This window comes from Lolium perenne, chromosome 4 (assembly GCF_019359855.2).
Source record: "Lolium perenne isolate Kyuss_39 chromosome 4, Kyuss_2.0, whole genome shotgun sequence".
NCBI lineage: Eukaryota > Viridiplantae > Streptophyta > Magnoliopsida > Poales > Poaceae > Lolium > Lolium perenne.
The window spans coordinates 365,027,395-365,099,167 of NC_067247.2; the positions used below are offsets into that span (position 1 = coordinate 365,027,395).

At 45.9% G+C, this 71,773-nt stretch overlaps 3 protein-coding genes and 1 long non-coding RNA gene across 11 annotated transcripts; 2 read left to right on the plus strand and 2 right to left on the minus strand.

Annotated features, from left to right (window-relative positions):
- Positions 1–12,364: 12,364 nt before the first annotated feature.
- LOC127296711 (uncharacterized) lies at positions 12,365–19,268 on the plus strand. 8 transcript variants are annotated; one of them, XR_007848664.2, is made up of 8 exons: positions 12,365–13,100; positions 13,182–14,389; positions 15,651–15,798; positions 16,023–16,080; positions 16,560–16,766; positions 16,915–17,031; positions 17,433–17,511; positions 18,576–19,268. It is a non-coding gene; the product is annotated as an uncharacterized lncRNA (long non-coding RNA). The 8 variants fall into 8 exon arrangements; XR_007848663.2 differs by lacking the exon at positions 16,915–17,031 and having other exon boundaries at positions 12,367–13,100; positions 18,576–19,266; XR_007848668.2 differs by lacking the exons at positions 16,915–17,031; positions 18,576–19,268 and having other exon boundaries at positions 12,367–13,100; positions 13,182–13,388; positions 13,486–14,389; positions 17,433–18,557.
- Positions 19,269–30,510: 11,242 nt separating this feature from the next.
- On the plus strand, positions 30,511–31,642 carry LOC127349152 (LOB domain-containing protein CRL1-like). The gene has a single exon (XM_051374935.2). It carries the CDS (start codon positions 30,532–30,534, stop codon positions 31,372–31,374), a length of 843 nt encoding a protein of 280 aa, XP_051230895.1. The 5' UTR covers positions 30,511–30,531; the 3' UTR covers positions 31,375–31,642.
- Positions 31,643–35,075: 3,433 nt separating this feature from the next.
- On the minus strand, positions 35,076–35,928 carry LOC127349151 (LOB domain-containing protein 29-like). The gene has a single exon (XM_051374934.2). It carries the CDS (start codon positions 35,743–35,745, stop codon positions 35,230–35,232), a length of 516 nt encoding a protein of 171 aa, XP_051230894.1. The 5' UTR covers positions 35,746–35,928; the 3' UTR covers positions 35,076–35,229.
- A 20,166-nt stretch (positions 35,929–56,094) lies between these two features.
- LOC139830300 (uncharacterized) lies at positions 56,095–69,025 on the minus strand. Its single transcript, XM_071818309.1, has 6 exons — positions 68,569–69,025; positions 68,006–68,090; positions 67,874–67,927; positions 67,475–67,786; positions 67,170–67,288; positions 56,095–56,172 (listed from the first exon to the last, which is right to left on the minus strand). The coding sequence occupies exons 1-6, from the start codon at positions 69,022–69,024 to the stop codon at positions 56,095–56,097; spliced, it is 1,104 nt and encodes a 367-aa protein (XP_071674410.1). The 5' UTR covers position 69,025.
- Between the last annotated feature and the right edge of the window lie 2,748 nt (positions 69,026–71,773).

The window sequence follows — 71,773 nt, forward strand, 5'->3', positions numbered from 1 at the left end:
CATCGTCGGCGTAGCGTCAATGTCCATGGCACCGTCTTCATGGTTGTTCACCTCATGTAGCAACTATTACAACTACTTTGAAATACTACTCAACATGAAATTTAAAGACAACCATAAGGCTCCTGCCGGTTGCCACAATACAATAATGATCATCTCATACATATTCATCATCACATCATGGCCATATCACATCACCAAACCCTGCAAAAACAAGTTAGACGTCTCTAATTTGGTTTGCATATTTTACGTGGTTTAGGGTTTTCGAGTAAGATCCAATCTACCTACGAACATGAACCACAACGGTGATACTAGTGTTGTCAATAGGAAGAGTAAATTGAATCTTCACTATGGTGGGAGAGACAGACACCCGCAAAGCCACTTATGCAATACAAGTTGCATGTCGAACGTGGAGCAAGTCTCATGAACGCGGTCATGTAAAGTTAGCCCGAGCCGCTTCATCCCACCATGCCACAAAGATGCAAAGTACTCGAACTAAAGACAACAAAGCATCAACGCCCACAAAACAATTGTGTTCTACTCGTGCAACCATCTATGCATAGACACGGCTCTGATACCACTGTAGGGATTCGTAGCATAGAAAACAAAAAATTTCCTACCACGAGAACGTAATCCAAGCCAAGATGCAATCTAGAAGACGGGAGAAACGAGGAGATGAACGAGACTAACCCTTGAAGATTTCCAAAGCCTACAAGAGGAGGCTCTCGTTGCTGCGGTAGACGATCACTTGCCGCTTTCAAAAGCGCGTAGAAGATCTTGATGGTGCCACAATCGGGCAGCACCTCCGTACTCGGTCACACGTTCGGTGTTGATGACGATGTCCTTCTCCCCGTTCTAGCGGGCAGCGGAAGTAGTAGATCCTCCTCGGAATCCCGAAAGCATGACGGCGTGGTGGCGGTGGTGGTGGAGAACTCCGGCAGGGCTTCGCCTATGCGCTGCGGGAGTTGTATGTGGAGGAGGGGAGGCTAGGGTTTGGGGAGAGGGGGCTGTGGGCGCCGGCCTCAAGGGGGCAGGGGTGGTGCGGCCAAGCCATGGGCAGCCCCCTCCTTCTCCTCCTCATTATATAGGTGGAACCCCAAGGGTTTGCCCAAAGTCTTCGAATAAGACCCCAACAGAAAAACTGCCTTATGGACGAAACCTAGAGGGACAGGGACTCTCCCCTTCCCTCTTTTCTTGTCCGGCCAAGGAGGTGGAGTCCACCATGGACTCCACCCTCCCACTTGGTTGGTTGGTTAGGGTTTGTGGAGTCCTTCCGGGACTCCTCCTTCCATAGTGATTTATTCCGGATAATTCTAGAAACCACCTTCCATAAATTCACCGGATCATTTCCAAACTTGGAAAGTGACTTCCTATATATGAATCTTATTCTCCGGACCATTCTGGAACTCCTCGTGATGTCCTGGATCCCATCCGAGACTCCGAACAAAACTTCGAACTCCATTCCATATTCCATATCTACTTAAACGACATCAAACCTTAAGTGTGTCACCCTACGGTTCGCGAACTATGCAGACATGGTTGAGACCTCTCTCCGACCAATAACCAATAGCGGGATCTAGAGATCCATAATGGCTCCCACATATTCAAAGATAACTTAGTGATCGAATGAACCATTTACATACAATACCGATTCCCTTTGTCACGCGATATATTTCTTGTCCGAGGTTTGATCATCGGTATCTCTATACCTCGTTCAACCTCGTCTCCTAACAAGTAATCTTTACTCGTACCGTGGTATGTGGTCTCTTATGAACCATTCATATGCTTGCAAACTATTTAGACGACATTCCACCGAGAGGGCCCAGAGTATATCTATCCGTCATCGGGATGGACAAATCCCACTGTTGATCCATATGCCTCAACTCATACTTTCCGGATACTTAATCCCACCTTTATAACCACCCATTTACGCAGTGGCGTTTGATGTAATCAAAGTACCCTTCCGGCATAAGTGATTTACATGATCTCATGGTCGAAGGACTAGGTAACTATGTATCGAAAGCTTATAACAAATGAACTTAATGACGTGATCTTATGCTACGCTTAATAGGGTGTGTCCATTACATCATTCATCAATGACATAACCTTGTTATTAATAACATCCAATGTTCATGATCATGAAACGATGATCATCTATTAATCAACAAGCTAGTTATACAAGAGGCTTACTAGGGACTCCTTGTTGTTCACATAACACACATGTATCAATGTTTCGGTTAATACAATTATAGCATGGTATGTAAACATTATCATAAACACAAAGATATATTATAACAACCATTTTATTATTGCCTCTTGGGCATATCTCCAACACTTTATTGATGATACCTACATGTTTTATACATACTTTATGTCATATTTATGCATTTTCCGGCACTAACCTATTAACGAGATGCCGAAGAGCCAGTTGCTGTTTTCTGCTGTTTTTGGTTTCAGAAATCCTAGTAAGGAAATATTCTCGGAATTGGACGAAATCAACGCCCAGGGGCTTATTTTTCCACGAAGCTTCCAGAAGACCGAAAGGGAACCGAAGTGGGGCGACGAGGCGCCGCCACACTAGGGCGGCGCGGCCCAAGGGGGGCCCGCGCGGCCCTAGCATGTGGCCCCCTCGTCAGCCCTCCGACTCCGCCCTTCCGCCTACTTCAAGTCTTCGTCGCGAATACACCAGTACTGAGAGCCACGATACGGAAAACCTTCCAGAGACGCCGCCGCCGCCAATCCCATCTCGGGGGATTCAGGAGATCGCCTCCGGCACCCTGCCGGAGAGGGGAATCATCTCCCGGAGGACTCTTCACCGCCATGGTCGCCTCCGGAGTGATGTGTGAGTAGTTCACCCCTGGACTATGGGTCCATAGCAGTAGCTAGATGGTCGTCTTCTCCTAATTGTGCTATCATTGTTGGATCTTGTGAGCTGCCTAACATGATCAAGATCATCTATTTGTAAAGCTACATGTTGCGTTTGTTGGGATCCGATGAATAATGAATGCTATGTTATGTTGATTATCAATCTATCATCTATGTGTTGTTTATGATCTTGCATGCTCTCCGTTATTAGTAGAGGCTCTGGCCAAGTCGTTACTTGTAACTCCAAGAGGGAGTATTTATGCTCGATAGTGGGTTCATGCCTCCATTAAATCTGGGACAGTGACAGAAAGTTCTAAGGTTATGGATGTGCTGTTGCCACTAGGGATAAAACATCAATGCTATGTCTAAGGATGTATTTGTTGATTACATTACGCAGCATACTTAATGCAATTGTCTGTTGTTTGCAACTTAATACTGGAGGGGGTTCGGATGATAACCTGAAGGTGGACTTTTTAGGCATAGATGCATGCTGGATAGCGGTCTATGTACTTTGTCGTAATGCCCAATTGAATTTCACACTACTCATCATAACATGTATGTGCATTGTCATGCTATCTTTATTTTTCAATTGCCCAACTGTAATTTGTTCACCCAACATGCTATTTATCTTATGGGAGAGACACCACTAGTGAACTATGGACCCCAGTCCATTCTTTTACATCGAATACAATCTACTGCAATACTCGTTATACTGTTCTCTGCAAACATCATCATCCACACTATACATCTAATCCTTTGTTACAACAAGCCTGTGAGATTGACAACCTCACTGTTAAGTTGGGCAAAGTATCTTGGTTGTGTTGTGCAGGTTCCACGTTGGCGCCAGAATCCCTGGTGTTGCGCCGCACTACACTCCGCCGCCATCAACCTTAAACGTGCTTCTTGACTCCTACTGGTTTGATAACCTTGGTTTCTTACTGAGGGAAAAACTTGCCGCTGTACGCATCATACCTTCCTCTTGGGGTTCCCAACGGACGTGTGCTTTACCGTCACAAGCAGCAGGCGCCGGGACACGAGGACTGAGCGAGGGTGCCCTGCTCAGTAAGAACACCACGCAGGTGCTGGGAGATATACTCTCCTGCAAAATCATCACGAAACACACGAATCGGCGTGGAATACTGAGTATGAACCATGGCTGCAAAGCGCTGATAAATAGAGAGCACTGTTGGAGATATGCCCGAGAGGCAATAATAAAATTGTTATTATTATTATATCTTAGTGTTCATGATAAATGTTTACACTCCATGCTATAATTGTATTAACCGGAAACATTGATACATGTGTGTTGTGTAAACAACCAGAGTCCCTAGTAAGCCTCTCATTTAACTAGCTTGTTGATTAATAGATGATCATGATTTCCTGATCATGAACATAGGATGTTATTAATAACAAGATCATATCATTAGGTGAATGATGTGATGGACACACCCATAGTAAGCATAGCATGAGATCAAGTCATTAAGTTCAACTTGCTATAAGCTTTCAATACATAGTAACCTAGTCCTTTGACCATGAGATCATGTAAATCACTTATACCGGAAGGGTACTTTGATTACATCAAATGCCACTGCGTAAATGGGTGGTTATAAAGATGTGATTAAGTATTCGGAAAGTATGAGTTGAGGCATATGGATCAAGAGTGGGATTTGTCCATCCCGATGATGGATAGATATACTCTCGGCCCTCTCGGTGGAATGATATCTAATTAGCTTGCAAGCATGTGACTGGTTCACAAGGGATATCATATCACGGTACGAGTAAAGAGTACTTATCGGTAACGAGGTTGAACTAGGTATGGAGATACCGACGATCAAGCTTTCGATAAGTAAAATATCGCGAGACAAAGGGAATTGTTGTTTTATGTAAATGGTTCTTTCGATCATGAAGTCATCGTTGAATATGCGGGAGCTATTATGGATCTCCAGATCCCGCTATTAGTTATTGATCGGAGAGGAGTCTCGATCATGTCTGCATAGTTCTCGAACCGTAGGGTGACACACTTAAGGTTTGATGTCGTTATAAGTAGATATGGAATATGGAATATGGAATGGAGTTTGAATGTTGTTCGGAGTCTCGGATGGGATCCAGGACATCACGAGGAGTTCCGGAATGGTCCGGAGAATAAAGATTCATATATAGGAAGTCACATTCCAAGTTTGGGAATGGTCCGGTGAATTTATGGAAGGTTGTAGAAGTTTCTAGAATCATCCGGAATAAATCACTATGGAAGGAGGAGTCCCGGAGGGACTCCACTAACCCTAGCCAACCCACCAAGTGGGAAGGTGGAGTCCATGGTGGACTCTGATGACCCATAAGTATAGGGGGTGTATCGTAGTATTTTCGATAAGTAAGAGTGTCGAACCCAACGAGGAGCAGAAGGTGTTGACAAGCAGTTTCGATGAAGGATTCACTGTAAATGCTCACAGACAAGTATTCAGGGGGTTTTGATATAGCAGATGAATAAAGTATGAGTAAGTAAAATGCGAGAGTAATAATTGCAGCGAGTGGCCCAATCCTTTTTAGCACAAAGGACAAGCCGGTTTGTTTACTTATAATGACCAAACGTTCTTGAGGACACACGGGAATTTAGTCTAGTGCTTTCGCTTCATATAGATGATTAATCTTCATTGTTTTGATAAGTGTTGTGTGGGTGAACCTATGCTAATGCACCGCCCTTCCTAGGACTAATACATACTTGTGATTATACCCCTTGTAAGCATCCGCAACTACAAGAAAGTAATTAAGATAAATCTAACCACAGCCTTAAACTCTGAGATCCTGCTATCCCTCCTGCATCGATATACCAACGGGGGTTCAGGTTTCTGTCACTCCGGCAACCCCGCAATTAGCAAACGAGTACAAGATGTATTCCCCTAGGCCCATAAAGGTGAAGTATCATGTAGTCGACGTTCACATGACACCACTAGAAGAATAATACCACAACTTAAATATCAAACCATTGAATATTACCCAACATAATTCACTACTAACATTTAGACTTCACCCATGTCCTCAAGAACTAAATGAACTACTCACGAGAAATCATATGGAACATGATCAGAGGTGATATGATGATGAGTAACAATCTGAACATAAACCTTGGTTCAATGGTTTCACTCAATAGCATCAATAACAAGTAGAAATCAATACCGGGAGAGTTTCCCCTATCAAACAATCAAGATCCAACCCTAATTGTTACAGCGGTGACGAGGTGCAGCGGTGGAGACGGCGGTGATGATGATGTAGATGATGGTGATGATGATGGAGTTGATGTCCAGCTCGATGACGGTGACGATGGCATCGATTTCCCCCTCCGGGAGGGAATTTCCCCGGCAGATTTCAGCCTGCCGGGGAGCTCTTTTCTCTCTGGTGTTTTCCGCCCCGCAGAGGCGGATGTGACTCCTCGCGACTCTCCCCTGGAGCTTAGGTTTTCGGGATGAAGAAGTACGCGAAGGAGAGGAGGCCAGAGGGGGCTGTGGGCCCCTGATACGTCTCCGACGTATCGATAATTTTTTATGTTCCATGCCACATTATTGATGATATCTACATGTTTTATACATACTTTATGTCATATTTATGCATTTTCCGGCACTAACCTATTAACGAGATGCCGAAGAGCCAGTTGCTGTTTTCTGCTGTTTTTGGTTTTAGAAATCCTAGTAAGGAAATATTCTCGGAATTGGACGAAATCAACGCCTAGGGGCCTATTTTGCCACGAAGCTTCCAGAAGACCGAAGAGAAGACGAAGTGGGGCCACGAGGTGGCCAGACACCTTTACAATATATAGCTCATGGGACAAATAGCCTAAAAACTATTGTGGTATTGAATATGTACTTATGCACTTTATCTCTTATTAAGTTGCTTGTTGTGCGACAACCATGTTCCTGGGGACGCCATCAACTACTCTTTGTTGAATATCATGTGAGTTGCTATGCATGTTCGTCTTGTCTGAAGTAAGGGAGATTTACCGCTAGAATGGTTAGAGCATTGCATAATGTTAGAGAAGAACATTGGGCCGCTAACTAAAGCCATGATCCATGGTGGAAGTTTCAGTTTTGGACAAATATCCTCAATCTCATATGAGAAAATTAATTGTTGCTACATGCTTATGCATATAAGAGGAGTCCATTATCTGTTGTCTATGTTGTCCCGGTATGGATGTCTAAGTTGAGAATAATCAATAGCGAGAAATCCGATGCGAGCTTTCTCCTTAGACCTTTGTACAAAGGCATAGAGGTACCCCTTTGTGACACTTGGTTAAAACATGTGCATTGCGATGATAATCCAGGTAATCCGAGCTAATTAGGACAAGGTGCGGGCACTATTAGTATACTATGCATGAGGCTTGCAACTTGTAGGATATAATTTACATAACACATATGCTTTATTACTACCGTTGACAAAATTGTTTCTTGTTTTCAAAACCAAAGCTCTAGCACAAATATAGCAATCGATGCTTTCCTCTTTGAAGGACCATTCTTTTACTTTTATGTTGAGTCAGTTCACCTATTTCTCTCCATCTCAAGAAGCAAACACTTGTGTGAACTGTGCATTGATTCCTACATACTTGCATATTGCACTTGTTATATTACTTTACATTGACAATATCCATGAGATATACATGTTATAAGTTGAAAGCAACCGCTGAAACTTCATCTTCCTTTGTGTTGCTTCAATGCCTCTACTTTGAATTATTGCTTTATGAGTTAACTTTTATGCAAGACTTATTGATGCTTGTCTTGAAGTACTATTCATGAAAAGTCTTTGCTATATGATTCATTTGTTTACTCATGTCATTTACATTGTTTGGATCGCTGCATTCATTACATATGCTTACAATAGTATGATCAAGGTTATGATGGCATGTCACTCCAGAAATTATCTTTGTTATCGTTTACCTGCTCGGGACGAGCAGAAACTAAGCTTGGGGATGCTGATACGTCTCCGACTTATCGATAATTTCTTATGTTCCATGCCACATTATTGATGATATCTACATGTTTTATGCATACTTTATGTCATATTTATGCATTTTCCGGCACTAACCTATTAACGAGATGCCGAAGAGCCAGTTGCTGTTTTCTGCTGTTTTTGGTTTCAGAAATCCTAGTAAGGAAATATTCTCGGAATTGGACGAAATCAACGCCCAGGGGCCCATTTTGCCACAAAGCTTCCAGAAGACCGAAGAGAAGATGAAGTGGGGCCACGAGGTGGCCAGACACCAGGGCGGCGCGGCCCAGGTCTTGGCCGCGCGGCCCTGTCGTCTGGGCCCCTCGTGAGGCCCCCTTACCTGCCCTTCCGCCTACAAATAGTCTTCGTCGCGAAACCCCCAGTACAGAGAGCCACGATACGGAAAACCTTCCAGAGACGCCGCCGCCGCCAATCCCATCTCGGGGGATTCAGGAGATCGCCTCCGGCACCCTGCCGGAGAGGGGATTCATCTCCCGGAGGACTCTACACCGCCATGGTCGCCTCCGGAGTGATGAGTGAGTAGTTCACCCCTGGACTATGGGTCCATAGCAGTAGCTAGATGGTTGTCTTCTCCTTATGTGCTTCATTGTCGGATCTTGTGAGCTGCCTAACATGATCAAGATCATCTATCTGTAATGCTATATGTTGTGTTTGTTGGGATCCGATGGATAGAGAATACTATGTTATGTTGATTATCAATCTATGTGTTGTTTATGATCTTGCATGCTCTCCGTTATTAGTAGAGGCTCTGGCCAAGTTTTTACTCTTAACTCCAAGAGGGAGTATTTATGCTCGATAGTGGGTTCATGTCTCCGTGAATCTGGGGGAGTGACAGAAACCTCTAAGGTTATGGATGTGCTGTTGCCACTAGGGATAAAACATTGATGCTATGTCCGAGGATGTAGTTATTGATTACATTACGCACCATACTTAATGCAATTGTCTGTTGTTTGCAACTTAATACTGGAAGGGGTTCGGATGATAACCTGAAGGTGGACTTTTTAGGCATAGATGCATGCTGGATAGCGGTCTATGTACTATGTCGTAATGCCCAATTAAATCTCACAATACTCATCATATCATGTATGTGCATTGTCATGCCCTCTCTATTTGTCAATTGCCCAACTGTAATTTGTTCACCCAACATGCTATTTATCTTATGGGAGAGACACCACTAGTGAACTGTGGACCCCGGTCCATTCTTAACATCGAATACAATCCACTGCAATATTTGTTCTACTGTTCTCTGCAAACAATCATCATCCACACTATACATCTAATCCTTTGTTACAGCAAGCCGGTGAGATTGACAACCTCACTGTTTCGTTGGGGCAAAGTACTTTGGTTGTGTTGTGCAGGTGATACGTCTCCGACGTATCGATAATTTCTTATGTTCCATGCCACATTATTGATGATATCTACATGTTTTATGCATACTTTATGTCATATTTATGCATTTTCTGGAACTAACCTATTGATGAGATGCCGAAGAGCCAGTTGCTGTTTTCTGCTGTTTTTGGTTTCAGAAATCCTAGTAAGGAAATATTCTCGGAATTGGACGAAATCAACACCCAGGGGCCTATTTTCACACGAAGCTTCCAGAAGACCGGAGAGCTAACGAAGTGGGGCCACGAGGCAGCCAGATGATAGGGCGGCGCGGCCCAAGCCCTGGCCGCGCCGACCTGTCATCTGGGCCCCTCGTGTGGCCCCCTGACCTGCCCTTCCGCCTACAAATAGTCTTCGTCGCGAAACCCCCAGTACCGAGAGCCACGATACGGAAAACCTTCCAGAGACGCCGCCGCCGCCAATCCCATCTCGGGGGATTCAGGAGATCGCCTCCGGCACCCTGCCGGAGAGGGGAATCATCTCCCGGAGGACTCTTCACCGCCATGGTCGCCTCCGGAGTGATGAGTGAGTAGTCTACCCCTGGACTATGGATCCATAGCAGTAGCTAGATGGTTGTCTTCTCCTCATTATGCTTCATTGTTGGATCTTGTGAGCTGCCGAACATGATCAAGATCATCTATCTGTAATGCTATATGTTGTGTTTGTTGGGATCCGATGAATAGAGAATACTATGTTATGTTGATTATCAATTTATATCTATATGTTGTTTATGATCTTGCATGCTCTCCGTTATTAGTAGAGGCTCTGGCCAAGTTGATGCTAGTAACTCCAAGAGGGAGTATTTATGCTCGATAGTGGGTTCATGTCTCCGTGAATCTGGGGGAGTGAGAGAAACCTCTAAGATTATGGATGTGCTGTTGCCACTAGGGATAAAACATTGATGCTATCTCCGAGGATGTAGTTATTGATTACATTACGCACCATACTTAATGCAATTGTCTGTTGTTAGCAACTTAATACTGGAAGGGGTTCGGATGATAACCTGAAGATGGACTTTTTAGGCATAGATGCATGCTGGATAGCGGTCTATGTACTTTGTCGTAATGCCCAATTAAATCTCACAATACTCATCATATCATGTATGTGCATGGTCATGCCCTCTCTATTTGTCAATTGCCCAACTGTAATTTGTTCACCCAACATGCTATTTATCTTATGGGAGAGACACCTCTAGTGAACTGTGGACCCCGGTCCATTCTTTACATCTGAAATACACCCATCGCAATTGTTCTACTGTTCTCTGCAAACAATCATCATCCACACTATACATCTAATCCTTTGTTATAGCAAGCCGGTGAGATTGACAACCTCACTGTTTCGTTGGGGCAAAGTACTTTGGTTGTGTTGTGCAGGTTCCTCGTTGGTGCCAGAATCCCTGGTGTTGCGCCACACTACATCTCGCCGCCATCAACCTTCAACGTGCTTCTTGGCTCCTACTGGTTCGATAAACCTTGGTTTTTTACTGAGGGAAAACTTGCCGCTGTACGCATCACACCTTCCTCTTGGGGTTCCCAACGGACGCGTGCTGTACGCGTATCAAGCTCTTTTTCTGGCGCCGTTGCCGGGGAACGAAGAAAAGTTACACCACAAAGATTTCTAACTCCCACGTCAACTGCACGCCAACTCTTTTTCTGGCGCCGTTGCCGGGGAGATCAAGACACGCTGCAAGGGGAGTCTCCACATCGCAATCTCTTTACTTTGTTTTTGTCTTGCTTTATTTTATTTACTACTTTGTTTGCTGCACTAAATCAAAACACAAAAAAATTAGTTGCTAGCTTTACTTTATTTGCTATCTTGTTTGCTATATCAAAAACACAAAAAAATTAGTTACTTGCATTTACTTTATCTAGTTTGTTTTATTTACTACTGCTAAAATGGGTACTCCTAAAAATACTAAGTTGTGTGACTTCACAACCACAAATAATAATGATTTCTTATGCACACCTATTGCTCCACCTGCTACCACAGCAGAATTCTTTGAAATTAAACCTGCTTTACTAAATCTTGTTATGCGAGAGCAATTTTCTGGTGTTAGTTCTGATGATGCTGCTGCCCATCTCAATAATTTTGTTGAACTATGTGAAATGCAAAAGTATAAAGATGTAGATGGTGACATTATAAAATTAAAATTGTTTCCTTTCTCATTAAGAGGAAGAGCTAAAGATTGGTTGCTATCTCTGCCTAAAAATAGTATTGATTCATGGACTAAATGCAAGGATGCTTTTATTGGTAGATATTATCCCCCTGCTAAAATTATATCTTTGAGAAGTAGCATAATGAATTTTAAACAATTTGATAATGAGCATGTTGCACAAGCTTGGGAAAGAATGAAATCTTTGGTTAAAAATTGCCCAACCCATGGACTGACTACTTGGATGAGCATCCAAACCTTTTATGCAGGACTGAATTTTTCTTCGCGGAACCTATTGGATTCAGCTGCTGGAGGTACCTTTATGTCCATCACTCTTGGTGAAGCAACAAAGCTTCTTGATAATATGATGATTAATTACTCTGAATGGCACACGGAAAGAGCTCCACAAGGTAAGAAGGTAAATTCTGTCGAAGAAACCTCTTCCTTGAGTGATAAGATTGATGCTATTATGTCTATGCTTGTGAATGGTAGGGCTAATGTTGATCCTAATAATGTTCCGTTAGCTTCGTTGGCTGCTCAAAAAGAATATGTTGATGTGAATTTCATTAAGAATAACAATTACAGTAACTCTATGCCATATCCTGCTAACGGTAACTCTTATGGTAGATATGTTTCACCTAATGAAGAAAAGATGTTAGAAATTGAAAGATCCACTAAGAGCTTTATGCAATCCCAATATGAGCAAAATAAATTGTTTACTAAAACTATGAATGAACAATCTACCTTGTTGAAGAATTTCTCCTATAAAAGCTCCTAGATGACCCGGCCAACCAGGCCATCTGAGAGGGGCAAACGTTCGTTGGCCGTTGGATGCCAGCGATCCACTCCCGCTTTTCACCTCAGCCATTGGATGATGTCGCTTTTTTGTCACCAGTTTCTTCTCCAAACGGGTCAATGACAGCTGGGGCCAGGTGCGTGTGGGACCGACGAGCAGAGGCAGCGGTGCTGTATGCTCTGTGTCGCCTGGTCGCCTGTCGATCAGAGGTGAGAGAATCTAGATCGAACAGGGCAAACCAATCTGGCCTCGCTCCTCGCTTCCCAATTCCCGTCCCTCGCCTCGCTCTCCTCCTTCCCAATCCCCGCCTCCTCTCCTCCCCCGAATCAGCCGCCTCCTCTTCACCTGCCGCCTCTCCCCTCCGCGTTCGTGGGTCGGAGGAGGTGCGGCCGGAGCGCGCACGGAGGTTGGCGGTGGCGACGCCCACTCCTCTCCTCGTCCCCGTCCTCTCCTCTTCCTCCGCCCTCGAGGTCGTCTTCCGGCGGAGCGACGGCAAGGAGCACAAGGGCGGCGGCGGCTGTTGGATGCTCGTTTCCTCCCAGGCACCCACGACCTCGCGGGGACGTGGAGGACGGAGGAGGAGCACATGGCCGTGGGTGGGACGGCGGCAGGATTTCATCTTCCCTTCACTGTTGATGTGGAGGAGTAGGAGAGGTCGACGTCGGTGGCGGCGGGTGGAGGTGAGGCGGCCAGAGACGGGCCGGCGCGGGGCGGATCCGCGGAGGCGACGGGCGCGGACGGAGACAGGCCGGCACGGTAGCCTCCTCCAAAGCTCGCGGTAGCAGCTGGTCGACGACAACGGCCGCATAGGTTCGTCACCTCCTCCCCTTGTCTATCCCGCACGGCTGCCGGAAGAAAAACAAGACAACGGCATCGCTGCCACATGGGATCTCCTTGTATGACGCTGCCGTGGTGGGTTTTGTTAGGTCTGTGCTCAGCGCTTGTTCATTTTCTCTAAAAAGACTTGAGACACATCTTGTTGAATTTGTATAGCTTTCAGCTGGGAAGGACACCAACATGGTTATAGACTTATAGCTGTTTTGGACTTGGGATATGAATCGTTGGGTGTTAAAAGCACTTCATAGCAGCTTGGTCATACCATGGATTCTTTGGAAGCTCTTTTCAGAAGCAGAGAGAGTGTACTACATTGGAGGATTAAAAGATCTGCACAATATTTGCTTTCTCAATGTTAACCTGCAGGTATCTCCTACTCTTCAATGAATCTGTATTATGGTGTTCTTTATGTGTAGTATCATCATCGGGTTTGAGTTCATACTAAATCAGAGAATATTTCCAGGCACCGCCAGCTGCAGCCATTTTGTGTCATCTTTAAATGATTTGCTTGGAAGTGATTGCTTGCTAGAATAGTCTGAAAATGCCTCTTATCTTTGCTTAGACCATGTGGCTCGGTTCAGATTTTTATTTTCTGTGCAATAATCACTTTCTTTTTCCATTTTGGAGTCCTTATAATGTGCGGAGGAAATTATTCAGCAGCAATGCAGTTGGGTAACATAGAAAGACTATTAGGTATGCTCGTGTTAATATTCTAATCGCTGTCAGCGAAGTGTTCCCTTCAAATCTATGAGGTCCCAAAACTGATGTGTTGTGTTGGTATATTTCCCCCTTCTCATCCCATGTACCTGTTCAGATTATTGAATTGCATACACGGGAGCAGTTCAAAAGTTTGCACTGTTGATTCACAGTGTTGGTGCTGATGCATCTTTTCTAGGATGTATCGGTTCTAATGCATGTATGAAAAATTCATTCCCCTTTCTCGCGTTGTGCATGTCAATTCGGTACTGGTAGAACTTCTTATCTTGCTCTTTATTATTATTCTTATTCTTGATATATAGTTACTGAAGTTCAGTTTTATGAATTTATGAATGTATACGAGAAATTAGGTTTCCTATCTTTTTCTACTTTACTCGCTTCGATGACTGGTTTACCTGCTAGAGCAGCATCCCATTGTTCAGTAGAAGGTAAAGTAAGGAAGACATTGGTCAGGTTCTTAATTCGTTCATACATACTCTCTGATTTGAACTAGCACATAACAATGTTGCTTATTGTCTACAGCTAATGCCATGTCTCTCTAGAATGCAATATACTAATAACTTTTATCCCAAAATTTCCAGCGCCAGTTGGCCGCGCTGCAAGGTACGCTGAAGATATCTGAAGGATTGATTGGCACTGTCAGTGTCTAGGTACGTAGCCTATGATTCTTTACTTCTCGATGCTTATGTCAGGGAATATATTGCCATGAATATCTTTAGCTTGCACTTTCCCTTTTTGGATAACCAGCACCAAGGCCTTATTCATGGTAGGGTACGTAAATGCCTATGGTGAAACAAACATAAGCCGAGGTTCATATGCTATTATATTGATTAAAACATACAGACGGAGATTGAAACAAGCATGTAAAAAGAGTTTCATAATGAAGGAAGATAGGAGTGACCCATTTCATTCGACATAATGAAGGTGGAGCTGGCGTCGGAGTAGGCATAGCTATACACCACCTCCCGGGTTGAGTGTGGCTGACAGAGCCACAAAGGAATGTTGAATCCACTGATCCTTTTTTGTAGGAGTTGATTTAAGTGCCTTACTTTGTCTCAGCATATCCACTGATCCTTTGGGCCTTTTAGCGCATACTCTTTAATTTATGATCTTACTCGAGGAGGTCAATGCACATATCTTTAGTTTATAACATTATTTGAATCAACACTAGAAGGAATCATCATAGCCATTCATCCTTCGGGCCTTTTAGCGCATACTCTTCAATTTATGATCTTACTTGAGGAGGTCAGTGCACATATTCTTTAGTTTATAACATTATTTGAAACCACCACTAGAAGGTGATGTCGTTGCAGATAGGTACCTGAAGTAAGCACTTCTACATTTGGTCATTTATTTTTCTGTATATCTGATTTCTCTTGTTGGTTGTAGTGATGTCAAAGCAAGTATGAAGTTGTACATGTAGTTGTCTGCTTCCAAACTGTACCTAGCAAGTTATGTATAGTTCCTTATTCCCTGTATGCTGCTAAAAACGAAATAAAAAATAGCATTACTGTCTAGCAAAAATTCTTTGCTGCATATATGATGATTTTGAAGTGCTGACAGTGTATTTGAGGTGCCACTTTCTCAATTAGATTTAGCATTAAAACAATAAAACTCCGCCTTCATATATGAAGCTTTTTCCTGTCTGCATCGTAAAGAACCTAATTTTACATGGTATTAACAATGTATTTGGCTCATATGCGCAAAGTACAGACATAGATTAAGTTCATGTAACTGTTATTACATTTGATATTAAATAATAATAATTAGTATGTTACATATACATTTAAAGTACTAGCATTCAGAGTCAGAGTTAATGTATAATATGAGCCTGAATTAGATATGCTCATCCTTCCCAATCTAGGTAAGCCATTATCTTTTGTCAGCTGAAACTTTGATATCCTTTTGCAGGCAAAGCATGCAATAGCTCGTTTATCCCTGTTTACCTTGGCACCGGATTGATGGACCTCTATATACGCATGGAAATAAATAAGTATGTATTCTACGGATAATATTTGTGTTGTATGCATCTCAAATTGGCCTGGGATGGCAATGCGAGGTGAATGATTTTTGTTCTTTTTGCCAAGAGTTTTAGGTTGATCATTCTGATTATCATTAGCTGGTCATTTACTCATTTATGCTTAAAACTGCTTTGTTGTGGAACTGTAGTACTTTACCTAAGTGGTAAACCATGGAGTGCTATTTTTACAATTACAGTTTACAATGTGTAACATGACCGGGTGCCTATGTACAAAGTTGTATGATTAAATTTTCCTCTTGCAGGTTGAACTCTCTCATTATCTACCTCGCCTTTCTAAACTTGTTTTGCTGCTAGCTTGAGGTAAATCTTCTCCCGCTTCTGTTGTATATGCCTTTTTATTCAAACTATTTGTCACTCCGCGGGGTTCTGATTCGTGTGTAACAATTGCTTCAATCTCGGTGAAGATTATTTTGTGTTGTAGATTGGTTTTATTATGCTTAGCTGCAGGTGAGTGCTGAATTCAGTTTTCTGTAAATAGCTTTTAGCAATCTGACATGGCTTTGAAGTTTATGGTAAACAAACAACATTCGTGGAAACCTGATGATAGGAGCACACATATTTCTATGACAACTAATCAATACAGTATAGCAGAGTAGTCTATTGAAAAAAAGGGTGCAGGCATAAGAAGAACTTTGTCTAACGGGTCTCTTTTTGCTAGCCAATATTGCTTCTTCTGGAATTTAGTCTTTATCTTTATAATGTATAATATGAGCCTGAATATTCTCTAATATGAGTGTGTCCTCTGTGTTGCTAATATGAGATTGTCCTCTATTGCACAGAGTATAACAGTGGATAATCACCATTAGCACAATGGGACAAGAACTCATGATGAAGCCGACATAATTCGCTAGGATAATCACCATTTGAAAAAAAAGGGTGTAGGCATAAGAAGAATCAGATTAGCAACAGTACATTAGTTAGGCATGGAGGTTCTGCTCGACAAGCTCTTTGTGCCCAAGCTCGAAAGTGTTTTCTATTGCAACCAGGTGATGTTTTGTAACCTGCCAATATCCGCTCCTAAATTGTCGCTTCTTGTTAGGTATTTAGAAGTGTTAGTTATTGTTGTCCTCAGTTAGCACGTACAAAATTATGGATGTTTACTGAAGTTTGGTGATATTTTGATGCTTTGGATAGGAAACAGTGCTTCATTTATGGGTTAATGTTTTACATTCCATTAAAAGATACCGTGAGGTTTCCTTATTCAAGCTTTTTATGAAAGCTTTGCTTTTGAAGATATTGAACTTGGCTCAGGTTTACTTTCAAATTTCTAAAAGGTGTTGTGGTTTTTAGCAAGGATTTTTTTCTCTCTTATTATAAATAGACGGATTTTCCTTTTAAAAGAATGCATAGCTTTTCTATCATTCTATTTGTTTCTGAATCTGAATCATTTAAATAATATCGATAATCACACTGAATTTTCCTGGCAATCGAAGTTATCTTTCATGTTCCAACTTTAGGATGCATGCATGTGTAATTTTATTGTACTGCTATTTCTCTTGCTGCCACTTGTGTGTGATTTCTCTGATGTTGCATTGTGTGCTGCTGATAGATTCAGTAGAGAGTAATTATAGAAGTATTATCAAGTGTCGTTATCTCATGGGCTTTGTTGTGTTTTGCCAAGTCTCTCCTATTCATGTGTTGTTTTCTCCCAGGTCCGTGTTCTTTGCCATAGCTGCCTCACTTAAAACAGCAATTGTCACTCAACAGCAAGTCTCCACAACCGTAGAAAGGGTTATTTCTTTATCCATTTTCTCTTTTACTTGTTACAGACATCTTTATTCTAAGTCAATCCTTGCACTGGTCTGGGTAGTATCATCGTTAATATCATATTAATCTGTAATCCACGTAGTATTGCCAGGTTGCTCAGAGTCTACTAGAACACATCTCAATTGGAACCACTGAGATTGATTTATGTAAGGAGTATGTTTTCTGCAAGATGTTGGCTTAGTACACAAAGCTGCGTGATGCTGAGCACAACCAGATTCCATAGAATATACTTTCTTTTTTAAAGAGATATGCAAGTGGGTACCGCTTCTTTGCAAAATATACACGAAGGCAGTCCAATGCTTGTTTACAAGTGTGTACTGCTTCTTTGCAAAATATACATGAAGGCAGTCCAATGCTTGTTTAAGTGGTGGTTTAATCTGCAGCTGCATATTTGATTTTGAGGTCTGGTCACCACTTTCTTTTATCGAAGTAGCATAGCATTTGTACTACCGAGAGACATACACAGAGTGAATGAGCAATGGCCGTGCAAAAGAAATAATTTTCAGTTATCATAGAAGCTGAAGATAGAGATATACAATAGTATTACATCTAGCAATTATACTCTTATCAATGTCTCACACTAATCGTAGAAGAAATGGTTATCAAGTTACACTCCAGTTAATCCAACATCCATGGTAGCCATATGCAGCCTTGGGATTAGGTGGTCTACAGGCACCCTCTGTGTTTTACCCTTGACCATGTCCCTGTTTTGCTCAAAGAAAGCGGAAGCTATTTTCCCAGTCCACCTTGTCCTCTCCACCTTCTTGAGGATAACAAAAACACCATGTAGTATTTGGCATAAACAAAGTGACATTTTTATAGCATTGGGGGAGTACATAAAAAGTGTTCCTCCATTCTAAAGAATCTACAACTTGCCAACTGTGAAACTGATCCCAAATAAAGGCATGGCAGTTGCCTTTGATGATTAATGATGCATTTGGAGCAATGATATGCTCTCATCCGCTCCTTTAAAAAGGTCGTTAATAACCGTACTAATTACTCACTTGCTTCTGTTTTCCTCTTTGTAGGCCGCACCACAAAAGATTCACTTTGAGGGTGGAGAAGGGTGAACTGTTGATCCATACATTGGCCCCAAAGTTATTTACTGGCTGCAATTTTATTTTGTAGTTATATTTGCAAATTTGTGTGGCGGGCAACATATGAGAGGCTGCTGACAACAAGAATCAAGTTGGTCCATGTTTTATTTAAATGCATTTGACACTGTTGTCATACTAAGAACAAAATCATTTTTCATGACATTGTTGTCATGCAAACGTCCTCGGTGGTGGTAAATAAGCTGTGGAGCAGTTTGATTGATCTGGGTATTTCTATGCTCATTGTATTATTGGAACTGAATTGTGTGGGGGCATTGTTGATGCATTTTGAAAGCGCGTAGATGTTCTCTTAAACTGGGTACATGTCATCATAAATCTGTAGCACAGCATCAGTGCTTTTGATAAGGCATTAACTTCTCCTGCCTTTTCCATAGGAATGTAGTAATTTGTGCCTGAGGGACATATTTCTGGTGTTGCTTGAGGTGAGTAGAATTTTTCTAGAATGAATTATGGTATCCTATATAGCAGGTAAACTCATATGGCCTAAATTCTGGCAAGATTTCGCAACCTCCGCTGGCTTAGTTCGAGGGCTTCAACTATTTCAATAAAGCTTCAACCTGATCTGATCACTTGACCATTTTGTGCAATATTGTTGCGGACAACGTACATATGAAGTATAGCACTTAGATTTTGTAATATACACTTACAATAAATTTAGTATGATGGTTACAATAGTAGCTCGCTTTTACCTTTGTGCCAGGGTGCAACGGGTTCCGAATTGTTGTACAACTAACCAAAATTCAATTGAGAATCGCTTGCTGCAGCAGGGGCAGTTTGAGTAGCCAAAGGAGGGTGGAGGGCCTCTCGAGGACATTTTCTCCAATGCATGCCGTCGGGTGGGAGCTTGGCCTGGATGGCCAGCCAACCCAGCTGCCTCCCTTCACCATAACGGCAACAACGGGAGGGGCAGAGCTCCACTGCGAGCCTCCGATACTAAAGCAACTAAATTACGTGCTAATTGTTAATACTAAAACAAGCTAAAACTTATGGTTTAGATTTTGATTTGACTCTCGCATTTGTGCGATAGCGCAACGGGTCATCTAGTATAGGAAATCAACTTGAAAATTTGAATATGGAGATCTCTGGGTTGCAAACTAAACTTGCAAATGCTGAAAACCGAATCTCATACATGTCTGCATCACAATCTTCTTTAATTAATAAAATGGCTGCTAAACCTGAGGATATTGATAATAAAATTGTTAGCAAATGCCATCCAAGTTAGAATTAATGAGAATATAAGATTGATGGCCGAATTGCGTGCTAGGTGGGAAAGAGAAGAAAATGAAAAAGAAGATAATATAGGTAAAATTTGGACTATTACCACCACTAGTAATGCTAATGCTACACATGTTGCTGCACCTCCTACTATTAATGGTAAAATAATTGGTGTTGGCAATGTTTCCACTTCAAATGCAAAGCGCGAAAAACTGCCTGAAACTGCTAAAAGCTATTAAATCGCTTGTGATATAACTGCTGAAATTTTTTCCAACATTGGGGATGATGATCCCATTGCTTTAGATTATAATGGCTTAAATTTTGATGATTGCCACATCTCTGAAGTTATAAAGTTCTTACAAAAACTTGCTAAGAGTCCTAATGCTAGCGCTATAAATTTGGCTTTCACGAAACATATTACAAATGCTCTCATAAAAGCTAGAGAAGAGAAATTAGAACGCGAAGCTTCTATTCCTAGGAAGCTAGAGGATGGTTGGGAGCCCATCATTAAGATGAAGGTCAATGACTTTGATTGTAATGCTTTATGTGATCTTGGTGCAAGTATTTCTGTTATGCCTAAGAAAATTTATAATATGCTTGACTTGCCACCATTGAAAAATTGTTATTTGGATGTTAATCTTGCTGATCATTCTACAAAGAAACCTTTGGGGAAAGTTGATAATGTTCGCATTACCGTTAACAATAACCTTGTCCCCGTTGATTTTGTTGTCTTGGATATTGAATGCAATGCATCTTGTCCCATCATATTGGAAAGACCTTTTCTTCGAACTGTTGGTGCTATCATTGATATGAAGGAAGGTAATATTAAATATCAATTTCCTCTCAAGAAAGGTATGGAACACTTCCCTAGAAAGAGAATGAAGTTACCTTTTGATTCTATTATTAGAACAAATTATGATGTTGACACTTCGTCTCTTGATAATACTTGATACACACTTTCTGCGCCTAGCTGAAAGGCGTTAAAGAAAAGCGCTTATGGGAGACAACCCATGTTTTTACTACAGTACTTTGTTTTATATTTGAGTCTTGGAAGTTGTTTACTACTGTAGCAACCTCTCCTTATCTTAGTTTTGTGCATTGTTGTGCCAAGTAAAGCCGTTGATAGTAAGGTTCATACTAGATTTGGATTACTGCGCAGAAACAGATTTCTTTGCTGTCACGAATCTGGGCAAAATTCTATGTAGGTAACTCATAAAATTATGCCAATTTATGTGAGTGATCCTCAGATATGTACGCAACTTTCATTCAATTTGAGAATTTTCATTTGAGCAAGTCTGGTGCCTCAATAAAATTCGTCTTTACGAACTGTTCTGTTTTGACAGATTCTGCCTTTTATTTCGCATTGCCTGTTTTGCTATGCTTGATGGATTTTTCGATTCCATTGACTTTCAGTAGCTTTGTGCAATGTCCAGAAGTGTTAAGAATGATTATGTCACCTCTGAACATGTATATTTTGATTGTGCACTAACTCTCTAATGAGTTGTTTTGAGTTTGGTGTGGAGGAAGTTTTCAAGGATCAAGAGAGGAGGATGATACAACATGATCAAGGAGAGTGAAAGCTCTAAGCTTGGGGATGCCCCGGTGGTTCACCCCTGCATATATCAAGAAGACTCAAGCGTCTAAGCTTGGGGATGCCCAAGGCATCCCCTTCTTCATCGACAACATTATCAGGTTCCTCTAGTGAAACTATATTTTTATTCCGTCACATCTTATGTGCTTTGCTTGGAGCGTCGGTTTGTTTTTGTTTTTGTTTTGTTTGAATAAAATGGATCCTAGCATTCTTTGTGTGGGAGAGAGACACGCTCCGCTGTTGCATATGGACAAGTATGTCCTTAGGCTTTACTCATAGTATTCATGGCGAAGTTTCTTCTTCGTTAAATTGTTATATGGTTGGAATTGGAAAATGATACATGTAGTAATTGCTAAAATGTCTTAGATAATGTGATACTTGGCAATTGTTGTGCTCATGTTTAAGCTCTTGCATCATATACTTTGCACCTATTAATGAAGAAATACATAGAGCATGCTAAAATTTGGTTTGCATATTTGGTCTCTCTAAGGTCTAGAAAATTTCTAGTATTGAGTTTGAACAACAAGGAAGACGGTGTAGAGTCTTATAATGTTTACAATATGTCTTTTATGTGAGTTTTGCTGCACCGCTTCATCCTTGTGTTTGTTTCAAATAACCTTTCTAGCCTAAGCCTTGTATCGAGAGGGAATATTTCTCATGCATCCAAATCCTTGAGCCAACCACTATGCCATTTGTGTCCACCATACCTACCTACTACATGGTATTTCTCCGCCATTCCAAAGTAAATTGCTTGAGTGCTACCTTTTAAATTTCTATCCTCTACCTTTACAATATATAGCTCATGGGACAAATAGCCTAAAAACTATTGTGGTATCGAATATGTACTTATGCACTTTATCTCTTATTAAGTTGCTTGTTGTGCGATAACCATGTTCCTGGGGACGCCATCAACTACTCTTTGTTGAATATCATGTGAGTTGCTATGCATGTTCGTCTTATCTGAAGTAAGGGAGATTTACCACTAAAATGGTTAGAGCATTGCATAATGTTAGAGAAGAACATTGGGCCGCTAACTAAAGCCATGATCCATGGTGGAAGTTTCAGTTTTGGACAAATATCCTCAATCTCATATGAGAAAATTAATTGTTGCTACATGCTTATGCATTAAAGAGGAGTCCATTATCTGTTGTCTATGTTGTCCCGGTATGGATGTCTAAATTGAGAATAATCAATAGCGAGAAATCCGATGCGAGCTTTCTCCTTAGACCTTTGTACAGGCGGCAAAGAGGTACCCCTTTGTGACACTTGGTTAAAACATGTGCATTGCGATGATAATCCAGGTAATCCGAGCTAATTAGGACAAGGTGCGGGCACTATTAGTATACTATGCATGAGGCTTGCAACTTATAGGATATAATTTACATAACACATATGCTTTATTACTACCGTTGAAAAAATTGTTTCTTGTTTTCAAAATCAAAGCTCTAGCACAAATATAGCAATCGATGCTTTCCTCTTTGAAGGACCTTTCTTTTACTTTTATTGTTGAGTCAGTTCACCTATTTCTCTCCACCTCAAGAAGCAAACACTTGTGTGAACTGTGCATTGATTCCTACATACTTGCATATTGCACTTGTTATATTACTTTGCATTGACAATGTCCATGAGATATACATGTTATAAGTTGAAAGCAACTGCTGAAACTTCATCTTCCTTTGTGTTGCTTCAATACCTCTACTATGAATTATTGCTTTATGAGTTAACTCTTATGCAAGACTTATTGATGCTTGTCTTGAAGTACTATTCATGAAAAGTCTTTGCTATATGATTCATTTGTTTACTCATGTCATTTACATTGTTTTGATCGCTGCATTCATTACATATGCTTACAATAGTATGATCAAGGTTATGATGGCATGTCACTCCAGAAATTATCTTTGTTATCGTTTACCTGCTCGGGACGAGCAGAAACTAAGCTTGGGGATGCTGATACGTCTCCGACGTATCGATAATTTCTTATGTTCCATGCCACATTATTGATGATATCTACATGTTTTATGCATACTTTATGTCATATTTATGCATTTTCTGGAACTAACCTATTGACGAGATGCCGAAGAGCCAGTTGCTGTTTTCTGCTGTTTTTGGTTTCAGAAATCCTAGTAAGGAAATATTCTCGGAATTGGACGAAATCAACGCCAGGGGCCTATTTTCACACGAAGCTTCCAGAAGACCGAAGAGCTAACGAAGTGGGGCCACGAGGCAGCCAGATGATAGGGCGGCGCGACCCAACCCTGGCCGCGCCGACCTGTCATCTGGGCCCCTCGTGTGGCCCCCTGACCTGCCCTTCCGCCTACAAATAGCCTTCGTCGCGAAACCCCCAGTACCGAGAGCCACGATACGGAAAACCTTCCAGAGACACCGCCGCCGCCAATCCCATCTCGGGGGATTCAGGAGATCGCCTCCGGCACCCTGCCGGAGAGGGGAATCATCTCCCGGAGGACTCTTCACCGCCATGGTCGCCTCCGGAGTGATGAGTGAGTAGTGTACCCCTGGACTATGGGTCCATAGCAGTAGCTAGATGGTTGTCTTCTCCTCATTATGCTTCATTGTCGGATCTTGTGAGCTGCCGAACATGATCAAGATCATCTATCTGTAATGCTATATGTTGTGTTTGTTGGGATCCGATGAATAGAGAATACTATGTTATGTTGATTATCAATTTATATCTATGTGTTGTTTATGATCTTGCATGCTCTCCGTTATTAGTAGAGGCTCTGGCCAAGTTGATGCTAGTAACTCCAAGAGGGAGTATTTATGCTCGATAGTGGGTTCATGTCTCCGTGAATCTGGGGGAGTGAGAGAAACCTCTAAGATTATGGATGTGCTGTTGCCACTAGGGATAAAACATTGATGCTATGTCCGAGGATGTAGTTATTGATTACATTACGCACCATACTTAATGCAATTGTCTGTTGTTAGCAACTTAATACTGGAAGGGGTTCGGATGATAACCTGAAGGTGGACTTTTTAGGCATAGATGCATGCTGGATAGCGGTCTATGTACTTTGTCGTAATGCCCAATTAAATCTCACAATACTCATCATATCATGTATGTGCATGGTCATGCCCTCTCTATTTGTCAATTGCCCAACTGTAATTTGTTCACCCAACATGCTATTTATCTTATGGGAGAGACACCTCTAGTGAACTGTGGACCCCGGTCCATTCTTTACATCTGAAATACAATCTACTGCAATTGTTCTACTGTTCTATGCAAACAATCATCATCCACACTATACATCTAATTCTTTGTTACAGCAAGCCGGTGAGATTGACAACCTCACTGTTTCGTTGGGGCAAAGTACTTTGGTTGTGTTGTGCAGGTTCCGCGTTGGCGCCGGAATCCCTGGTGTTGCGCCGCACTACATCTCGCCGCCATCAACCTTCAACGTGCTTCTTGGCTCCTACTGGTTCGATAAACCTTGGTTTCATACTGAGGGAAAACTTGCCGCTGTACGCATCACACCTTCCTCTTGGGGTTCCCAACGGACGCGTGCTGTACGCGTATCAGCAGGTTCCACGTTGGCTCCGGAATCCCTGGTGTTGCGCCGCACTACATCTCGCCGCCATCAACCTTCAACGTGCTTCTTGGCTCCTACTGGTTCGATAAACCTTGGTTTCATACTCAGGGAAAACTTGCCGCTGTACGCATCACACCTTCCTCTTGGGGTTCCCAACGGTCGCGTGTTGTACGCGTATCAGCCCCCTCCCCACAAGGCGGCGCGGCCAGGCCTGGGCCCGCGCCGGCCTATGGAGGGGGCACATGGCGGCCCTCCTCGGCTCCTCCTTTTGGCTCTCTTCGTCTTCTGGAAAAATAGGATTTTCAGTGTAATTTCCGTCAATTGTTGATCTTCCGAAATATTGCATTCTGACGGTGCTTTTTCCAGCAGAATCCTGACTCCGGTGCGCGATTCTCCAATAACCATGAAACATGCAAAATAGATGAAATAACATAAGTATCACCTCTAAATATGAAATATATCAATGAATAATAGTAAATTATGATATAAAATAGTGATGCAAAATGGACGTATCAGACTCCACCTAGTTGGCCGGCCATGAAGCAAGGAAAGGGAGCAATCCCACTTGACCTAGGTTTCACCAATATGGAAGTTTTTGAGTTGGACTCTTATTCGGATTTTGGGCAAACCTAGGGGGTTCCACCTATATAATAAGGGAGAGAGGGAGGGGGCTGGCTACACTTAGCCAAGAGCACCCCCTCTCCCAAACCCTAGCTACTCCCTGCTCCTTCTTCTCCCGCAGCGCTTACGGCGAAGCCCTGCCGGAGATCTCCACCACCACCGTCACCATGCCGTCGTGCTGGCGGGATTCTGAGGAGGATCTACTACATCCTCTGCCCGCTGGAAAGGGGAGAAGGACGTCATCGTCAACACCGAACGTGTGACCGAGTGCGGAGGTGCTGCTCGATTGTGGCACCGTCAAGATCTTCTACGCGCTTTTGAAAGCGGCAACTGATCGACTACATCAACCACGAGATCTGATCTCGTAGGCTTTGGAATCTTCGAGGGTTACTCTCACATACGTCTTGTTGCTACCATCTACTAGATTAGATCTTGGCTTGTTATTCATTCTTGCGGTAGGAAATTTTTTGTTTTCTATGCTACGAATCCCTTCAAGCACCTCACTGCGAGAGCGCATAAAAAACAACCAGGTGTACCGTGAAAAATCATCAATAAACAAAATATAGTATCGATGACCCCCTTTTGAAGGAAAGGTCGCTGAGATACAGACGCACTAGTAGGATAGGTAAGATGAATCTGTTTGCCTAACCTACAACCCTGACACGAATGTAAAGACACATCTCCTGAGACAGACCCCAGAAGACCACGACGAACAAATGACGATAAACGGGAGCCACAGAGGTGACCCAGCCGATGATGCCACTGCTGAAAAGATCCAGTGACAGAAGCAACAACCGCAGGAGAACTGGCAGATGAAGTGTCAGCAGGAGGAACGCGAAGCCAGTCTAACTCCCAGAGCCCCGGGGACTCAAGCCTGCGAGGGCCAGCTCCAACCAGGGCCTATGTACAGCGGTCCTTAACAGCACAAGAATCATCGTCAAGAATGACGCGACAACCAGAATTAGTAAGCTGACTAGCAGAAAACAGGTTCATCTTAAGACTAGGAACATGAGAAACATCACGAACAGAAAAAGAGGAAGTAGAAAGGGTGCCTCGATTGGAAACAGGAAGAGAGGTACCATAAGCCGTGATAACACGGACATGAGAAACAAGAGAGCGAAGAGCACAAAGAATAGAAGACGCATAAGTCATATGAAAAGAAGCTCCAGAATCCAGATACCACGGGGATGACGTACCTGACTGTGTAGAAGGTGGTGGTCGCGCGGTGCCAGAAGAGCTAGGCATAGAACCAGCAGTACCCAACGAGGAAGAGCCTGTAGCAGCGAGCAGACCACGAAGACCACGGAGAATGTCCTGATCAGACAGCGCAACAACAGAAGATCCTGAAGAACCGGCCTGCCAACGAGTATGGTACAGCTGACGTAAGCTGGGATCCCTCTTCCAGCAGCTATAGACATCGTGGCCAGACCTGCCACAGTAGGTGCATGGAGGTGTTGTCATACCACGAGGCTGCTGAGGCTGACTCTAGCCCTGGGCCGGAGGAGTAGAGAGTATCGGTGATGCTGGAGACCGCAACGAGGCCGGCGGCATAGGAGGACCACGAGCAGGTGGCACAGGAGGGCCATGAGCAGCAAGTACAGAGGGAACCTCAAGAAGACCAGCACCACGAAGACGAGTCTCCTCGGTAAGAAGCTCAGCTAGTACCTCAGAGAGCGGAACACGACCACGAGCTAGCAGCTGTGCACGACGCGGCTCAAACTCCTTACGGAGCCGCGACAAGAACTCAAAGACGCGCTGAAACTCCAGATTCGCGCGCACAGTCAGACAGCAGGGATAGGTGGCACACACAGCTGTACGAAGAGAATCAAGCTGACGCCAAATAGTAACACTCTGAGTGTATAATTCATCAATAGTAGAATCACTCTGCTGAAGGGCATGCTCCTGGAGGACCACATATAGGTAAAGAGCATCCCCAGACGGTTGGTAGCGCTAACGAAGAAAAGCCCACTGAGCGGCAGCAGTGGGAAGACCCATGAACTCAGCAGCATACTGAGGCAGAACACTGGAGGTGAGAACAGCAGCAGCACGAGCATCCTCATCTATCCATTGAGTGTAGTCAGTCAGATCCAGCCGGTATGTCGCAACGGCAGTAGAGTGGTCCTGGACCTTCCAGTCATACTCAGCCAGAGCAGTATCTTCAGCACTCTTGGCTGCATCCTTGTCCGCCTGAGTAGCATCAGGGGCAAGGGCAACGGGCGTCGGTGCAATAGGCACCGTAGGAGCAACAGGGCGCGGTGGACAGGAGACCTGGCCAGAAAGCACACCCCAAAGAAGAAGACCGCGCATGTGAACGCGCATGAAGGCAGCGAAATCGGGATAATTCACGCCATCAAAAATCACCGGGCAGCGAGGAATCGCAACATAGCCCGACGAGGAAGACATATCTCTCTCTTTTTTTACGGGACGAAGAAACATATCAGATCAACGCACGCGACGGAAATCACGCACGCGACGGAAATCACGCACACGACGGGTGGCGGCGGGCCGGAACACGGCAGTCGGGGTGGAGGCAGCCAGGGGTCGGGGCGGAGAACGGCCGGGGCGGCGGGGGCGGAGAGCGGCCGGGCGGCGGCTGCCCGGGCGACGTCGACCGGGAGCGGCCGGGGAGAGCGGCCGGGGATGGCGAGGCCGGCGAAGCACGACCGGGGCGGCGGCGGTGTGGCCGGTCGGGCGACGGCGACCGGACGGCAGCGGCCGAGCAGGGGCGGACGGGACGGCCGGGCGGAGAACGGGCGGACGACGGGCGGCCGGGGACGGAGAGGGCCGAGGCGACGGGGAAAAGGCGGCGGCGGCGGCCGGACACGGCGGCAGGGTGCCGGGGCGGGCGACAGCGGCGGCTGCGAGGAGCTAACCTAGAGCTCTGATACCATATTAGGGTAACATACTTGTTGTATTACCAAGGAGCCAAAGACCACAATATATATAGTACATGTACATGTGCAAATATGCAGAAAGCCCCTAACATATGTGGTAACTACAATATACAAATATATACTCTAACAATCAAGAGGGTAGAGTGAGCGCGGGCGAGAGCCAACCCGTCTAGAGACACGCATGTAGTTCTGCCTCTAATGGTTCAATGCAAGGACTGATCCACTTGCATGCACAGAGGATAATCGAGCCCGTATCATCTCTGAGAATCATCCCAGCTCCACCAACATCATCTTTAAAAGATCCATCAACTGTGAGTTTAACCGAGCCAGCATTGGGTTTCAACCAGGGTTTCGCAGGCAGCTCCTGGTGGACCACCGGGAAAGTATGGAGTGATGCAATAATCCGCAACCACCGGGTTTCAACTAGGGTTTCACATGTGCTCCTGGTGGACCACCGGGGAAGTATGGAGTGATGCAGTGTGTGTACTTAGTCTCACTTTGATATGAATAATATACTTCCTATACTGGCTAATTGAGTATAATGAGTACGGGGAAAGGTGCCCCGAGAGATGATAGCTATGGAGACTAAGGCTGCTAAATGAGTTTATAGTGGAGAAAAATGTAAATCAAGCCATTAGGTTAAATCATGAAAGTCATTTTTCCCCGTCAAAGATAGAGGAGAATTTTGGGAACATGTACACGAGACATGACGGTGGGAATGTTTCAGGGAAAGGGATGTAGGCCTGCCACACCGAGGTTTCAAACTGTGCTGCGCAGAACATTTTCTTTTCGCTTTCTTTCCATAGCTAGTGCCATTTGTTTGTGAGAAGGATGGTGTTCGCCACGTTGGGGATTTCTTGTTGTTGAACTGACCACGTTGGGACTCAAGTACTCTTTGGCATGTGTCTTCATTAGTTGTTACCACTACTAACCTAACTACACGAGTTAGTCATGGGATCACAATAACAATGCAACGATAAGCATACGATAGCACCTAGTGAAAGTATTAACACATAGGTTAGCCTAATCTGAGCAAACCTGCAGTGGTTAGTGGGAGGCCAAAAGAGTTGGGCTAATTAGGATAGTAGGTACACTACAGGTAGTATCACACTTCTGAGCCCTACAAGGTGATGCAGAGGCAACAACAGAGTTGCAGAAGTTCTGTTGCTATGTTCCAATCTTTCCTGCAGGTGCCACTTTAGTTTAGGGGCAGCCGGTACAGATCAAGGTACACAAGTTGGTGCTTCTTTTTCCTGAACATGTTTCTTTAAGCGATAGCCCATTGCTAGATTGTTTTCTCACATGATTGGACATACATGCCTGCTGCAGTGCATAAACATATATGCACATTTTCCTGCTAATTTATCAAAGTGATGTCTGTGAGCAGCATAATTAAGCTTTTAATTTCCCCATCACTTACTATTTTCCTTTCATTTGTGTCTCCCGAGAGAGAAATGAAAAATATGAACACAAACGACAGCTCCACGTCTCAGGTGATGTATGAATGTGTCTACTACTACACCATACAGCCGAATTAAAAACCAGCATATATACATTATCCCCTGATTTATCAACTGAGCTCTGCTGGCTAGTCTCGCAGCAACCCATCCCAACTAATCACAAAAGAAACAATCACACGAGCAGGCAGGGGAAAAGAACTAATTAAACTAAACCATTCCAAAAACACGAGAAAAGTAGTATATAATTGCTCCCAGATGACCTAGCCCCATTGTGCCTTGTCCTTAATTGTTCTAATGGCTAATCCTCTTGGGATTGGCATAGTGGTACACTAGTTGTACTACCTCGCCTCCTGTAGCTAGTTGTACACAGAAAATGAAGATGGGAGGGCAAAGAGTCGAGCGCCATTGGGAGCTCAGAATAATGGAGTCGGTTGCTTATTTGGGAGACAGGTCTGAATTGTTTAGTCTCGCAGGCCCTAATCCCCAAATGCGCTCCTCGCCTCCTCCTCCATTCCTCTCCCTTATAAGCCATGGGGTGCAGCCATGGTCTTCAGCTCAACTCACCACGACAGACCTAGCAAGCAACCCAAGAAAGACCGGTACTTCAGCAAGCACAGAACTCGATCTATCTATCGATCGATCAGCGTTCACGTACGGAGCGAGCCACCGTCATCCGATCGGTTGATGAGCATGACGGGATTCGGGTCGCCGTGCGGGGCGTGCAAGTTCCTGCGCCGCAAGTGCGCGCGCGGCTGCGTGTTCGCTCCCTACTTCTGCCATGAGCAGGGCGCGGCGCACTTCGCCGCCATCCACAAGGTCTTCGGCGCCAGCAACGTCTCCAAGCTCCTCGCCCACCTGCCCATCGCCGACCGCGCCGAGGCCGCCGTCACCGTCTCCTACGAGGCGCAGGCCCGGCTCCGCGACCCGGTCTATGGCTGCGTCGCCCACATCTTCGCGCTCCAGCAGCAGGTCATGACACTCCAGGCGCAGCTCGCCGACCTCAAGGCCCAGGGGGCACCGCAGCAAGGGATGATGCAGCACGAAGACGCCAAGGGATACGTCGGCGGTGCGGAGCAGTACGGGCACGGTGGCTACCCGTGGTGCAACGACAACGGCGCTGGTGCGGGGGGTGCGCAGCCATCGTGGGGCAATGGCAGCGCCGGGCACGAATCTATCACCGCGCTGCTTACCTCCGACTACATGCAGCAGTCGCTGTACCACGCGCTGGAGCAAGCGGACGGGCAGGCGAGGGGCTACGAGGCGATGGATCAGTCGCCGTCGTTCGGGGCGGCGGAGGAGAGCGGGTGGAGGTCGTCCTCGTCCTCCGGGTACCAAGACTCCGAGGACCTGCAGAGCGTTGCTTATGCTTACCTTAATCGCTCGTAAGAACTCCATTAAGAACTACTTCTAGTCTGCTAGTGCAGAATTTAATATATATCACAAGATATATATAGACGTTGATCGATTGCAGATCATGTTTTGGACTTGAGGAGTTTGGGTAATATATGTTCAGTTTTCGAAGCCTCAGCCCATCAATCACACTCCTAGACGGTAATAAACCTAGAAGGATGTGAGTGTGTTCATCTATATGTGATCACTGCTGAAACCTAATTAATTAGGGAGATAAAATGCTTGTTGATATGATCTGGTACTATTTCTGCTTGGAAATATGTTATCTTCTTGATTTGTTGCTGCAGTAGTGGATCTGCACTTATGTTTCGACTTGTCATGTCAGAAATATATTGCCAGTAGAAAAGATCACTTGAACTAGCTAGAAGGTAATGATGGACAGCGGATATGCATAGTGAGATCGAGACAACTGATTCAGGCCGCACATGTGGAAAATCCATGTATACTACTGTTTTCATTGACTCCTGCAACTCATCTTTTACAGAACCTATATCTTATACTGCCTTTCTAAAGATACCTATATGGATCTGATATAGAAGTAGTATGTGTAGAAGTACTAGCTGCCTTTTTACATGCGATGATGCTGCAGTACAGTGCTTAATCATGCATGAATTAATGATAAGCTTAATCCTTCAAAAGTTATGCTTAGGCAGTAGTAATTAGTCCTCAAATAGGATGTGAATTCTATCCAGTTTTCCATTATAATTTCTAAAAACTCTCTCTAAGGTTTTGTTGAATAACATATTTTGATATTTGGGGAAGAAATGGGATACATCCTATAAGATCATATTTTTTGTTTTATATATTTCCTGTCCCTTCAAAGTGGGTGAGGTGATTAAGAACATAACAGTGAGGTCGTTACATTTCTTCTAAATGAATAACGTCAGGACATGTTGGGGCAGAATGGAACAGGAGCGACATAACTAAGGAAGAGGCCGGTTGGCACTCAATTCAAGTGCAACAATATTTTCTGATTGATATAGCGAAGCATGAAACCTAGATAAAGTCCAATTAATTGAGGAACTCTTTAGAAAATCGAGGCAAGATGACCAGTTTGTTTAGAGCAAGTACAATATTTGTGTCTAGTTGGATGAGAGAGAAGAGGAGAGAGAATGTGAGTGGGCAGTGGGGAGTAACTTAGACTAGTAACATGACATATGTTACTAGTCTAATTTAGTACCTGCATAGTGGGTAGTAACTTATATGTGGTGTCATGCATTGTGTCATTTACTATGTTGTAGACTCATCTTATCTTGGGGTGTGTGAGGTTATGGTAACATAACTAGTTACCACCTCACTCTCTTTCTTCATTTATTGTCATGCTATATCACCAAAATGTCTTCGGTTGTGTGATGTTACTAGCTAAGTTACTCCCACTATAAGCAGTCTTATGCAAGAGCTAGCTCTAGCACGTGCTCCTAGGCAAGGTGTGTGAATGAAAGGTGGGTCATCCATTGAAAAAGTAGTACATTCTTATAGCTAACTATTATACTTGTTGGCTACATGTTGACTATAGATGACATGACATCTTGCTTATAGCCAACAACCGGCTATACTATTGGAGTTGCTCTTAGACTGCTCATAATAGGGGTAACATAGGTTGTAACATCACACATCTCAAAGCATTTTGGTGACATGACATGATAATAAAAAGAAAGAAGTGAGATGATAACTAGCTATGTTACCATAACATCACACATCTCAAAGTAATATGAGTCTACCATATAATTAATGACACATTGTATGAAATCACATCTAAGTTACTACCCACTATAATTTAGACTAGTAACATGACATATGTTACTTGACTAAATTACTCTCCACTATGAACAACCTTATATGGAGACTTTGAGTTAATGCTTCTTTTCAGGTTATCCTTCATCATCTAGTAGTTTAATTTAATAAATGCAACAGTACACAATATATAGTAGTAAGTACGTTAATGAAATGGTTCCTCAAAATCCTGCATGCGTGAGGCATGCATGTCATGTTTCTTTCTACGTGTACGTAATTAAGTTATTCATGCATGATCTGCTCGAACTGGCCAAACCGTCCTGATGCGACCCAAAGTACCGGAGGAACAATACCTAATGGAAATATTCTCTTCATTAAAACTGTGGCACATGCGTGGAATTTAAGGTTCGACTAAAAATTAGTTCTGTATTATATAAGACAAAATAAAGCTTTTTGAATTTTTTTTGAATATAAACCAAACTTGAACTACGAGATTGAATGCAACAGTAGACAGTAGTAAGTACGAGATTTTTTTTTTTTGAAGTAAGTACGAGATTAACTGTTAGTCAAATTTGTACCTTAAATTCTTTCCGCGCCTTACATTTTTGACCAAGTGAAGTACCTTCAATCTCAGGCGGTTTACTATTAACTTGGATTATCTCAAATCTTTTTAAGTTGTGCAATCACCATGGATGCTTTGCTTGTGAAATACTAGCTCCGGAAAGATGGTTATGTATGTACGTAGAGTATGCCAATTCTATTGCTAGAACAAACCACATTTTACTACACGAGTAAATCATTTAAGCCATGCCACTACCGTAGGAAGGCAATGATAAAGAGAAATTTTCTTCTGGTGCTTGAAGAAATAAAAAAGAAAAGGTCAATTGAGTTGATAATAAGTTTTCTCCAGCAAAATTGAACTAACGTATTCTACAAAGTGTTTTTTTAATACATGGACTAAGAAGCTACACACAAAATTAAGACACTGGCATGTAAAGTATTCCATCACAAGAAGCTTAAAGTTCAGGCAATGATAGCCCCAATCAGTATATGTTGTCTTTACAGTAAATAAAAAGGATTACCTTTCACATGTGCTTCCCTCTTGTCACTTTTATATGAAACTTTATATGGCATCTCGTTATCTGTACCTCAAACTACCAATAGATTGGTAGAACCAATTCGACAATGATCAGAAAAAACACATCTTTTGCATAGAACTAGGTGTAGCAATAATCATATTGCTAGACGCTTGAAATGCTAGGAAATCACAAAACTCTTGTTGATAGTAGCGTAAGTTGGAACATACATAGACCTAACACCCTTAGTGAGGTAAAGATGCAAGGCGGATCAATTGCTCAGTACAAGCTTAGAGATAACCCTTTATGCGCTGCTTGAAAGCATACAAAAAAAAACGCACACCCCACACCCAGCTTGCAATTTTATCCTTACTTCAGTACAATCGATTAGTCGGAATGGCTGCCAATGGAACCCTTAGGAACTGGGATTATATGATGGTGTGCATTCACTTAAGCTAACAAATTAGAAGGATATTACCTAAGTTTACATCTAGGCTCATTCACATACACGCACACATGGGACATAATGGGCCTATTGTCAATAGGGCTGAGATGTTGATTTTGGTGACTGCATAACTTTGACAACCCATCAGCCCGACAAGACCTAACGAGGTCCTCAATGTATGCCCGGCCCGTAATGGCACGACAAGACCTACGTTGTCATTTAGCAGGTGGCCCAGCCCAAACTCGGTAAAGCCTTCCAGACCGAAATACAGCCCAAGCAGCCGGCTCGCCCAGTGCAATTAGGCCTGCACATTAAGCCGTCCATCCAGATTCCAGAGTCAACCTGACCATTACAAGTTCTCAACACTCTCGCTCAAAAAACAAAGTTCAGAAGTCGTCCCAGCTAAAAAAAAAAAACAGAAGTTCTCAACACTCCAATTTATGAGTTGTTCTTGATCCTCAAACACACGACCAGCCGCACCCTTTACAGCCAAGACAGGCAACAAGTACAAGGAGAAATTCGTAGGCGCCGCGTGAGCTAGCGTACGTCCTCTCTGAACGAATCCTCCGCAGCTGGCTAGTAGCTGCCTTCCTCCTGCTCGCCGAAGCAGTACATCTCCGCCGGCGCGTGCATGGACGACCCGTCGTCAGAGCGGTGCGCGCTGTAGCAACCGGAGCTGCTCTGCGTCGTCGACGTCTCCGCCACCTGCCACGCCGCCTGCTGCTGGTACAGGAGCGGGTGGCCGTGGCCGGCCGCCACCAGATGCGTCCTTGCCTGCGCCACCTGCGCCTGCAGCGCCACCACCTGCTGCTGCAGCGCGAAGATGTGGGCGACGCAGCCGTACACCGGGTCGCGCATCCGCGCCTGCGCCTCGTAGGTCACCGTGGCGGCCGCCTCGCTCCGGTCGCCAGGCGCCACCTGCTGCAGCAGCTTGGCGGCGTTGCTGGCGCCGAACACCTTGTGGATCGCCGCGAACTGCGACGCGCCGTCCTCCGCGCAGAAGTAGGGCGCGAACACGCACTCCGCCGCGCACTTGCGCCGCAGGAACTTGCACGCGCCGCACGGCGACCCCGTCACGCCTGAGGACGCCATATAGACTTCGCTGCCGGCGTCGTTGGGACCGATCACCTATGCACAGACCTGGTGGTGGGTGTGGCTACCTTATGATGATGGATCGACGTCGACGCTTTCAGTTAGCTGCAGACGCAAGCAGGAGGCTAGAGTTTTATAGAGGAGGTGAGTGACGCCAAGCCAAGCCAAAGGGGTTAGCTGCGAGGGGACAAGGCCAGAGAAGAATGCGCATGATGTACAGGAGGGCGAGGGACTCGTGTGTGCGGTTTGGGGACACCGCCTACTTGAATACCATTATAATTTCTCGCGAGAAAAATGAAAGGAGAACGAGCCATACGTACAGAGAGACATCTCTTGCGTATTGGCCTCTCTTGCGTCGTTGATTGGCATAATTGACGGCTCACGCATTTCACGAGGTGCGCGGAGCTATAGCCATGTTCGCCGAGGCTACTTTCTCTCTATGCAGCTGATGAATTTGACATTGACGTTGCCAGTATATAGTATATACTCACTTGCTGTCAGGGCATGAGCTTCACTCTGAGAGGACGTACTCGGACAAAGTTCCGGACAACATGTGCTACTAGCCTATACTAAGTTAAACCGGAGAAGCTAGGTGGCGTGTGATGAGACGATCGAGTTGGGCTAAAGTGGTTCTGGACGTAGAGAAAGGAAACAAGGAGCAGCCATGCATGACACGCCTTTTGTTGCTGGATGCCGCTTCACTTTCAGGTATAGAAGTGGAGAGAGCATGGGCCGCCTTGTGATCATACGTAGACCCTGCCTTTTTCTTCTCTGTTTCGTGTCTGTTTGCACCGTTTTTTAGTGCTTCTCCGCCCGTTCGGTACACCGATGCTTGTCCCGTTGCACTAAATTCCGGGGTCTACTCTTAACCATACACACACGTTACATCTCGCAGTCGGCCACGAGCTCCCACGGACAGGCATGAACTATCTTTATCTACCGCTGCCTACTCTAATAAGGTGCTACTTTGTCCTCAGATCTTCGAGAAAGATAGGTGGATCCTCACTTAGCATCTACTCCCTCTGTCCGTCTTTAATCGACGCAACATAAGCACATAAGTAGGCTACTCCCTCTGCACCCCGCATCAATTTTATACAACCATAGGGAGTATCGGATAACTCGGGGACCAAAACCTTATATGTTGAAATTGTGTTGAATATGTGTATAAGCTATAGTTGGATTTGAACTATGCAGCCGTGCAGGTAGATTATGTATTGGAGTGGAACACCGTAGCATGGGCTTAATATATAAAGGCATCCGGGTAGCTAAAATAGACTACACGAAAGTTAGGTTAGGCACAAGATTGATTTTAGGGACAGTCCGGTGCACGTGGCAAATGCGCTGGAGCGGCGTGACATTTCTAGATCTGACGTGTCTGTTTCTCGTGGCGGGCTTGTCGTCGATGGTACTGGTACTATGACAGTACCTGGGGAGGGGGCGCCCGTAAAGTATGCCCCGCAGATGTAGATGTTTATCGCTGAACTGCGTTACCAAACATCGTCTTCCATCTATTTCCTACAATGATCTAATCGCTAATTACGCTTACACTAGAATCATCTCCCCCTTCCAGTTGTCGGCTCTCTTTCATCACCTCCCTTTCCTTGCCACTACCAGAGGCAGCCGTTGGGTAAGCTTGTAACGCAGCCATTGAAGATCGTGGTGATGCATTCAATGCTCTATGTACCTCATGGAGAGCTTATGGTACCGAGGTGGTGGCCTAGGGTGGAGAGGTGTCACGTACTTGGCGCCGAGCAATATGCACACCTGTGAACCAACATCCTTGATCTTGTAGACGAATTGGGCTGGCGGCCAGCGGTGGTTTCTGCAGCTATCGGCATCACTCTGTCACTTGTTAAGACCCAACTTTGTTGGGCAGCAAGGTTGTTGGTGTCAAGACCATCTTGAAGGCACCACCTTGGGAACAATGGGGTTGTGGGTGTTGGTGAGTGGTGTCTAGTGGGTGATGGAGGTGTTGTGGCTTATGTGTTTGGTCTTGATTCTTACGGTCTCGCTAGTGGCAAATATTTCAATGCTCTTTGCCCGACCTTGGTGTTCCTATGGTTGGGTTCGAGACCACGAGCCTAGGTTGGAGGGAAGGTTTCTCCTCCACCGATAGAAGTTGTGTGGCTCGATCTGTGATCTGGATCTCCTACTGTGCTGTCGGCCCTACCCCTGTGGTTGGCAAGGCTACATCTCACACTTGTACATCTTCTTTGTCAACAACAATTATGTGACTTCCTTCTATTTTGTGGGTGATTTAGGTAGGTTCGCTGCTTCACCAAGGTACAACTTACACAACTTGATTGGCAATTTTTTCACAGTTGGGTTCCGCACCAGCATTTATCCTTGCTCAGGGTCACGGTAAGCAATCCATCGTCCGAAGGTGTGGTGCTTTTCGAGCCGAGGCGAGGATACAGTGGTCCTTCGTTATAGGATGGAAATGGTTGATTCTGTTGCGCATCCATGCTCCCAGTTGCAGGTGAGTGCGTGCTCAGCAGGTCAGTTGGTCACTTCCGGAGTCAGCTAGATTCTTTTGATTGTTAGAGTTGGCTAGTTTGTTTTGACCGTTAGAGTCAACTAGTTTCCTTGTGTGTTTTTTTTTTCACGAAAGAGGGCCTCGATACCTACAAGCCTTATGATACTTTCCGTTCTTGCGTTTTCTTCTACTCCCTCCATTTCAAATTATTTGCCTTAATTTTGTCTAGATACACATATCTAGGTGTTTTTCAATGTGTAGATACATGTGTATCTTGTCAAAGCTGAGTCGATTGATTCGGAAGGAGGGAGTAGCATTTCTTTTGTGATCTTCCACGCTGTTGTATACAACCGTTTGAGATTTTATTAATTTAAAGCTAGACGTTATGGTCTTCTTTCTAAATAAAATTACTTTATATTTCCACAATTACCTAAGATGATGAGCTCCCAGCTGGGAAACGGCTCTAGTCCATTTTTTGTGTTTTCTATTAAAATTGTTTCTACTTTTTTTCTAGAATTTCTATTATTTAAGTTATTTGACTAGATTAGTCTCTAACTACACTTAATCTCTAGTCAAAGTACTTACTTGTGGTTAAACTTCCAACCGGTCACCCATCCTCAACTACTCCAACCCAAACACACTAAACTTTTGAGTTCCTTTCAAACAAGCTTCCAAGTACACTAGCACACCTTATTGATATTAGTATCATATCAATCCTGTTAACATCTTGGTCACGATGTCACACTTCTATTAACCTCTTGGTATCATATCAATCCTATTAACCTCTTGGCACGATGTCACACCTTTTTTATATTAGTATCATATCAAAAAAAATTGCGAAACCTAAAATATGATTTTTTTTTCATATTTCCGTTTGACAGTTTGTCAACACCCGGATTTTTAAGTCCGGATGCCTATTATGTCATACATCGCAATCCTAGGAATATTGTTGTTGCGAGGCATAATAGTTAAGTATCACAGTCATCATTCATTACAAACCATAAGTCTTACAAATTTGGAATCACATGATCCATATTACACGAATAGTTGATCTATTGATCAACGAACAAACACAAGTTCATAGTTCAACATAGCGGAAGCATAAGATACAAGGACTCTCTAGTCCACAGGCCAACGCTTGACGTCGGAAGGCGCTTAGTTGTCGTAGGCGTCCTGCTGGTCGTCTCCTTGTTCATCTTCATACTCTGGCCATTTGAATAGCCAGGGACAAAGCCGTGAGTACGTTGAGTACTCGCAAACTAATACTAAAGTAAGTGCTAGACATTCTAGTATGGTTTGCTAAGCTCTAGTTTATTTGCATAAAGCTAGTTTTAGTTCACAAAGTTTGAGAAAAGCTCATTCAAGTGCTAACTAACTCAAGTGGGAACATTAGTGTCATTCCCACCATTCAAGTGGTGATTTCAATTCAGTTCACCACAAGTCATTTCACCATCATCTTTCAACATCATTTTCAAAGATATGACATCGGAAACTGTATGGCCTTTCCAACCGTCCGTAACCGTGGACGCGGCTATTCGAATAGGTTTACACTCTGCAGAGGTTGCACACTTGTGCCACAACATTTGATTTCATCCGTCGGGATTACCCCGAATCATCGTAACACAGTACGCGGATCATCAACCATAACCTTTCACTTACGAGTTCTAGTATGAGCACCTCTCCCCATGAGCTTGGCCTCCCAGTGAAGACCAACTGTCAACCTGGGAACTGCACAGGGCTTGGCCGTACAATTCACCTCAATTTCACATCATCTCTCAACAACGGAGGCAGCCTCAAGCGTAACCCCTATGACGTGTGTTCAGAGGGAACCCATACTAAGACGCATAAACTTCCAGTTAAGCCCTACCCATAATCAGGTATTGTGGGGGTACTTAATAATTGGAAAGGTATCGCATTCAAACCAACATCATTGTTTATCAAAAATCACCATCTTCTCTTGTTCACATTCACCTTCAAAAATCATTCAATGGAATGCATCATCATTCCAAGGTTTCAAATTCATTTCAAAATTCACATTGTTCCCATCTAGAGTAGTCAAGTTTTAATTCATTAGCACTAGCTCTAATTCATGAGGGGTGCTAACTTGCTTTGCTTGGAAGAGACTAACTCCACTACTCTAGTAACCAACTTGTACTTTGACCAAAGTTAACTATAAAAGTAACTCATTTAGAAAACAAGTAAAGCTTGTAAAGTAAAAACTTGGGATAGGTTCATGTAAGAAAAGATAAGAATCATGGTGCCTTGCCCCAAGGGACTTTGCACTTTGCAAGAATATTAGCTTGCCTTGGTAGTTCTCAAACTGTTCCTCCTCCTCCTCTTGGTAGCAACCTTCTTCTTCGACGTACTCTCCGGTGCTACCGTCTAAATTTGAAATACGAGTATAATTACTTACTAATTCAATGGCTATTCCATACATCACATATAAACACACAAACTATTCTATGCACACAAAATAATCTACTTAGGTGCATGGGTTGTGTTGTTTGAATAGAATTCACTTCTTTGTACTTCATATGTAAATGATAGTTTCCATAGGGTTCTTGAGAAATAATTTCCTCTCATTGAAATCTTCTTAAGATTTAATTTCTCAAACAATCATAGATGAACTCATATTGACCTTAGTCAAATGTTCATCAACATCATTTGGGAAAATGATTTAAATGAGGTAGATCACCTCATACCATTTTAGTAACACTACATATGATTTAAATCTCAAGTAATTCATATAAGAGAGTTTGAGACCAGGGGTTCAAACATCCCATGAATTCATATGAGACAAGTTTTAAATGAAGTAGAAGACTTCACATAATTTACTTTAATAGTTTTGGACAATATCAACTAGTTAAACTAGTCAAATGATCCATTAATTAAACTAGGGCATGATCATGCAAAGTGACCACACCATTTTATTGCAGAAACAATTAGTGTAAGTCAAATGTGAGCTATTAGAGTTGGAATTAACTTAATATCTATTTTGGTTGATTTTTAAGAATTATTTGAATAGGGAAAAGTCCCTGTCTTGTTGTTTTTATCACATTTATTCTACAAAGAATCTGGCAATGAGGCCAGTGGCATTAACTAGATAATTTCTCTAGCTTTCCAACCATATAAAGTTCATCGATTTTGGTTTAGCCAATTTAAAACTATGGAATTTCAAAGTTTGGGCAGTATTGAAAAAGTTTGGAAATGTTTAAAAAGGATTTGAATTAAACAGGCCGGCGGGAAAAGCTAACGGGCCGAAAGATTTAAAAACGGCCCAAGCCAGCCCACCACGCGTCTGTGCCCGCGTGGGCTGCCTGACCAGGGGGTCCCGCATGTCAGCGTGTTTTAAACGCCGAAGCGGTACGAGCGACGTGGCGCGTTGGATTAGAAGACGATCCAACGGCGCACAGTCGTCGTCTTCTCCGACGAGAAGCAGAGGGTCTGGCGGCGAGGGTAGGGGGTCGGAGAGCTTACGGCGGCTCCAGCTAGGGTTGGCAATGTGCTCGAGGTAGATGTGGACGACGGCGGTTCTCCTGGTACCGGTGGCGTCGCCTGAGGTGGCTCCAATCGTCGGCGAGCTTCCGCGGCGGCGTGCGGCAGTGAGGTAGAAATTGGGCGGCTCTGGTGGTCAATGGGGAGCGGCGAGGTGGCTGGGAGATCAAGGAAGGAGAGGGAGGAGTGGTGGTGTGAAGGAATCGACGAGGCGATGCCTCCTTTTATAGGCGAGCGAGTGCCCGAGGCTCTGCGGCGAACTCGACAAGGGCGCGGCATCTCCGGCGGTCTAGCGAGCTAGGCGAGGGCGGGGTGGTGTTCCTGGCGTCACGGTGGTCCTCTGGGTGGCGACAGGTAGGGTAGGCGGTGCCTAACGCGGTCGGGGCGTCGCGGGTTCTGGCGCGTCTACGGCGGCTTTTCTTCTCCGTCTCCGGCGGCGGTGGCCAGGGGTCGTGGTCGCGCGAGTGTCTGCGAGCTGCGTGGCGACACGGCGATACTCAACTCGCAGCTAGGTGGCCCAGGGCGTGTGCGAGGTGGCCAGGCGAGAGGTGGCCAGGGCGTGTCTGCGGCGCGCACACGTGCGACGCGAGCGGCATACTGGCCGCCATGGGCGCGCGCTGGTCTGGCCGGTGCAGTGCTCCTCCTCGACATGGTCGGTTGCTAGGTGGTGTAGGAGGTGAGGTGGCGTCGTTTGGGCACTGTGGCCGTGGCTGAGGAAGAAGGAAGAGAGGGGGAGCTCGACGTGTGGAGCATGGCCGGCATGGCCATGTCCATGCATGGTTAGCTCCCTTGCTAGGGTTTCTATTGGGCCTTGATTTGGTTAGAGGGAACCAGGGGACAAGGTAGGTTAGAGTTGGGGTAGATTAGGTGTGTAGAATCACTATTTGCAATAGTTGCAAATAGTGCCCGATTTTGGAATTTGCAAAAATAACCAAATTTGAAATAATTCAAATGGTGAAAGTTTTTGAAATGTGAGTGTTGATATAAGTTGTAAATGACCAGAGAGGTTTTGAGGTGGTGGTGGAAGAATTAGAAATCAAGAATTGGCCAAAATGGCTAAGTGTAGAATGTTGCATATGTGAAATGGTTGGAACTTTGGATGAGCCTTGCTCATGATCAAAGATGAATTTGGCATGGTGCTCTTCACCAAAATTGTTCACCTTGATGTTGAATTTGAAATGGTGCAAATAGTTAGCAAGAGTTGGTTTGGGAAAATTGAATGGCAAGGGCTCAAAGTGGTGATCAGACTAGAATTGTCAAAAATTGACCATTATCATATGTGAGTTGGATTTGTGTTTGAATTCCATTTGAATTGTGAATCTTTGATTCCAAAAGTTGTAGTAAGTGTTTAATAACAATACTCAACTAATGGTGAAGACCAAATAGGTCTAGGATCAAAATTTATAAAAATGCCATAGGGCATATGTGAGGGTTTTTAGGGTTTTGCATTTTATGGAATGTCTTCCTCTTTGATTTATTTGGTTGGTGATCTTCATAAGATCACACTAGGGTTTTAGAGCATATCAAATACAAATAATAACACTCATCATGGCATATCACTCAAATGCACAAGTCCTATGCATGGTACTATATGCAAATAGAAAAGTTTTTGTTGGTTTGAAAATTTGCTTTCTGAAATTCTCTAACTTTCTTTTTATTGAAATTTGGGGTGTTACAAACCCTTCCCCCTTACAAAAGATCTCGTCCTGAGATCGAAAAGAAAGTTAGGTACTAAAGAGATCTGGGTACTCCTTCTTCATGAAGTCTTCGCGTTCCCATGTGGCTTCATCCTCGGTATGATTGCTCCATTGTATCTTCAGAAACTTGATGCTTCGGGTGCGGGTGGTTCGGTAAGCTTCTTCCAGGATGTGAATCGTCACTTCGCGGTAAGTCAGATCCTTGTTGATATCCACCGATCGGTGATCGATGTTCTTGAACACTTCGGTCTTCTCCGGGACTTCAAGGCACTTCCGGAGAAGTGAGATGTGAAACACGTCGTGCACCGCCGACATTTCTTCAGGCAACTCCAGTTGATAAGATACTTCACCTCGGCGGCTGAGGACTTTGAAAGGTCCGACATAGCGGGGTGCAAGCTTTCCTTTCAGTTGAAACCTTTGCATTCCTTTCAAGGGGGATACCTTGAGATAGACGAAGTCTCCGATCTCAAAGGTCATCTCCCGACGTCTCTTGTCGGCGTAGCTCTTCTGTCTGGATTGCGCCATCTTGAGGTACTCTCGGATCTTGTGGACTTTCTCTTCGGCTTCACGAAGGACATCTGGGCCAAAAACTTGGCTCTCTCCGACTTCCGACCAGTTCAGGGGGGTACGACACTTCCTTCCGTACAAGGCTTCAAAGGGGGCCATCTGTAGGCTGGCTTGATAGCTATTGTTGTAAGAGAATTCGGCGTAAGGTAGGCAGTCTTCCCACTTGGATCCGTATTCCAGTACGTATGCTCTAAGCATGTCTTCCAGTATCTGGTTTACTCTCTCAGTCTGTCCGTCGGTCTGAGGGTGATAGGCGGTGCTGAAATTTAGGCGAGTGCCTAGTCCTTCATGCACTTTATGCCAGAACCTTGAGGTGAACTGTGATCCTCTATCTGATACTATCGATTTGGGGGTTCCGTGCAGAGCGACTATTCTGGAGATGTAAAGTTCAGCTAGCTTTGGGCCTTGATAGGTGGTTTTAACGGCGATGAAATGGGCGACTTTGGTCAATCTATCGACAACTACCCATATTGAATCATTGCCTTTGCTGGATTTGGGCAGTCCGGTGATAAAGTCCATTCCTACGGAGTCCCATTTCCATTCTGGAATCTGGAGGGGTTGTAACAGTCCGGCGGGTCGTTGATGTTCTGCCTTGACTCTCTGACAGATGTCACACTTGGCGATATAACTACCGATCTCTCTCTTCATTCCGTGCCACCAGAATTGTTCTTTTAGGTCTTGGTACATCTTGGTACCTCCGGGGTGGATTGAATAAAGGGTGTCATGGGCTTCTTGCAGAATGACTTGTTTCAAGTCGGAGTCCGATGGTACGCAGAGACGTTCTTTGTACCATAGAACTCCGGCTTCGTCTACGGTGAATCCGGGGGCTTTTCCTGCGGCTATCTGTTTCTTGATTCCGTCAATGCTAGCGTTGTCCTTCTGGGCTTCCTTGATCTGACCAACCAAGGTGGGTTGCAGTTCTATGCTGGCTAGGAATCCTTCACTCACGAGTTCAAGTCTGAACTGCTCAAACTCTTGATGCAAGCTGGGCTGTTCGGTTGCGAGCATGGAGTTCAACTGGCACGGCAGTCGACTCAAAGCATCCGCTACCACATTGGCCTTGCCGGGGTGGTAGTGAATCTCCATGTCGTAATCCTTGATCAATTCGATCCATCGGCGTTGTCTCATGTTCAACTCTTTCTGGGTGAATATGTATTTGAGGCTTTTGTGGTCGGAGTAGATCTCGCATCGATTACCCATGAGGTAATGACGCCAAACTTTCAAGGCTAAGACCACGGCGGCAAGCTCGAGGTCATGGGTTGGGTAGTTCTGTTCATGTTGCTTGAGCTGTCTTGAAAGGTAGGATACAACCTTGCCTTCTTGCATAAGCACGCATCCAAGTCCAGTCTTGGAGGTGTCGCAATATACGTCAAAGGGCTTTGCGATATCTGGCATGATCAGGATTGGGGCGGTTGTCAGTCTACTCTTGAGCTGTTGAAAGCTCTCTTCGCATTTGTCGGTCCACTCAAACTTCCTGTCCTTCTTCAGCAGTTGGGTCATTGGTCGAGCGATGCTCGAAAAACCTTCTACAAATCTGCGGTAATATCCGGCTAATCCAAGAAAAGCGCGGACCTCAGTTTGGGTGGTTGGGGCTTGCCATTCCATAACAGTTTTGATTTTGGCGGGATCTACGGCAATTCCTCCTGCAGACAAGATGTGTCCCAGGAATCCAACTTCTTCCAACCAAAATTCACACTTGCTGAACTTGGCATACAACTTGTTTTGTCTAAGGGTTTCTAGGACAATCTCCAAATGCTGTTCATGTTCCTCTTCGGACTTGGAGTAGACGAGGATGTCTTCGATGAAGACAACGACAAACTTGTCCAAAAAGTTCATGAAGATTTTATTCATGAGATTCATGAAATAAGCGGGGGCATTGGTTAGTCCAAACGACATAACGTTGTACTCGTACAACCCATATCTGGTGGTAAAGGCAGTTTTTGGAATGTCGGTGGCTCGGATCTTCAGTTGGTGGTATCCAGTTCTAAGATCTATCTTGGAGAAAACTCTGGATCCGGTGAGTTGGTCAAACAAGTCTTCTATCTTGGGTAGGGGGTATTTGTTTTTGATGGTGACATCGTTAAGCTTACGATAGTCCGTGCATAAACGATTTGCACCATCTTTCTTGTCGACAAACAAGACGGGGGATCTCCAGGGGGATGCACTCGGTCTAATCAAACCTTTGGCGAGCATGTCATCTATTTGCTTCTTCAGCTCCACAAGCTCGGTTGCGTTCATGCTGTAGGCTCTTTGGGCTATGGGTCCAGTTCCGGGGATTAACTCGATGATAAACTCGATATCCCGATCCGGGGGCATACCGGGTAGATCATCCGGAAACACATCAGGGTAGCGACAAACGACCCTGATTTGATCCAGAGTTGGCTTGGATACACTTTGGTTGCAGGTAAATTTTCTGGGTAGTTTTTCCGAGACGTGCTCAACTACGATACCGGTGCTGCTAGTCATGGTTATGGCTTTCTTGGCGCAGTCTATCAATCCATTGTGTTTTGACATCTAGTCCATTCCTAGGACAACTTCCAAACCTTTGGTCCCAAGTATGATTAGATTTGCAAAGAAATCTACATCATGGATTTTGATTGGCACATTTTTGCAAAATTTTCTGGCTTTGGTGGTTGATCCGGGGATTTGAACTATCATAACATGCTTCAAACTGAGGGGTTGAATTTTACTTGTTGATGCAAAGTCTTCGGTGACAAAAGAATGAGATGCTCCGGAATCAAACAACACTACGCGGGGATGTGGTTGACAGAAAACATACCCAAGACAACATCTCGGTGCTTCTGGGCTTCTTCGGCGTTCATGTGGTAGAGGCGGCCGTTGCGGTTGTTGGGGTTGTTGGGGGCGAACTTCTTGCCGGTGGAGACACGGCGTTGCTGCTGAGCAGGTGCAGCGGTGTTGCCGGCGAGCTTGGCAAGACGCTTGGGACACTCGTTGGAGTAGTGCCCCACTACACCACACTCATAACAAGTGATAGTGGTCTTGTCCTGCTTGTTCGCAACGGGAACGGCATTGCTTCCGGTTCTGGGAGCGGTGTTGGTGTTGTTGTTGTTAGGGGCTCGGGGTGGAGCGCGGTTGTAGTAGTTGTTGTTGTTGTTGTAGCCTCCTGGCTTGGAGTTTCCTCCACTCCGGTTCTGATAACCGGGGCGAGAGTTCTGCATCTGGGGTTTGTTGTTTCTCGGAGTGAAACCTCCGCTTGAGCTAGGGCGAAACTTTTGGGGGTGGCTTGATCCACTCTGATTCGCCATGCGGCGCTTGCGGTTCTCATTGGCTTGGTTTAACTTGCCCTCCATCTGGATGGCGGAGTCAACAAGGGCTTCGAGGTCGGCGAAGGGGATGTTGACGAGGACGGTCTGCATCTCATCATGCAGTCCGTTCAGGAATCTCTCCTTCCTCTTCTCAACGGTGTCGGTCTCATCAGGGGCATACCTCGACAGTGTGAGAAACTTGTCGCGGTATTCAACCACCGTCATGCAACCTTGTTTCAGTTCACGGAACTCATCCCTCATCTTCTTGATAAAACCCGGGGGTACATGGTACTTGCTGAACTTGAGTTTGAAATCCTCCCAAGTCATGAATTGACCTCCGTTCATGGCACGGGTGCTTGTCCACCAAGCGCGGGCTGGTCCAGCGAGATAGTGGGTGGCAAACAAAACTTTCTCGTTGGCTTCCACTCCGGCTACCTCCAGATTGTTCTCCATAGTCTGGAGCCAATCGTCGGCGTCGAGAGGTTCCTCGGTCTTGCTAAACACCGGAGGGTTGGTGTTTTGAAAGTTCTTGAGCTTGGATCTGGGGTGGTCATGATTTCCATGGCCTTGGTTGGCGATGTTCTGCAAGGCGATGAGGTTGGCTTGGCGTTCGGCTCTTTCGGTTTCCCGGTCGGCAAGCATGGTTTGCAGTAGTTGCAGCATCGCGTCGTTGGTGCGATTTGGAGGGGCCATCTGAAGATATAGAAGATCATGAGATGAGAGGGAACATTCTATGGTTCATTTTGGTTAAGTTTGAAAACATTTGAAAACTTGTAATCTTTTCATGACAAACATAACATTCATTCATTCATTCAACACATAGTACAAACTAACACCCACATACTCTAATGGTTTTAAGAACCATTCTCATGCTACGATACAAGGGACGGGATACAACTCACACCTACTATAAGTGGAACTAGTGCAACTACTCCTCATCATCGACGTCGATCGGGACGTAGTCGTCGGGTCCTGCCTCCAGGAACTCGTAGTCTTCCTCCTCGGTGTTCTCGTCCTCCTCAAAGTCGTTGTCGTCGCTCAGGAAGGCGTCTCCTCCCTGAATGTCGATGCCTCCATCGTCATCCTCCAGCTGGCGAATCTGATCCTCCTGGGCCTTGACAGTGGCCTCAAGTGACGCGATCCTGGCGTGAAGGCGACGAATCGTAGCGTCCTTCTTGGCACGCTGCTGGCGAAGGCTCTTGCGGTCGTTGTTGAGTAGCTTGATCGCCTCACCCTGCTCGGTGATGTGAGCATGGGTCTGGTTCGCGTAAGCGCGAGTGGCGTCGAGGTCCCTCTGAGTCTGGTAGAGCATGAAGTCCAGGTGCTCAGCATGGTGCCTCAACTCCGGGTGCGGCTGCAGCTCCATGGGCACTCCCGCAGCATCACGCCTCACAAGGTGGGCGTAGCGAGAGGCGAGGATGCGCACCATGTTCTGTCCACAGAGGCGCGCAAGTGCCTCCTGAAGGCCACGTGCGAGTCCGTCGAGCCAGTTGCTCTCGTGGAAGGAGAAGAGGATCCTCTCCGAGGTGGGAGGCTCCATCTTGCCCCTCAAGTCGGCAGTGATCACCCACTGCAACTCTCCTCCGGGCGTGTCGTCTAGCTGAACCCCGTGGAACTCGGGGTGTGGGCGCCCAAGGAAGTCAGAGACGGCGTTGAGGTCATGCTCGAAGATCAAGCTCCCTCCGTTCCCAAGCTGATAAAACTTGGTGTTGATGGGTTCATTCGGCTCCATCTGAAAGAGAATTGGATGAGTAAGTTAGAGAGTGCAAAGTGTGGCAAAATTTTAAGTTGATTCAAATAAGATAGAGCATGATTCATCAAATTTTGGCAAAGTCTCAAAGACAAGAGTGTAGTAAATTTTCACAAATATTTTCTTTCCTTTGATTTCAAAGTTAAGTTTTTCAGAACGCCCATTCTAACTAAGGTCTTCTAAGGTCAAACAATGGCTCTGATACCAACTTGTCAACACCCGGATTTTTAAGTCCGGATGCCTATTATGTCATACATCGCAATCCCAGGAATATTGTTGTTGCGAGGCATAATAGTTAAGTATCACAGTCATCATTCATTACAAACCATAAGTCTTACAAATTTGGAATCACATGATCCATATTACACGAATAGTTGATCTATTGATCAACGAACAAACACAAGTTCATAGTTCAACATAGCGGAAGCGTAAGATACAAGGACTCTCTAGTCCACAGGCCAACGCTTGACGTCGGAAGGCGCTTAGTTGTCGTAGGCGTCCTGCTGGTCGTCTCCTTGTTCATCTTCATACTCTGGCCATTTGAATAGCCAGGGACAAAGCCGTGAGTACGTTGAGTACTCGCAAACTAATACTAAAGTAAGTGCTAGACATTCTAGTATGGTTTGCTAAGCTCTAGTTTATTTGCATAAAGCTAGTTTTAGTTCACAAAGTTTGAGAAAAGCTTATTCAAGTGCTAACTAACTCAAGTGGGAACATTAGTGTCATTCCCACCATTCAAGTGGTGATTTCAATTCAGTTCACCACAAGTCATTTCACCATCATCTTTCAACATCATTTTCAAAGATATGACATCGGAAACTGTATGGCCTTTCCAACCATCCGTAACCGTGGACGCGGCTATTCGAATAGGTTTACACTCTGCAGAGGTTGCACACTTGTGCCACAACATTTGATTTCATCCGTCAGGATTACCCCGAATCATCGTAACACAGTACGCGGATCATCAACCATAACCTTTCACTTACGAGTTCTAGTATGAGCACCTCTCCCCATGAGCTTGGCCTCCCAAAGGAAGACCAACTCACAACTCCGGAACTGCACAGGGCTTGGCCGTACAATTCACCTCAATTTCACATCATCTCTCAACAACGGAGGCAGCCTCAAGCGTAACCCCTATGACGTGTGTTCAGAGGGAACCCATACTAAGACGCATAAACTTCCAGTTAAGCCCTACCCATAATCAGGTATTGTGGGGGTACTTAATAATTGGAAAGGTATCACATTCAAACCAACATCATTGTTTATCAAAAATCACCATCTTCTCTTGTTCACATTCACCTTCAAAAATCATTCAATGGAATGCATCATCATTCCAAGGTTTCAAATTCATTTCAAAATTCACATTGTTCCCATCTAGAGTAGTCAAGTTTTAATTCATTAGCACTAGCTCTAATTCATGAGGGGTGCTAACTTGCTTTGCTTGGAAGAGACTAACTCCACTACTCTAGTAACCAACTTGTACTTTGACCAAAGTTAACTATAAAAGTAACTCATTTAGAAAACAAGTAAAGCTTGTAAAGTAAAAACTTGGGATAGGTTCATGTAAGAAAAGATAAGAATCATGGTGCCTTGCCCCAAGGGACTTTGCACTTTGCAAGAATATTAGCTTGCCTTGGTAGTTCTCAAACTGTTCCTCCTCCTCCTCTTGGTAGCAACCTTCTTCTTCGGCGTACTCTCCGGTGCTACCGTCTAAATTTGAAATACGAGTATAATTACTCACTAATTCAATGGCTATTCCATACATCACATATAAACACACAAACTATTCTATGCACACAAAATAATCTACTTAGGTGCATGGGTTGTGTTGTTTGAATAGAATTCACTTCTTTGTACTTCATATGTAAATGATAGTTTCCATAGGGTTCTTGAGAAATAATTTCCTCTCATTGAAATCTTCTTAAGATTTAATTTCTCAAACAATCATAGATGAACTCATATTGACCTTAGTCAAATGTTCATCAACATCATTTGGGAAAATGATTTAAATGAGGTAGATCACCTCATACCATTTTAGTAACACTACATATGATTTAAATCTCAAGTAATTCATATAAGAGAGTTTGAGACCAGGGGTTCAAACATCCCATGAATTCATATGAGACAAGTTTTAAATGAAGTAGAAGACTTCACATAATTTACTTTAATAGTTTTGGACAATATCAACTAGTTAAACTAGTCAAATGATCCATTAATTAAACTAGGGCATGATCATGCAAAGTGACCACACCATTTTATTGCAGAAACAATTAGTGTAAGTCAAATGTGAGCTATTAGAGTTGGAATTAACTTAATATCTATTTTGGTTGATTTTTAAGAATTATTTGAATAGGGAAAAGTCCCTGTCTTGTTGTTTTTATCACATTTATTCTACAAAGAATCTGGCCATGAGGCCAGTGGCATTAACTAGATAATTTCTCTAGCTTTCCAACCATATAAAGTTCATTGATTTTGGTTTAGCCAATTTAAAACTATGGAATTTCAAAGTTTGGGCAGTATTGAAAAAGTTTGGAAATGTTTAAAAAGGATTTGAATTAAACAGGCCGGCGGGAAAAGCTAACGGGCCGAAAGATTTAAAAACGGCCCAAGCCAGCCCACCACGCGTCTGTGCCCGCGTGGGCTGCCTAACCAGGGGGTCCCGCATGTCAGCGTGTTTTAAACTCCGAAGCGGTACGAGCGACGTGGCGCGTTGGATTAGAAGACGATCCAACGGCGCACAGTCGTCGTCTTCTCCGACGAGAAGCAGAGGGTCTGGCGGCGAGGGTAGGGGGTCGGAGAGCTTACGGCGGCTCCAGCTAGGGTTGGCAATGTGCTCAAGGTAGATGTGGACGACGGCGGTTCTCCTGGTACCGGTGGCGTCGCCTGAGGTGGCTCCAATCGTCGGCGAGCTTCCGCGGCGGCGTGCGGCAGTGAGGTAGAAATTGGGCGGCTCTGGTGGTCAATGGGGAGCGGCGAGGTGGCTGGGAGATCAAGGAAGGAGAGGGAGGAGTGGTGGTGTGAAGGAATCGACGAGGCGATGCCTCCTTTTATAGGCGAGCGAGTGCCCGAGGCTCTGCGGCGAACTCGACAAGGGCGCGGCGTCTCCGGTGGTCTAGCGAGCTAGGCGAGGGCGCGGTGGTGTTCCTGGCGTCACGGTGGTCCTATGGGTGGCGACAGGTAGGGTAGGCGGTGCCTAACGCGGTCGGGGCGTCGCGGGTTCTGGCGCGTCTACGGCGGCTTTTCTTCTCCGTCTCCGGCGGCGGTGGCCAGGGGTCGTGGTCGCGCGAGTGTCTGCGAGCTGCGTGGCGACGCGGCGATACTCAACTCGCAGCTAGGTGGCCCAGGGCGTGTGCGAGGTGGCCAGGCGAGAGGTGGCCAGGGCGTGTCTGCGGCGCGCACACGTGCGACGCGAGCGGCATACTGGCCGCCATGGGCGCGCGCTGGTCTGGCCGGTGCAGTGCTCCTCCTCGACATGGTCGGTTGCTAGGTGGTGTAGGAGGTGAGGTGGCGTCGTTTGGGCACTGTGGCCGTGGCTGAGGAAGAAGGAAGAGAGGGGGAGCTCGACGTGTGGAGCATGGCCGGCATGGCCATGTCCATGCATGGTTAGCTCCCTTGCTAGGGTTTCTATTGGGCCTTGATTTGGTTAGAGGGAACCAGGGGACAAGGTAGGTTAGAGTTGGGGTAGATTAGGTGTGTAGAATCACTATTTGCAATAGTTGCAAATAGTGCCCGATTTTGGAATTTGCAAAAATAACCAAATTTGAAATAATTCAAATGGTGAAAGTTTTTGAAATGTGAGTGTTGATATAAGTTGTAAATGACCAGAGAGGTTTTGAGGTGGTGGTGGAAGAATTAGAAATCAAGAATTGGCCAAAATGGCTAAGTGTAGAATGTTGCATATGTGAAAAAGTTGGAACTTTGGATGAGCCTTTCTCATGATCAAAGATGAATTTGGCATGGTGCTCTTCACCAAAATTGTTCACCTTGATGTTGACTTTGAAATGGTGTAAAGAGTTAGCAAGAGTTGGTTTGGGAAAATTGAATGGCAAGGGCTCAAAGTGGTGATCAGACTAGAATTGTCAAAAATTGACCATTATCATATGTGAGTTGGATTTGTGTTTGAATTCCATTTGAATTGTGAATCTTTGATTCCAAAAGTTGTAGTAAGTGTTTAATAACAATACTCAACTAATGGTGAAGACCAAATAGGTCTAGGATCAAAATTTATAAAAATGCCATAGGGCATATGTGAGGGTTTTTAGGGTTTTGCATTTTATGGAATGTCTTCCTCTTTGATTTATTTGGTTGGTGATCTTCATAAGATCACACTAGGGTTTTAGAGCATATCAAATACAAATAATAACACCCATCATGGCATATCACTCAAATGCAAAAGTCCTATGCATGGTACTATATGCAAATAGAAAAGTTTTTGTTGGTTTGAAAATTTGCTTTCTGGAATTCTCTAACTTTCTTTTTATTAAAATTTGGGAGACCGAAGGTCATTGAAATCAGATGTAACTTTTCATGGAAATACATTTTCATATATTAAACATTTTTTCGAGTTCGTATGCAAAAGTTATAGCCATTTTACCAAAAAAATACAGTTTTTTTGCAAAATAAGTAAAAATTCATGTTTGCTATTTTTCGTAATAACTAGATCACCTAACCTACCTACATCTGAAAGGATTTTTAATTTTGAACTTTTTATCATTTTCTTTTGTATTTTACAAAGCTAAAAAGGTGATTCACGGGGGGTGGAGCCAGAAAACCTAGAAAGCATTTAGTCCCAGTTGGTGTCTCTAATCGAGATTAAAGATAGATCTTATTCCCGGCTGAGGATAACAAACGGGACTAAACGAGCTCGCACCGGCCGCGAACCCTTTAATTAGTCCCGGTTGGTATCCCATTTGACTCGGGACTAAAGATGGCCATGCCAGTGCGGCGTCCTAGCTAGCCTTTGAAGCCTGGAATAATTCTCACATTAGTCCCGGGTCAAAACACAGCCGGTACTAAAGCTCCGGACGCCCAAATCTTCTCATGTCCAAAACGAAAAGCGCAATACAAGTAAAAGAAACTGTAGAGACGTCTAAGGTGACGGAGGAACAACCTGAGGATCACGCTTCCATCCATGTTGGATAAAATATCTCTCTTCATATCCCCCGTCGTATATCCACCTCCATTAACCGGTCACGATTCTACACATTGTAGATACGGCCATGAATGGAGCAAAATTATGCACCGATAAATAAGTTGTATGAGAGAATAATTTTGTCAGTGAAACCCATGTTATTTGCACAAAGGCGGAGCGACCAAATAACATCAAGTGCACCCATCCTAATAAGTAATTTAAACATATGATCCACATAGTTTAGCTAGTTTCCAAATATTATTTATGTTCTTGCCCCTGGTTCCTTTGTTTTGCTCACTTTTCCCCTTCTAGACGTGAAATAGGCAAAACAATGTGACACATAATCTGCAATAACTTGAGCATCCAGGATCCAAATAAATTCCTCTCAACGTTGTTCAACATATAATGACAAGCCCTACCCAACAATATATTGAAATTTAATCCAGACTCGATGAAACACTGAGCTGAGTTTTTGACGTACGAAGTGGAGAAAAGTGAGCAATAGCTACATGATGGGTATAAGGTAGAAGCTACATGGATGACCAAACATATAGATATAGAAAATTTCTACTCGAAGAACAAGTGTTTATAGACTCGTCATTTTGACAAAATAACACACTTTGGACTTTTCGTGTCAATTACGTTTTTACAAGGTTGTTTTTTGGTGATTATTACTCTTATATGAAGATACCACACAAAAATATTTGTATTTAGTAGAACTAGCAGAGCGACCCGCGCATTTGCGCGGCTAGATTAGTGATTGGTTCTATACATAACTAATATAGATTTGTATATATTCGATTTAGAAAAATTTAAGACATATATGTATCTCATCCGTATTCTTCACTTTATAGTGAAATATCAATGTAGGGAGTGGGTGACAATAGTTCATACACATTAGATCGACTAATACCTTGTTAGATAAATAAAGAAATTAAATTTGTGCACTCATATTATTTTGTTATCAACATTTTCTATAAATTTCTTAATAGACCTATATTATTGCTGAAGTGTTATAATGTCATTAATTCGTAAAATAATATGATGTGTTCACTATATTCATATGGAAAAAATAGTTATATGTGCTTTAGTAGCAATTCATTTTCTTAATGTTTTGCTTTTCATAGAACATGCATATAGCTACTATTGCTACGTACCAAGGTCCACGTACAAATATTTGAAGACATACTGTGAGCCAATCTCGTCGAGGTCTCTCAATTCCATATATCTTGGCCAAGAGCACAAATTAATAACAATACTAATCAATAAATGAGTATTGTCTCCCTACCGATATATTTGGGTAATACGAAGTTCAAGGAAAAACTTTGAACACAAATTGTGTCAATGAAATATAAATTATATATCACAAAAAATATACCATTGCCATATTTAAAAGACGATTCCTGCGGTGTAATATTTGTGGTTACCTCCTTCAGATGGTGATAATACCACCCGAATTAGTTGATGTGATGAAAAATAAACTGGGTACAATTTTTTTGAGATATCAAACCAAAATAAAATTTCAATAATCCATACAATCTACAACAATTGTTAGTATAGCAAAGGAATCATGTTGAGTTATAAGCTGAATCTGCATAACATGACGAATTCTCAGCTGAATCTATATGAGAAACATCAGGAATTTGGTGGCCTGTACATGGTGAACATCAAGTCTGACACAAAGATAATGTTCAACAATAAGATGAAACCTATTGGGGAATGCCATTCATCACACGTCACACCCAATACAGTTAAACCCATATATCTACTGCATGCTGCTTGCTAGCTAATTCAACAAAAAGCAGTAGCTAATTCAGATAGTAGATTACTGAGCACAAGGAGATACAAACAGCACACCGATCCTCGACAGGCACCGGCTCGTGCCTGCTGCATGCTGCTTGTGCCTGATGTTGGTCGCTGTCTGCTGCTTGTGCCTGCTGTTGGAGAACGTTCCTGACTGCTTGTGCCTACTCAATGGCCCAGTTCCACTCCAGGCCGTCACCTTGCTCGATGCAGGCGGATAATTCCACGAACTCCGTATTACCCTGAGGGAGTATATAAATTTAAATTTAGGGAAATTTCAACACCAATGAATTAATTTATGGAACACACCTAGCTATATAAACAGATCTTGTTTATATGCTAGCCAGAAAGCATAGTGCAAGTTGCAAACTTCCTTAATTTTCTGAAAACTGCAATTTGCAACGTGTGTAGCTGAGCTCATCCCTTGCTCCCTAGCTAGCTTATTCTTCTCACGTAAAATCCAATTTCAAAAACAATGTGAAGTTAGTGCTGGTGATGAGCATCCACTATTTCAGAAAAAAAATGTGTCAGTGCGCCGAGTGAAAGTAAAGTATAATGCTAATGTTTTTGCCTTTTCGTGTTTACACTCACTGGGCTTTTCCAGCGGCATCGACACTTCTGAAAATTTCCTATTCTTATTCTACCATTTGAACAAAGAAATATGAATCTTAGATTCCTCTGAAGTTTGAACTTCATATGATAATTTTTTTATTACATTATAGAATTTCGGAGAAAAACAAACATGGGTACTATCTCTTGTTTCCAACTCTTTCTATATACACTTCATGCGCTTTTGACATCTAAGAGGCACTTCTGAAAAAATTCCGTCCATGTAGAATCTAGGATACATGGTCCTTGTGAAACTGAATTCTCGCCAGGCGGCCTTTCTAGGATTCATGGATTCTTAAGATCTCAATAGATTTGTTAACCCAAAAACCTTATAAATTCAATTACTCACATCGAATAGATGAATAACTGAATGGCTAGCTATAATCCAAAATAAGAAAGCAAGAACAATCATATATGGCTAAACGGATCGCTCGGACTCTATCCCAACATGCTATCCTTGCTTACACATCCAACCGACCCTGATCCTACATGGATGATAAAAAATAGAGATCCATGGTGCAAAGATTAATACATACGGCGTGTGTCTATCAACCGTACCTGTGAATCTGAGATTGTTGCATGGGGGCGTGAAGGCTAGGAGCATCGGAGGCGGCGCTGAATCGTGAATCCGGAAGAGAGCAGTCCTGTGTGATGGATTCTTTTACATTATCCAGCGTGAGCCATCAATCCAAACCGCCTCGTGGACTTCACACATCATCTCTTGCCACGTAGTACTATTTAATTTGTGGACTTTATACATCGCTGCTTCTCGCCACTTCTCGCCACATCGATAATGCCATACAGATGGTCTGGTATGGCAGTATACTCACACGACACCGTCGGTGCGAGATTGCCGACTGCCATTGCTCGCCTGTTGGTACGCGCTCTGGAGGCCCTTTTCTATCAGGTTGTCGAATTGTTTCGCCGATCGAGAAACGTGGGATCACATCCATAGATTCTTTCTCCTACTTAGATCTGACGCTGCACCCAAAAATTTCTGTACATACTAAGGTTGACCGAGCAGAGGCGAGGCACCGCGGCAGATTGGAGTGGCAGAAAGCAGAAAATGAGGAGGTTTGCGCGCGAGCGGCACCGTCGACGAAGAGATTACGCTGCAGGAGGAAAGGCGAGGCAGGAGGGAAGGCGGAGGGCAACGCTAATAACGCGTGACGATGGAGATGTCGTGCTACACCCTAACTAACTTCCAGGCTGAAATCACGGAACAACACTAACGGTGGCTTATATGGGGTAAAGAGATAAGGCCATTTTTACGTACAGATGAGAGTTTTTGCTGAGAGAAATATGGATCCGATCAATGCGTTGCGTGTTGGAGTCCATATTGCACACGGCGCATATTCTTTTTTTTTTACCAAACTACGTGCGTGCCTTTGACGCAGGATCCACATCTCAACCATTGGGATTTTATGAATTTGGTTTGCTATAAATCTCCACCATTGATTGTCTTGTGTCTTAATTATATAATAGATCATCATTTTCCTATTTTTATTATTTTTATTACCTGACACAACTGTACATCGAGTCTATAGAGAACTTACCACACTCACTTAGATTCCATCAAAATTCATTGGTCCCTTGCATCAATTGGACCAAAGCTAAACGCTATAACAAAGCATGAGATGATGCAAACCTAGGACCAACTAGATCTCTTTTGAAGGTCACATTTTGTGAGGAGGACCTCCAAGGTCTTAGTGATTGTATCACACTTGTGAAGATTAATATTGTATACAGCTAGATATTGTTTGTGGAGTGTACCATTACCCAACCACTTATCTCCGCGGACCTCTAATTTCTAAGCCATCTTAAGTTGTGAACAAGTCATATTAGAAGAAGTATTTCTTCGTCGCCTTAAGACCATCCCAAAAGTGCAAGTCTCCATGTTTCCAATAAACTTATAAAAATTCACTAGAGCAAGTGTATTTTCTTATTAGAAGACTTTTCCAAACTCCATCTTTGATAAGAAGCTTGTGTTGGGGGGATAACCCCCGGTATGCCAAAGGCATGCCAAACCGGATGGTTTGAGCCATCGAGATACCGGTTTAATGTTCTTGCCGGAAGCCTAGTAGGAATCCGGGAGAGCAAGGCTAAGCCGGTATCCCCAAAGGGGTATGCCGGGACCCGGTATAAAAGATACCGGAAAGGAGAGCCTGTCGGCAGGACTGGTCAAAGATTCTCTTCAGAGCAAGAAGACAAGGATGAGCTAAGCCAAGTAACTTTATTCAGAGCCCTGGCGCCAAAGAGAGAGGTGACGGAGAAAGAAGCCGGGGGACGTCAGCTTCTATGATAAAAGAAGGCCCCGGTGTCATCTATGATTAAAGTAGCTTTGTACAGTAGCGCTTAAAGTAGCTTTGTACAAGAACTACGTAAAGTAGTTTGTCCAGTCAAAGATGCCATTAGGGTTTCTTGCAGTGTAAGCCACCCTCTCCCCTATATAAGGAGAGGGGGCAGCCCATCTTCACGGGCAAGTATGTACGCGTGTATGTAGGAAGGCAGAGCCTGTAACTTGTGTGAATCTATGAACATGGTGATCTAGAGGGAGTTCTTCCTTGTGTCTTTCTTCTTCAACCTCTGGCCTTGGCCAAGTTCTTGAGGAAACCATCCGGAATCTCTTCCCACCTGATCGCAAACCCTCCCCCGAATCCTCTTGCGTCCATTCGGCCCCAATCTAAGCCATCCTATGGCATCTGCTCGTTCACCACGACGACAGTTGGCGCCCACCGTGGGGCATGAAGTGGCGCTTGATGGAGTTCACATTCGGGCGGGCGTTCTCGAGATCTCCGGCGAGCGTACGGTGTCCGCGTTGGTGCAGAGCATCTACGCCATGGACTTCATCAACGACAACGCGGGCTGCTTCGCCAACGGCGGCGTCTTCCCCAAGAACGGCCGCATCATCGAGTTCGGCAGCCATCGCGTCTACTTCGGCACCGTCCCCGTGCGCCAGCGCCTCTCGCCGGTGCTGGTGGCACCGGACCCGCCAAGATGGCTCTGTGCTGGCCGCGCCGCCGGCAGCGTCGAGGTAATGATGACCGGTGTGGCTGGTGCAGGAAAGGAGGTTGCGGCTGAAGGTGCCGGTCGCGCGGTTTCGACCCGTGCGGCTAAGCCACCGCTGGAGCGCGGCGCAGGCGCAGCGGGAGCATCATCCGCGCCACCGGAGACACCGCTCCAGGCGGCGATGAACGTCCTCGCCACCCCCATCGCGCAGAACATCGATCCGGCAGCGGCTCAGGCGGAGCTGGAGGCGCAGCGCCAGAAGATGCTGGAGAGCGGCAAGGACATCGTCAGGGCGCAGCGCGAGCTGAACCTAACCGTGCGTGAGTATAACGCTGCCCATGGCTTTGCTTCTGTTAGCGCGCATGCTGCTAGGATGCCGGAAAACCGGCTAAAAGCTCGCAACCTAGATCAAGATTTGCGCAAAGAGATTCTTACCGGCAAGAGCGCCTCCGCATCTGTTAGCATCGTGGAAAAGCCTAAGTATAGCAGCCCGGATAAAACTATAAAAGCTGCTAAGGCCGCTGTAGAGCTGTGCGAGTCGCTTTCCGGAGAGGCTTTGGTAAAGCAGCAAGAGCGTGTTAGAGAGCTGCTGGAAACCATTGAGCAGCAAAATGCTGAGCAGCTGGCTAAGCTGAACAAGGCAGCGGCCTCAAAATCCGCGCGTTCAACAAAGAATGCCGGTAGCAAATCCCATGGGCAGGCTTCGTCCCCCCATCCGGATAGAAGGAGAGAAAAAGAAGTGAATGCGCAGCAGATGACTGTGTACGATCCGGTTCTTGCCGGAAAGCAACAAGCCGGGCAACACGATGCCGGTAGAAAAAGCCAAGGGGCAGAGCGAGGCTACGCTGCAGGCTATGCCGGAAACAATCATGCCGGTAGATATGAGACCGGCAAAACTAACGAGCTGCAAGGGCAGCGTACGAGGAGGAGGAAATAGACCCCCCAAGGTATCGGCAGGCAAGGGCCGCGGTACCGGAATGTCACGATGAAGCCGATTCCACGAGACCGGCAGCATACCGGAACCCATTGGGAGAACGCTCGGGAGAGAGATACTTACCGGAACGGGATGCGAGGCACCGTCTGGATAGAGTATACTTGTCGAAATGATCGAGGAGGAAGGTCCTCCAGGTCCAAAGTGTTTTGGCCCAAGGATCATGAAAGAAAAACCACCAGTTCGCAACTTTATGTTGCCCCGTGACACAAAGACGTATGACGGCACCACGAAGCCGGAAGATTGGCTCGCGGATTACGTGACCGCGGTATACGTTGCGGCGGTGGAGGAACCGTAGCAGAGGAGGAAAACGGCGTTGGGCCGTGAGGATCATACCATCGTTTTTGGTTGGACCGGCAAGAATCTGGCTAAACAACTTGCCGGCAGGAAGCATAAATGGCTGGCTGGATTTTGAGGAGGCCTTTGTGAGCAATTTCAGCAGCACCTATCGAGGCCAAACAGGCCGCAGCAACTTGCTCTGTGCGTGCAGCGCCCGAACGAAACAGACCGGGATTATCTAGCCCGGTGGAACACCACAAGGAACTCCCGTGAGGGGGTGATCGAGGCACAAGCCATTGCTTGGTTTAGCAAAGTGGATGCGAGAAGAGGTTCACCGTTGTGGCAAAAGTTGCAGCGCAACATGCCGACAACGTTGGCAGAGATGATACGTGTGGCGGATAGCTATGCGTTGGGAGACCCAACGCAACCGGCAAAGGCAACCGGAGCCGGAACAGCTGCGCCACGAACAACACCGGACAACCGGAATAACAAAAGAAGGGAAGATTTTCCGGATCGAAGGTACGGTCCGCAGACAAGTTCTTCTTTGTGCAGAAAACTTTGAGGCCAGCGACAGCCAGAGGCAAAAAATCGGATCGCAGCCATGGGCGGGTCCTAAGAAACAATGGGTGGAAAAGAAACCCTGGGTCCTGAAGAAGAACTGGCAAGAACCCGCGAAATACACCATGGACGCTGCCATGGATCAACCTTGCCGGTGGCACACGCCGAATCCGGCACATCCGGCAAACCATCGGACGACGGATTGTACCTGGACCAAGTACTTGATGCAAAAAGGAACAGGTGAAAGATGCGCGGCCACCGCAAGACATGCCGCGGCAGCAACAACAACAGCTACCGCCACCACCACCACTTACCGGGGCAAACGCCTTACCGGTGCAGCCAAACCGGCAGCAAGATTCAGCAAGTTAACCGGGTGGAGCAAAATGATAACCAGCCACCTTCACCGGCACCTTTAGGCCGGAATGTTTACGAAGATCCGCATCCGTGCTGTGTTGTCTTTGTCATCGAGCCAACAGACCGGCAAAGTGTACACCGGCGCTCCATGGAGGTCAATGCTGTGATGCCGGCAGTTCCCAAGTACATGATGTGGTCCAATCAGAAATTACCTGGTCATCCAAGGATCACCCAAAGATCATGCCGAATCCGGGTGGATATGCTCTTGTTGTGGACCCGATCATGAAAGGGCCGCAAACTCGAGTGAAGTTCAGCAAGGTGCTGATAGACAATGGCAGTAGCATCAACATCATGTACAAGCACACCATGCAAACGCTGGGCATAACAGAAAACATGCTTCAGCCAACGCGCACAACGTTCCATGGGATCGTCCCTGGCTTGTCCCGTGCCCCGATAGGAAAAGTTCGGGTGGACGTGGCATTTGGAGGACGTGACAATTGCCGGGTGGAAAATCTGGAGTTTGAGGTGGTGGATCTCGGACAGTCCCTACCATGCATTCTTTGGGGAGACCGGCGTTGGCTGCTTTCATGGCCACCACTCATACGGCTTACCTCAAGATGAAGATGCCGGCACCTCGTGGGCCATTGACTGTGGTAGGAAACTATAAGATCTCACCGGAAATCGCATCTCGCCGGATCAAACCTAGCAGAATCGCTGGTGATCGCGGAGGAAAAGAAAAGAATGCAGACAGCCGTTGCGCTGGCTCAATCCTCACAAATGAGTTTGGCGGCAATGAGTGAAAACATGGGCACACCGGCATTCAAGCCAACCAATGAAACAAAGAACATTGTGCTGGATCCGGCTTACCCAGCGCACCGTTCGTATCGGCGCCGGCCTTGATCAAGCATAGGAAAGCGCTCGTCGCCTTCCTCCGTGAGAATCGGAATATCTTTGCCTGGTCAATCGATGATTTGGTAGGTGTTCCGAGGGAGCTGGCTGAGCACTCTCTAAACGTCCGGAAAGATGCCAAGCCGGTGCGGCAACCACCGCGTCGGTTCGCTGAAGACAGAAGAAAGATCATAGGAGAAGAAGTAACCAAGCTGCTTGTTGCCGGATTCATTGTGGAGGTCACGCACACAGAGTGGCTGGCCAATCCGGTAATGGTTGAAAAGAAGAAAGATGAGAACCTGGAGGCAAAAGCTCCGAAGGTGTGGCGCATGTGCATCGACTACACCAACCTGAACAAGGCTTGCCCAAGAGATCCTTTTCCTTTGCCACGAATCGATCAAGTGATTGATTCAACTGCCGGGTGTGAGTTGTTGTCCTTCCTGGATGCCTATTCCGGTTTCCACCAAATTCCCTTAAAAAGGAAGATCACAGACAAACTGCGGTCAGTACCCCGCACGGGGCTTATTGCTCTGGCACTATGCCTTTTGGGTTGCGCAACGCTGGTGCAACGTACCAGCATTGTATGCAAAAATGCTTGTTTGATCAAATTGGAAAAAATGTGCAAGTCTATGTGGATGACATCGTGATAAAAACTAAGGTAAAAAACACTTTAATCGATGACATCCGGCAAACATTCGATAACCTAAGGCGGTTCCGGATGAAACTCAATCCGGCAAAATGTACCTTTGGTGTCCCCGCCGGCAAGCTGCTCGGTTTCCTGGTTTCAAGCCGGGCATAGAGGTTAATCCGGTAAAGATCCGGCGATAGAAAGAATGGCTATCCCTCGAGAGTTAAAAGATGTGCAAAAGTTTACCGGAAGCTTGGCATCGCTGAGCCGGTTTGTAAGCAGGTTGGGAGAAAAAGCTCTGCCACTCTATGCTCTCATGAAGAAATCTGACACGTTCGTCTGGACCCCTCAGGCAGACGCAGCGTTTAAGGAGCTAAAAACGATGCTAGCCACAGCACCCATACTGGCTTCACCTCTAGAAAGGGAGCCTATGCTGTTATACATAGCAGCAACAAACCGGGTTGTGAGTGTAGTGGTTGTGGTTGAAAGAGAAGAGGAAGAAAAACCGTCCCGTAGGCCGGTATACTACTTGAGCGAGGTGCTCTCCCTCTCAAAACAAAACTACCCTCACTTCCAGAAAATGACTTATGGCGTGTACATGGCCGCCACAAAACTCAAGCACTACTTTGAGGAGCACCCCATGAAGGTGGTGAGTGAAGCACCAATTTCCGACATCATGTGCAACAAAGATGCCAGCGGCCGGATTGCAAAATGGGCGATCCGAGATATCACCGTACGTGCCGGTATATGAAAGAAGAGATGCCATAAAATCACAGCCTTTGGCTGATTTCCTTGTTGATTGGGCGGAGATGCAATACAAACCGCCGCATCGTAGGATAGAATACTGGAAGATGCACTTTGATGGATCTAAGCTCAAGGAAGGTCTAGGTGCCGGTGTGGTGCTTACTTCACCAAAAGGAGACCACCTCCGGTATGTTTTGCAAGTACATTTCAGGGCATCGAACAATGTCGCTGAATATGAAGCTTTGATCCATGGGCTTAAGGTCGCAAAAGAAATCGGTGCACACCGGATCATTTGCTATGGCGATTCAGACCTTGTGGTACAGCAGTTGCTCGTGAGATTGGGATGCAAAAGACGCCAACATGGCCTCGTACCGGTTTCACGTGCAAAAGATTGCCGGATTCTTCGAAGGATGTGAGTTTCACCATGTGCCGCGAGCAGAAAATGAAGCCGCGGATGCTTTGTCCAAGTTGGGCTCATCTAGGCAAGAAATTCCTCCCGAATAGCTTTGGCTCACCTAAGAGTGCCATCGATCAAGCCGAGCCCGGAATCGAATCAATTTTTGTACCGAGTCACACGTAGTACCCATGGATATCGATGAAGGGAACCCGGGGACTGCTCCGGCAAGCTCGGGGACTGCTCCGGTAGGCTCGGGGACTGCTGTACCCATACCGGAAGAAACGATGCTGGTAGATAGCATGGAGATAGATGCACCGGTGTTTTTGGTTCGAGAAATACCATCATGGGTTAAACCTATTAAGGAATTCCTGATCAGCGGCACCTTGCCTGCTGACGAAAATGAATCAAGGTTGATACAAAGAAGGTCCAAAGCTTACACATTCATCAATGGTGAGGTGTACAAGAGAAGCGTTACCGGTGTCCTTCAAAGATGTGTAACCGGAGGAAGGAAAAGAAATGCTTGAGGAAATTCACCAAGGAGAATGTGGGCATCATGCTTCATCAAGGGCTTTGGTAGCAAAAGTATTCCGGCATGGGTTCTATTGGCCCACCGCTTTGGAGGACGCCGAGGATTTGGTAAGAAAATGCAACGGCTGCCGAGGTACGCCAAGCAAAACCATACCCCAAAGATCCGGTTTAAAGACAATACCGCTAACATGGCCATTCGCTGTTTGGTGCCTTGACATGGTTGGACCATTCAAAACTGCAAGAAGCCGGCATGACTCACATCTTGGTCATGGTGGATAAGTTCACCAAGTGGCTGGAAGTAAAACCTATCGCAAAGTGTGATGGGCATACAGCTGTGAAATTCTTGAAAGATGTCATTTTGCGGTATGGATACCCGCACAACATCATCAACGATAACGGAACCAACTTTGCTCAAGGTGAGTTCAAAAGGTTCTGTGAAGAAAAGAACATCCGGTTGGATTTGTGCTCAGTGGCACATCCACAGGGCAATGGCCAAGTAGAAAGAATGAATGCCTTGGTGCTTTCCGGTATCAAGCCTAGACTCATTGATGCGGTGGAAAAGTCACCGGGATGTTGGCTCGATGAGCTACCATCAGTACTGTGGAGTATAAGAACAACTCCAAACCGGTCTACCGGATACACTCCCTTCTTCATGGTTTATGGAGCGAGAAGCGGTGATACCAACCGATATCATCCATGATTCACCAAGGGTACAGCTCTATACCGAGCAAGAGGTCAAAGAGGCCAGAGAAAACGATGTGGACTTGCTAGAAGAAGCAAGAGAGCTGGCTTTGGCAAGAACAGCCATTTACCAAAGAAAACCTAAGACGCTATCATAACCGGAAGGTTAACCCAAGAGTTTTCCGGGAAGGAGATCTTGTGCTTCGCCTGGTGCAGCGCACTGAAGGCCGGCATAAGCTTTTGCCACCATGGGAAGGTCCCTTCATTGTAAGCAAGGTGCTTCACAATGATGCATACTACTTGATAGATGCACAGGAATGGAAGAAAGGAAAGGCGGACAGGTCCGGCGAGGAGAGCAAGCGTCCATGGAACGTAGCTCATTGCGTCCTTTCTTCTCTTGTAGTGGTTGTGTAATAAGTTCCTTTTTGTACCTTATATGCTATGAATAAAAGATGCCGGAACCTTGAGTGAATCTCGGGGACTACCCCAACTTAAGTTGCATGTAACTTGTCTATTTTTTCAGTTTACCGGTTGCTTATTGAATGTTTTTTCTTTCCGGTTTAGTAGTGTGCTAAATCCTACCGGAGTCTTCGACTCTGCTGCTGTCCGCAAACCGGCTTCATGGCAAGCAAGATAAACCGGTAGGGGATAAGCACATGAACTGCGAAAAGGGAGAGCAGGAAAGAACAATCTGAAAAATTTAATTAACCCCGGTTAAACCGGTTTTTTGCAAAATTTCAAAGTTATTTCTAAGTTCAAGAAGATGCTTGTTTGGTGAAAGAACCTTGTGCTCATACGCCAAAGAACGCCCAGAGAAGGCAGCAGAGCCAAGGCAAAAGAACCAAGTATGCATCAAATTGGATGCGGAGGCAATTGAGAAATCTTTGCAGTGCAGGATAAAAGCGGAACCAAAAGCAAAATATGCTAAGGCAAACTCATAAGTACTTAGCTACCGGTATAACTTACCGGCAGGAAATGTTGTAGCACAACCACAGGCAAACTTAAGTTTTACATCATAAGCCCCGGCATTCCGGGGCAGAATTTAACAGATATTGTCTTAAAGCAACAGGACCAACAGATATAATGAGCAAACACTTCAAAGGAAATCATCATGCGGCAGGGCTTCCGGAGGAGCATCGCCGGCACCAGCATCGCCCAGGACCTCTTCTTCGGCTTCACCCTCCTCCTCGTCGAGATAATCCGTGACGCCAGGAGGGGGAGGGATGAAGGTGCGCATGTCGGCATACTCCGCGATGCGGTACGCGCGATCCTGCCGCTTGGCGGAGAGGATCGGGTCCAGATCCGTTTCTGCGCCTTCGCGCACGCCGGTAAGGGCGTCCAGATTGAGCTCCGGGTACCAGGAGCAGGCGACGCGGAGGGCGGAGTCCGCTCCAGCGCGGGCAGCAGAGCACTGCCACTCGCGGATCCTCCTGCCGGCACCTTTCAGACGGTCGTTGATGAGGGAGAAGGTGTCCGGCACCTCCTCGCCAGGCCATAAAGTCTGTATAGCTGGGTAGCTACATCGGGGATGTCCGAAAGATTGCGGTCTATGCAGCGCATATGGGACACCCGCGTTAAGCGCGACCAGATGGTCCTTGGGCGTCCATGGCACGGTAAGATCCGCTTGGCCTTTGTCCTTGCGCTGCGCGTCGACCTTCTTGACGGCATACCTCTGCGAGTCCGGAAAGAGGCCTGTGCAAAGAAAGAAAAAGCTTAAGGAAAAGAGTCCGGAAGAAAAAGAGACCGGAAGAAAAAGAGACCGGAGAGAAAAGAATCCGGAAGAAGAGAGACCGGACGGAAAGATAGCGGAAACAAAAATGGGGTCGAAGGAAAAAAGGCTCGTATGCAGTAGTCAAAGTGTAAAAGAAAACAACTTACGGAGGGCAAGTGTGTCGGTCTGCAGGATCAGCTGATCGCACTCCTTGTGCCCCTCCTCCAGCCGCGCGGCCTTCTCCTCGGCACCCTTCCGGGCCTTGGCCATCTCCTCCAGCTCTGCCCGCAACACCACAGTGGCATTGCAGGCATTCTCCAGAGCCTCGTCCAACTTGGCCGCTGCGGTCACTTCAGCGGCCTTGAGGGCCTTGGCGTGGTCAAGCCCCAGCTGAATCAACTGAGACTTGAGCTCCTGGTAGCTGGTCTTGAGGGCGTTTAGCTCCTCCTGGTGCTGCCGGCTGAGCTCATCCTTCTCCCCTGTAACCGGAAAAATGAGTGTTAGCAAGGTTACACTAGTAAAACTGAAAAGAAACCAAGTTCAAAGGAGAAAGGAAAAAATAGTACGTTGGGCCGTGGCGAGCTGCTCCTTGAGAGCATCGATGGAAGCTTCCGGGATCACTGTTGAACAGAAATTGTAAATATCACAAGGAAAAGAGGTTTCCGGTAGCAAAGATGCCGGTGAAACGAAAAACTTACCTTGGCACTTGTCATGTGCCTCAGCGAGCTCCCGGTGCTCCCATAAAAGCTCCTCGAAGAGGGCCTTCCGAGTGTCAGCGGTGACCTGTTCAAGAAAAAGAAGAAATAAGGTAAAATTTTGTGCTAAGAACCAAGTTCTTAACCCGAAACTCGGGGACTGGCAGTGCCGGTTTTGCGTTTCTAAGATAAGTTTTGCGCTAAGAACAAAGTTCTTAACCCGAAACTCGGGGACTGGCAGTGCCGGTTTTGCGTTTCTAAGTTAAGTTTTGCGCTAAGAACAAAGTTCTTAACCCGAAACTCGGGGACTGGCAGTGCCGGTTTTGCGCATTTCTAAGGTAAATTATGTGTTAAGAAGAAGATGTTTAACCCGAAACTCGGGGACTGGCAGTGCCGGTTTCACGCTAAAAACTTAAGTTAAGTTTTGCGCTAAGAGCTGCGCTCTCACCACAAAACTCGGGGACTGGGAAGATAGACAAGAGAGAAACCGGCATGAAACTAAGGAAAAGATAAAGCAGAACCGGAAACAAAGAAACCGGCAAAGGTTGAAAGTTAATAGAACATACCGTCAGATTGTTCGTGGAATCGTACCACGCGCTGTCAAGCTCTTTTACGGCAGCCCGGAGCCGCATGAAGTGCTCCTCAGAACACCGATCCCCGACAGGATCAGGTGCCGGCAGCCGATCCTTGCCCATGCCGCGGGTCGCCGGAGTGATGTCCGCGGCGTTCCACTTTTGGGCATACGGCAGGAGGTGCCCCAGGTCCCGGCCTTGGCGCTGGAACTCCGTAATGCGGCCGAGGAGGCCGGTGGCCTTCATGCTGGCGCTTTTGGCAGCCTTGGAGACGTGCAGCACCAAGGGCTGCTGGCCGCCCGAAGGGGCGCTGGAGGCCGTCGCCTTCCCCTTGATGAGCTTGGAGGGCTTGGGCGGCGGCGCGGTAGAAGAGGCCCCGGAAGTCTTAGCCGGCGGCGCGCCAGGAGCGGCCTTGGAGGGCTGGGCGCGAGGAGCCTCAGGCGGAGGCATGAGGATGGTGCGTGGAGAAGGGGAGCGCTAGGAGCGTCACCCGTCTTGGAGCCTTCCGGCGCGGAAGATTCCGGCGCGGAAGTTGTCTTTCGAGGACGGGAGGAGCAAAGGCTCCGCCCCGCCCGGCAGCTTCTTCTTCTCCGGCGCCGGTGTTGCCGGCGCCGGTGTCTTGGTGTTCCGGGAGGAAGGAACGATCCTCCTCCGTGCGGTGAGCGGACAGGGAAGGGGCCGCCCGCCCCGAATTTGTTGTGCCCCCCGAAAGGGAGGCAGAGGTGTTGCCGGCACCTGATGGTGCCGGGCTTGAACGAGGAGGAGGGGTTGAGGTCCTTGCGGATCCCTCAGTAGCCCGATGGCCTTGGGCCAAGCTTGAGAGCGGGGCTGAGAAAAAGAAAAAGACAAGTGGTTGAGAAGAAGCAACCGGAAAAAGAACTTAGCAAAAAGGAGGCAAGCCGGAAAATGAAATTACCGGAAGCGGTTGGCATCGCTTTGCGCCCGTAGCGGCGCACGCCCACTTCTTTCTCCCCCACGGGCTCCGTCCGGAAGCGCTGGGAGGGAGGAGCATGGCTGGAGCCGGCAGTAGATGCCGGCTGCTTGTTCTTCTGGCCCTGGGCCATGAGTTTGTCCACAAACTCAGTGCCGGCATCGGCGCGCAGGGGCGGCACGCGCTCGTGGATCTGTGAGTTGGATATGGCTAAGAAGCAATTCGCAAGAAAGCGATAATGGCAAAGTATAAGAAGCCGGAAAAGAAAATACCTCGAGCACAACCAGCTCCTCCGGATTTCCGGTGGGCTCCGGCGGGTCCCGGCCAAGGCGCGCAGCCGGAGTCTTCCCCATCTTCAAATCCTTCCAAAAGATGTAGGGATCCGGGTCGAAGGAGTCAAAGGCACGCTCGGAGAGGTCCTCGCGGCTCTGCCTGGATAGAGGGAAGCGGTCCCTGGCCCGAAACAAGGTAAAAAGATGGTTAGCAAAAGCAGAAACTTACCGGCAAAGACAACCCCAAATTGCGCAATCTCTTACTTCTTGGGTCGGACGGTTAGAGAAACTGAGGGGAAGGAGGCCCCATTCCCACGCAAAAGGCATAGCAGTTTGACAAATCTGCTTGGCCTTGAGAACAACGTCTTTCTTGCTGAGAGCGCGGCCTGTGATCTTGGTAGGATCGCTCGGGCCATACATCTCGCTCATCCTATGTGCGCGGCGCTTCGGAGGAAGCACCCGGCGCGATATGAAAGTCCGGATGATATCGTCGTAACAGATGTTGGTCTCCTTCTTCGAGAGGCCAAGAAACGCACTACCCGGTTGGTTTCGGCGTGTTCCGTCCTTGGGTTGTAGCTCCAGCTGGTTCTACTGGGGGCCCCGCTTGATATGGAGGAAGATTGATGCGATCCGCGCGGCCGGTGTTCTTCACGTAAACAAAAGGTCCGGGCCAGGTGCGGCAAGACTCGAGGCCGGAAAGCTTAAGAAAAGTGCTCCCTTGGCGGGAGCCGACGATGCAGGAGCCGCACTGCACGGGCGGCTTGGGCTTGGGGATCTCCTTGCCCTGGACGGAGTTGATCCGCAGGTTGAAGAAACGGGCAAATGTCTCACGAGTGGGACGAATGCCGATGTAAGCCTCCATGAAGGTGGCATAACAAGAAAGATAGAAATGGGCGTTGCTGTGGAAGGTGGTGAGGTTGGAGATCGTAGAAATCCAGGAAATCCCGGAAAAAGTAGAGGCAGGAAGGCCGAAGCCGCGCTCAAAGTGAGCGAGAAAAACAACATGCTCGTCGTCTTCCGGATCCGGTTCGATCTCGTTATCCGGAATCCGGCAGGCAACTCCTTCCGGAATCCTCCGAGACCGGTACAGCCAATCGATCTCAAACTCGTAACGTAGGAGCCCATCCAGGCTCCGCGGGTGGTTGGGGAAGGCTCCTCGCCGGAAGATTGGCTGGAGCTGCTAGAGGCTTGACCAGAGCCACTGGCCTCTTGGCTACCGGAAGCTTGGCTAAAGCTACCGGATTCTAGGTGGCCGCCGGACTCTTGGGGTCACCGGATTCCTGCTGGTTGCCGGAATCGGTTTCCATTGGATCTGAGGCCGTAGAGTCACCGGGAGAAGGTCTACGGCGCTTGAGAGAAAGAGAAGAAGAGGATGCAGAGGAAGATCCCTCGTCAGACATCGCAAGGATGGGCGGAGAAACAGGAATCCCAAACTTCAACCCCGTGTGAAGATCTACGAGTAAGAAGAAAACCAAAGAAAAGGAGCAAATAAGAACACCAAAGGCTCAAGATCCGGAAAGCAAGCGAACGGCGAGTAAAGCGAAATTGATACCAACCTTGAGCGGCGCGGACGCCGAGGGGAGTGTTTGTCGGCGGTGGAGCGGCTCTGCGGTCGCCGGCGAGCTCCGTCGATGGCGAAGCGGAAAAGCTCGCGAAGAAGCACAAATGCGGCGGACGCGAGGAAGGTGCTGCCAAAGAACTCCGCACGGCGGTTCGGCGGAGGGCGGCGTAAGTTCGCCGGGCGCCGGAGCTTGAACGGGCGACGGCGGACGGAGAGCGGCGGAGGCGCAGAGGCGTGGAGCTCGTGCGCGAAGGAGGAGAATGCGAAGAAGATGAAGGGGAACGGGCAGTTGTGCTTATATAAGAGAGAGAAAGTGGGCAGCGAACCGCTGGGTCGCGGCGGCGGTTCGCCTCGCGGCCCGCGACGGTTCGCACCTTGGGCCGCCACGTGGCGAACGGATACACGCGAAAAACGGAGGCCACACGGAGGCGCACG

What these genes read in the sequence shown, in the direction of transcription:
- LOC127349152 (XM_051374935.2), top strand. Translation starts at nt 30,532, where the DNA reads ATGGTCTTCAGCTCAACTCACCACGACAGACCTAGCAAGCAACCCAAG.
- LOC127349151 (XM_051374934.2), bottom strand. Translation starts at nt 35,745, where the DNA reads ATGGCGTCCTCAGGCGTGACGGGGTCGCCGTGCGGCGCGTGCAAGTTC.
- LOC139830300 (XM_071818309.1), bottom strand. Translation starts at nt 69,024, where the DNA reads ATGCCTCCGCCTGAGGCTCCTCGCGCCCAGCCCTCCAAGGCCGCTCCT. An exon ending in GCAGCTCGCCACGGCCCAAC is followed by an intron (nt 67,787 to 67,873) that starts GTACTATTTTTT and finishes TTCCGGTTACAG; the next exon opens with GGGAGAAGGATGAGCTCAGC. An exon ending in ACCATCTGGTCGCGCTTAAC is followed by an intron (nt 56,173 to 67,169) that starts GCGGGTGTCCCA and finishes ATACTCCCTCAG; the next exon opens with GGTAATACGGAGTTCGTGGA.